This window comes from Liolophura sinensis, chromosome 1, assembly GCF_032854445.1.
Source record: "Liolophura sinensis isolate JHLJ2023 chromosome 1, CUHK_Ljap_v2, whole genome shotgun sequence".
NCBI classification, from domain to species: Eukaryota; Metazoa; Mollusca; class Polyplacophora; order Chitonida; family Chitonidae; genus Liolophura; species Liolophura sinensis.
Window position 1 is genome coordinate 74,300,875 of NC_088295.1, and position 72,089 is coordinate 74,372,963.

The 72,089-nt window shown below is 38.4% G+C and overlaps 1 protein-coding gene across 1 annotated transcript; it reads left to right on the forward strand.

Moving 5' to 3' along the window:
* The first annotated feature begins 6,994 nt into the window (after positions 1-6,994).
* LOC135477982 (homeobox protein Hox-A6) lies at positions 6,995-39,266 on the forward strand. Its single transcript, XM_064758221.1, has 2 exons — positions 6,995-7,950; positions 36,569-39,266. Exons 1-2 carry the CDS (start codon positions 7,008-7,010, stop codon positions 36,859-36,861), a joined length of 1,236 nt encoding a protein of 411 aa, XP_064614291.1. The 5' UTR covers positions 6,995-7,007; the 3' UTR covers positions 36,862-39,266.
* The last annotated feature ends 32,823 nt before the right edge of the window (positions 39,267-72,089 follow it).

The window sequence follows — 72,089 nt, forward strand, 5'->3', positions numbered from 1 at the left end:
TTTCTTTATCTGACTGGTTTTTCACCGTACTCAAGAGTATTTCATTGATACGACGGCGGCCAGCATCATGGTGGAAGGACGGAAGCATTGATGTACATCTATCTAATCGTAATACTTACAACTCTTCATCATTTCACTAAATATTGTTGAACAGATCATCGATTCTAATTTAAATGCATTCCTCTTAATTGTGCCTAACACATAAATTATGAACAACTGTACAACAATTCTATGTAGGAAGTAAATAGATATAGATATCTTTGGGGGGTCTGATATCTAGTACACAGACAGAATTACGGATCTATGGCTAAGTGCTGCTCAATCAAAGCTTTTCATAAGGAAATTGTACGTATTTATATTTTGGAACAGCGCTAAATTCTAAATGATTCCCATCGGATTTCGTTCAGCAACTTCCTGGTTAGAAATTATACAGCAAATCTCAGTAATTAGCCTGGTTATTCGATTTACTAAAAGTGACATACATGTGAACACGTGAAATGTTGATAAAAAAGTACCATTTTATTTTATTCCTGGGTTTCGTCAATTCAGTCTCTTTAATCTGGTGTGCGTTATTAATATTAATTAGGAGAGTAAGAATAAAACAGACAAAATCTCTTTTGCCGTTGATATAATGAAGTCCGCGGCTCATTTACATTGTCTGGGGGCTGTAGAATATACTGGAGGGGAAGGTGTCAAATCGTGTGGCCACTGTAACAGATACTATTGTAACCCAACACCTGCCTGATAAATAACGCCTCTGAAATGTATCAATGTACGATTTGAGATAAGGCTTTCATTATTCGTATTTTTCCTGAATGATCTGAATTGGCGGACGCGGTCAAGTGTGAGACGGCTTTGATGGGCTGGCTGGTCAGTAACAAAGGCTGATATCTATACCTGTGTTATTCTGCCTGCTTGAGTGCTTTCTGAAGATACTGACTGGTCACAAACAGCTAGCGTGGACAGAAAACAGGCGCAATTCGCCATCGGCGTCACTCAGCTAGAACCAGTCTACACCTTAGCTTTGATGACAAAGTCCATTTAACCCTTCTCCAGGGGGTTCCCGGGGACAAACCATGAGTCTACCCTTCACCGGGTATTCATATACAATGATAACATTTTAACCCGCACGCCTGCATCCTTTCATTGGAGTCAACACGGTTCCCATTTGAAATTATACATATTTAACCTGTTTCTTTGAACATGCCGACCTATCTTTACGCTAGCTCTTCGTGACAGATACAAGTTTTGACAACCATACCCCAGCAATGGAGGAAACCCCACGTAGGAGATACATGTACCAAGTACTCCTGTACTACAACATATACCTGTTGACTGACTTAAACTACTGATAAACAATCAAAACTTCCTGAAGCCGGAAATTTCCAAAGTAGTATTTCAGGCATGTCGTCCAATGAGCTGTCAACAAACAGTAAAAAGACAAAGGAATATACTTAATTAGATCACAATTTATTTAAACTGAATCAGTTTATATCCCATACATACATGTACATCCTTTTTTCATCACCACTGAAGGGGCCTCCGTGGCTCAGTCGGTTAAAGCGCTAGCGCAGCGTAATGACCCAGGAGTCTCTCACCAATGCGGTCGCTGTGAGTTCAAGTCCAGCTCATGCTGGCTTCCTCTCCGGCCGTACGTGAGAAGGTCTGTCAGCAACCTGCGGATGGTCGTGGGTTTCCCCCGGGCTCTGTCCGGTTTCCACCCACCATAATGCTGGCCGCCGTCGTATAAGTGAAATATTCTTGAGTACGGCGTAAAACACCAATCAAAAAAAAAAAAAAAAAAAAAAAAAATCAAATCACCACTGAAACTACTCTGCATGAAATTATGAAATGGAATTTTTGTTTTAATAGTTTATGCTAACATTTAATAGCAAAAAGCACGGCTGAAAATGAAATGTTAAACTTGTTTACAACGTAATAGGTATAAATAACACCATAAGTGCATTTTTATTTGCGTAAATAAAATCATGAAATAAATTTGTTTTACTTATGTTGGAATTTAATGTAGCATAATTCACATGGAACTTAAAACTCAATTAAAGCGTAATCGTACAAAATAAGAGCATGGGTACATTCCTATTTCGTTTATTTTCTAAAATAAAAAATATGACAGAAAAAGACATAACTGTACGACAGACCAATATAGTGTACGAGAATAGCATTCCCTAATTCATCCTGAAAAAAGGTATTAAGTTCTATTTTGGCAATTTAAACACGTTTGTTCACAGATTCTTCAGTCAGAGTAAAGAAGAGGTAGCGAACGCTGCTATATAACATTTATTAAATAAAAGCTGTATTCTATATTGCTTGGTTACTTACAATATCGTCAATTTGCCTAGTAAGCAGTGAAGCGTGCTGGATTCATGGTCATGGAACGGACAGAGCTTCCGCAAGAGTCTCCCCCTGAAGATTTACCTCCCCTGAAAGTCACATTAATCACTGGTTTACAAGGGAATATCAGGCTGGGCTATAAATCAGGTTCCGTCAACTGCCGTGATCTATAGCACCACAACGCTATCAGTCTACAACTATATAAGTGGTTAAGGTACTGAACACGGCAATAAGTTACCGATTCCGTTTAATATGACAGTTAAGTAAACTGAGATTGAATAATAGAGGGACAAATATGGCCGCAGGTGTTTACGTTGTAAACGCTAGACGGCAAAAGATTTATGTCCAAGACGAGGAGTTCAGTGTCCCTAACACACTTCGCTTTGCTCCAATTGAAATGGAAGAAATCGCTTAATATTGTAAAATTCTGCACTGCTTGTGGTTCTTCTAAAATTACAAATCATTACTCCCACACTACACAAATCATTTTCATGGAGGAAATGAACAATTTATTACTCCCGGTGAACAAACTGAAGGACACACATTGTAAAACTAGGATAGGCGAGAGACCAACTCTTCCTTGATTAAATCTGTAATAATAATAATAACAATAATAATAATAATAATAATAATAAATGAAATAAAATATATAAACAGGTAACAACTCAGTTAATAATGACTTTATAAATGAAAATTTCTATTTTGAAAAAAATATACATTTTAGCCATCTTCTTAAATCATACTGTGGATCGTTCTTTGTAATTCTTCTTGTTAAACTAACTAGTTTCTTAAATATAGTAAAGATCAATTAATTTCAGCCTGTCGGAAGTGTGGGGGTACATAGCCATTGTAATAAATATTGTCACTGATATATTTATTTATATCTGTGTAAGTCCGGAAACAGACAATCCTGTGTGTTGCTGAAAAAACAAGTCTGACATATCTGTATATATTATGACAAACAATTACTTATTTTAACCATTCATATACCGATGCATTTATGAAAGCAATAACTAAGCATAATACATTTGTTTACTGATTTATTATATCTTTCGAAAGAACATTTCGAAAGGGTGTTTCATGTCAAGCTGTAATTCATATAATTGTACTTGGGTTTTGTTCCACGAAGAAAAAAATGCTAGCTATAATTCAGTCCATAGGTCAGACAGCACGCGCTAATTTTATGGAAGTATATAAAATTCTTAAAGACTGCCTTGAACATATTTTATAATACGTCCTAGAAAAAGACAATAAATGAGTAATAATGACTAATTACCAAAACACAATAAATAAATAAGTAAATAAATAAATAAAACTTACTGGCATTTTTAGAGTGTGCACGTTTGTGTGAAAGCTAAAAATAAATTTCTCAGGGCTGGGTTATAATGAAGAAAATTCGAATTAACATGCTCTATGCCTGCAGCTGATGTAAACACTGTCTCAGCTAGTCTACTGGGAATTTTCTATCCCATTTCGAGGCGATCCCGTGGGCAATCAAAGGCAGCCAGGCCCTAATTGTAACTACTGGATAGCTTTTCGATTTGTCTTGACCAGTGTGTGAGAATGAACGAGTAAATTAAACGTCCGAATGGTCATTTTTCTTCTTCGTCTTGACACAGCCACTGACCGCCGGAACACAAAAGCTGTTTCTATGCGCCTCGAGCGTCGCTCAGACCGTTATGGCAACTTTTCCGCCCGACCTGTTAAGACTTCACTTGGTCTCCATGGTTAAGTACTGTTTGGATTTAGTCTGGAGGGTTTCGCTAAAATAACTCGGGATTAGCTCAATAGGCCTGTTTGCTAACTTGAATCAGTACAGGGTAACAAACAAGAGATTAGAAATGAATGATATGTTTCGTCTACATTTATTTCCCTTGAGTATATTTACGTTAAGGATAATTTTATTATTGTCGAAGATACAAACAAGAGAAAGGGAAGGCAGATGTTGTCCGAAAATTAGAGAGAAAATCGCTATTTTACAAAATGGACGGCATTAAGTGTTTATTTCATTCTGTCTTTCTTAATCGTAGATGACAAATGCTCGATAAAATTTACTAAAAGTAAGAGTATGCATAAATACGATCAGAAAAACCTACACCTGTCTGTTCCAGTCCACAAAGAAATAAATATTGAATATAAAAATCAAATCTTTCAGCGATGAAATTATTAGTAGATACAGTGTGTCTCAAAACAAAATAAATTTGTACACTTTAAAAATTTTACTTAGCTGCATATATTTCCGAATTGTAAAAGCATGGAAGACTGCATGAGGTAAAGCAAAATACAGTAAGTAAATTCACAAATTAAGCATCAGTATTTTTAATGAGCTAATTAATAAAGATTTTATACATAGAAGAAAAAAATCTATGAGGAAAGAAAGACTGGCTGATTTTTTAAATTTTAAAAAGCGTGGATATATTAAATAAAAAGCATATGAAACTAACCCAAGAATTTAAATGATTTGGAAAAATTAAAGCCAGATGTAATTTAAGCCATGTTTATATTTGTTTTTCTAGACGGAAAACCTTCTGTGATCGGAACAATAAAGTGAAAATTTAAAGATAAACGGGATTTAATGTAAAAAAAAAACAAGTATATGCTTATTGCTTAGAAAACCTTCATCATTTTGTGAACAGTTTTATGTATGAGATAAATGACAAGTTATAGAGGAATATCAACATTGTTCAGCAATAGAAAGGCCGCGGGTCTTACATGGTTGCTGTTGAAACTCTGATCAACGCTAAATCGAACATCTTGGGCCGTAGCAACAAAACTAATAAAACATTACACATGGTCCGCTATGGTATTTTACTGTGTTTCATTGAAACTGTAGTTCTAAAATCATGACCTATACACACGTAAATATTACGAAATTTGATACCGAATTTACATTATCAGTTATAGAAAAAGTACAAGCTCTCGCATGCCACATAATTGTGTTGGAAAACATCAGGTGTCTCACCCAAACGTTTATGGGTTTCTGCCCACTGCTCTGTTAGCTCGCCCCACCTTACCACCGTTTCCTCAATAACTGACCTCTGCTGGATGAACTTGTAATCCGCCTCGAGAAGGGTTTAGTGTATGACGACCAGACACTCGTCTGTCATTATGAACTATGGAGATAATCCAGGGTATGACAACGTCGATAAAACACCTGTACAAATTTTCCTTTGACGACGATACTTGCCTCTTGCCTGCTAGCCATTCTCAAACATAGGATTCTAAACAGAGACAGCTTTATATTATACCGACATGTTGTCTTCATCTACGGCCATTTAACATATCTGCTTGTCACTCCAACTAACATAGTTTAGACTATCAGTTAACCTTGATTTGTTTATGTTCTGACATAATAATTAAAACAGGTCGTTAGGTTAAATCTGTACACACAGCTAACTGATATAGTGAAATTTGAACGATAAAACCCCCTTAACCAAGGATATATACGAGAGTAACAGAAAGCCACAAAATCTTTCACTGAATCTCCCAAATAAAGCGAAACGGTTAGTATCTCCAAAATTCATGGCCGAATACTTCCCTTGTTAAAAATTATTTGTCTAAATTGTGTGGAAAACATATGTTTGTGAAATAATGTTTAACATAAGAAAGCACATTTTGTGGCAATTTCATTTTGGGAGAAAATACCTCCAGTGTTTGAAGAATCTACTTATTTTATTTTTTCAAGGGCACAAATATTTTCTTTCTATGACTGCTAAAAGGAAAAAGGCGCGCTTCGATTAATTCCACTTTATTCGATGATAGCGTGGTACTTGTGTCTTTAACATCACATCGACATTTGTTATTTTTTCTATTTCCTTTTTAGGCCAGGCAATAGGGGGAAAAGAAGAAATATGGGAGGTGACATTGTCTAAGTGCTATATGAAATGGGACTGGGATAAATATCGGATCGGCGGAGCGAGAAGCTTCAGGCCCGTCGAATGAGCCTAGGCGGTGACGACAAAAGCAATTTTCGAGGCTGTACGAATGAGAGAGAGAGTGGCCCACTACTTAAATCTCATTACGACAGTAAGCTCATAAGCTTGGACCAAACCTTCCCGACGGAGTGCTGAAGGACGATTTAAGGCGTTAGCAAAATATTTACCAGTAACAGTAAATCAGCTTTGATCACCCGTGCAAGGGAGAGGTCGGGCACACACAGGGAGCAGAGGAGCGGCCGGCGAAAAAAAAAAAGCGAGAGGAAAAACTGAAATACCTGGTCGATTGAGGCTTCTCCAGCCCCGTAATTGAAACTCGAACTCAATCGTTGTCATGGAAACTGCTCCCGATCTAGCCGCCTGGATTCCTCTATAGCAGGTCTGGTCAGAAAGCGGACAAGTTATTACTGAGATAGGGACAGAGTCCAAATACCAGCGGTGGCACCATTGAAAAAAACACTCCCCAGATAGAGTAAAATTTGAGAAAAAACTAAATCGAAAGAGCGAGCCGGGGTGTCTATCGTGCGTATAGGACCTTAACGTTAGCCGAGGTTATGGCGACAGCGATTGGCTAGCGAGGAGCACGTGACGTTCGTTGGCACTCATAATCCTGTCAACTTCCAGCCGTAATTTACCTTCATTTATTTCAGATTTATCTCGAGATCGACAGCTAATTTGTGCGCCCTCATTGAGTCGCAGTGTGGTAAAAGACGGTGAATTATGAATACAGACGCGGACTATACACTGTGTAACCTGGACAGCCAAACATATACCAACTCGTTCTCCAACTCGGACATTCCAGTTACGATCTATGGATATACTGGTATAAACAACAGACATAACATAGAGTCGGCACACGTTCACCCGGGACTTACGTACGGGTCAGAAAATGCCGCATTTCACGGATTATCCAGCCCCGTGGGGGAACTGGGACTGGGAGGGGTGGAAAGTTTACGGTACCCTCACCACGGTCACCTACACGGCCAGCACCCCTCGCATCACACCCATCTTCAGCAACATCATCACCACAACTCGGGGGTCATCACACGCATCAGTCGAGGGGAGGCCGGCTACTCCCTGGCAGCAGGTAACGGTCCTCCCCCGGCTCACATGCCATCCCCACCCCTGGACTTCACTTCATGTGGGGTAACAAACGGCAACGGTATATGCTCTGAACTGACTGTGTCGTGTGGTGACGGGCCGGATCCGAGGGGCTACGGTCACAGACCGCACATAGCTACGTGCGAGGCGGCCGGCCCGCCGCCAGGTACTGTACCAGTGCTACCAGTACCACCTCACGGACAAGATATCATCACCCCCATATCCAGCTATCACAATCAGGGAGGCATCCCTCAGTCCATCTCTTCGTGCCCAAGTCACTGCAACAACGGCACGCCGACCGTAGTTCGTTGTACATCTAGTCCGTACTCTTCCATCCCTTCTCATCAACAACCACCGCCTACTTCCATGGGTAATCCGTCTATCGGCTCACCCCACCAAGTCAACAACAACAACAATAACATCAATAACAACAACAACAACAACGGGGCTTTAGGGAGTCCTAACAAAGTAAGGCACGGAAGTGGAACGAGTCCGGACGAGACGTATCCCTCAAGCAAACCATACAAGTGGATGCAAATTAAAAGGGCACCGACAAAACCAGGTAGGTCTTTACCACGAAAATTCTTGGCGCAAGGAGGTGAATGTAAATGATAGCACGTGGTCAGGCTCTTGAAGAGTTGACGGTTCTCTACCAAAGTTCACAGGTGTTAGATCCCCCCGGACCAGGTATATCACTTCAGGTCAAACCTGCCCTATACAATTACACATACGTATAATCCGGTTAGCGTGTTCTACGCGCCAAGCAAGGGAATAACAGAATTCTTTCTTACAATCATCAGTTAGAGACCCTCACAAATAAATGAAATAAATGCGGTAGCCGTGACTTCTGTGTCGTGTTCCGCATACCTGATTATTGGTGAACGGGACGGTTTAACTAAGCCGGTATAGAGGTGCCACCCGGGCTTGCTGAGACCCATTTACACCCTGCCATTGTTAAAAAGGTTCAATTGAAAACTGTAGCGATTGCCTTTTTACTTTGCATTCAAAAGCGTTTGTTGTTGTAAGGGGAACTGGAGCAATTACACTGAAGATAGTTTGTAGAATTTTGTAGAGCTCTCCAGCCTTGGCTTTGCTCGAGGCAATGGAAGCCCCGTCGAGTTGAGCCGGCTAGACCCTAACAAAGTCAAATCGGCCCAAACAAAACCCAACACTGCTTACAATAACGTGTTTTTGACTGTCTCCAGCATAGCGTTTTTATTAGCTTGAATGCCCATGAATACATTGAGGCGTGAAAATTATTTCAGCAAAACATTTCCAACTGTGCCACGGTGCTTTGACGAGATGCACAAGGTCTGAAAGGAGCAATCTTTTGACCCGCTCTACATGGTGTAAGGAGGCGCTCTGTATTTGAAATGGAGATTCGATATCCTTATTCTATAAGATCCTGTCACTAAACTATATATTCTTTGGTGTGACTCCAAATTATACACGTCTTAACGGGTTATCGCGGCAAATGATTTTGAGAGATCAAATAAAGGTGTCTGTTAGACAGAAACTCATGGGCTACAGTCTGAGTGCAGGTCCGCTAACTTATACAGCCTCTGGCTATACCCTAATAGTTTTATATGTATCCACAATATTTTTATTACATTAATAATTGTCACAGTACATTTGTCGGATTGCTGTTGATGCATATCGGAATACAATTGAAACCAAGTAAAGTTTTACGAAACTTATAATTGTTTTAGTATGCAAGCAATGACAATTTAAAAAAATATTCCGATGGTATCATTTGAGTGTTTACTAACCTAGTGTCGCTTTGTAGAAATAACTGTAGATAACATCTGAATAATGTAAGGTATGTAATGACAAGAAAACGCACAAAGGCGACCGACATATCCGATGGTGACAGCAACCCGCGGAATTTGCAGGAGACTTTTGATGGTCTAACCAGTACATTATTTGAAAATGGCCACGACTTGTCTCTTAGGAGACTCAAAAATAGCATTTCGCAAAGTTATGTATTTTAAGAAGAGTCAGTTAAACATACAGGCACGAGTTAAACACATACAGTTATTCCCAGACTCGTTGCGGCTTTGTCATCGCATGGGCTTGATGACTATACAGAGACTATAGCCAATGTAAACAGGTCCTAGTATGTTTACAGTCTCTCTATGGACGGCTCTCTTCAACTTCAGTGGTCATCCTTGCATGACACGAAGATCTCCACGACTATGAAAACGCCATAAAAGCCACTTATTGCAGATTTAGTGGCCACAGACCTTAAAATCTCCACTCTTACAAATGCTGGCGGTTCAATTATCTGCTTATGGGGAGATATTTGCACTTGTTATAAAGAAGATTTGATCTGCCACCAAGCCTTTTTATTCATTATTGTTCGACGCATTGTCTTATAATTGTAATAAATCAGTGAACTAATGGACATTTTGCAAGCAAATTGTGGCTGAAATTTAAGTTATATTTTGCGCGGGTATAAGAAACTCCTGACTGAGATAAACGTAATTAATTTTCAATACCTTCATCACAAAAATCAAAGTAGCGTATTTTTAACATTGGCTATATTTTGTGTTGATTTCTTTTTCTTTTTAGAGCATATGAAATCTCTGCAACATGTAAGAAGAACATGAGTAATTAAGGTTGTCTAAATATAGCAATAGTCATGATTGATTGGAGGGAATGTGCTATCAATTAGAGTTAGGCATTATAACATGGCCGCCAAACACAGTTTCTAAATTAGTGCTAAGACTAACGCCAGAGACCTATAAAATATTAATAGCCCAAATTGCAGACACTGGCAATTATTATCTCTTTTACAGGAACAATTATTACGAAGGGCCACTGGCTTTTGTAATAAATATGCTTTGTTTTCCGATGAATTCAAGAATGACAGTTATACGGGCACAAGGGCAAAACTACATGTGTTAACATTTGTACTCATGCAAGACAGTAATGATGTTATGAGCTTTCATGGCCTCTTTTAGATCGTGAATTGTCTGTGTAATGGCCAGTAATTACCCTAAAACTTCTGTTGATCATTCATAAAGGGCTGTTTGAATATAAAAATATAATGTAAAGAGATGATATATTTTTTGTTATCTTTTTTCTTGAACATATTATGGGCATAAAAAATTCTGTGAAAAAATTCTTTTCGTTTTTTCCTTGATGTTGTCTTATTTTTCTAAATTATTTTAAATATGTAGAATACACGAACTGATTCAAACAAAAGGTGCTTGTTGTTGTGAAACTACTTTTTCATCATAGTAAAGGTTTGCATTTTTTATTTTCCACGGTGTTCATTCTCGACGTAAAACTGCTATTATTGAAACCATAATTAGCAACGTATTTGATTGGAAGAAATTAGCGAAAATATTTTGTAAATCTGTTTCTGACCTGCTTTGATCAAAAACGTTCAGATATTATGGGCCAAAGAACTAATTATTAGAACTAATCATGGAAGATTTGGTGGAGAAAAATTCGCTTTCTGAACACGAATGTCTTTTCATTGACCGAAGTGAGGTTGACAGAAGACCGTTAGTCCGTTGTTAAAGACAGCCGCATGTCTGGATTGCTCGATAAGACTTCTGTTTCTGGGGTGACGATAGTAAGTGGTCTGACCCAGGGTATTTACCTGTCGCCCACAGTCCTTTGATCTTCACCGATAACAAGCTTTTTAATGCCTAAATCTTGAGGTGCGATTAAAGCTTGCCGAGAAGTGAGGAAACCGATCGCTGTCTTCTAAGATGCTCTTGTCTATTCCCTGTAAGCGTGGCTGACAGTGTTGGGTGAACATCGGCTGGCACAGGCCCGGCGCTAAGTGCAGGCAAACAACAGCTTTTATACTCTACAGATATACCCACAAACCGAGACATCGTGCAGATAAGCCATTGACAGGTGACAAGTCTCCAATAAGCTCACATAGTCCAATAGCTTGTAGTTTGGGACAAAGAGCTAATCTTTACAGGCAGTTACCGTTATGTTTGTACACGACGTGTTTGTCCACAAAGAGTCTTAGCACGAGAATTATAAACAGATGCCAGTATATCCCCATAAAATCAGGAAGGATCTTTTTCAAAAACTGATTTATTTGTCTATGCTGAACCATGTTTCTACGAACCATGTAGACACTCGATTTGGAGAGTCTGAAGACTGTATGGGTAAATGCTCAATTTGAACCATGCTTAAGGGTGTTGCCTACAAAAATCTAGCAATACATTTTTGTTCTTCAAATAGATCCCTTTTTCTTCCACTAGACAGGATTTTTATTTAACACTAAATGCCCTTTATAATTTAATTAACATAATCCACTTCCAACCAAACTTAACATCACTTTTACAACCCAGTACAGATGTGTCATTTGACAATCCATTGATATTCGTGAAGGAAAAGGGTTTGTTTATCAGAATTAATCCATTCGTGCGTACACTGTGTTATGGTTAGTCTGTTACAAGTTCCCAGGCCATCAGTGATTTCGATGACAGTTTTTACATAGGCCTTCTGAAGTGTCGAATGAAGCTGCCAAAAAAAAATCGACCTTTACGAAGGCCCGGTGAATTTCCCGCCCTCCATGAAATATACACCAGATACCTGTCAGGAATATCTTTATATCTGGGGTATAGCTAGAAACTAATTTTCCACGCCAGAAGTATCTTAATGAGAAATCTTGCTGACTGAGATAGCATCCGAACTACACTAGCTGAAAATATTGATATCGTGTTACTCCAACAGAGGGCGACATATTGAGGACGTAACAAAGTTCATAAAGACATGCCGTGCACATTATAAGTTTTCATCTAGATGGGAGACATTTGTTTGTTCCCTTCACGAACAGCTGACCAGTGATAACAGAAACAAGTTGAAGTTTACTACAGGTCATTCTTAAGGCAGACATAAAACATGTTTTACACCTATTTCCCTTTATGTTTGCGCACTTAGTCTATATTTTGAATAAAGATGGATTTTATTAGAAAGCATGTACACGTGTATCCTAACACTTAATAAGAAATTCTGTGCAGATAATTATGCGTTATCAACCGATGCACGCTAATGCACATAATTCTGTATCTGTAAAGAATTTCTTGTGCAGACTGGTGGTACCAATACTGACTGCTAGAGGTGAATATGCACTCAGAAACAGGCACCGAATCCGGAGACCTATGTGTGTCGTTTGTCCGTGACGCCAAATCATTTACTCCCATGTACACTAAGCGCATGCGCACAAAGTACCATATGCATTAAGTAAAGTCTGTAAATATTGTGCAGCAATCACCAGGAAATGCATCGACTTAATTTGGTTTCAGATTTTTTCTGTAAATGGATGCATCTCTTTGTTTAAGATTTGGTCCTGAAATCAGAGTTAATCGCCCTGTCGCAAGTGGTTGAATTTAAATGTATGTAGTGTTGACATTGAACCTCTTAATGAGTCGGCATGTTATTGTGATAGTACTATAGTTTTGTAACAAAACATATTCTTTATTCATCATGCCGTTTGTCCTACACGTTTGCATGTGAATAACAAAATGTCTGGCAATATAAATATCACAGATATCCTGCATCACTGGGCTATTTGGCCAGTTCTTGGCTGTTTCCTGAAGCGCGTATTAATTTGTGCATAACCCGCCCCTTAACCCGCCAGATTGAACACGCTTAATTTCACTGGAATCGATGACGTCATTGCTTCACGAGACAATTCATCGGGCCGAAGTTTATGAAGGAGCCAGGAATTATCATTAAGCATGCCGAAGTGGGGCGGCCTAATCAGGCATGCGCACAGAAGGGGGCAGTTGTGTACGTAGTAGCTGGACCGCGAGGAGATTAGAAGAAATCTTCGTCTATCCAGTCACTTGAACACTGATATTTCGAGTATCAGTCAAATTATCCGTGGAGTCAATCAGCCAGAAGTCTGTTGTGATTCCCTTTTTTGCATGAATTTGTGGACATTTTTATCACGTGCCATCAGCATAAATTAGCGTTACCAGGGCTGATTCATGGCAAATAAACAACCATGCCTGAAGTTTTTTTTTTATACAAGAACACTACACGTCCATGGAACCTCACGTTTCCGCGTGAATTTGCGTGAATCTGCAGAATACAATTTTAATCATATCTGAATACTAAAAGCCTAATGCCTCAATCTCACATTTTTGTTACCAATGACTATACGTTTATTTTGGTTTAGTTTAGTTTCGTTTATTTACTCATTCTCATACAGACAGCAAGGTATATAATTTGTAACAGTTACGAAACAGTTCTATTTTCGAAACTGTCTGCATTTAGTTCAGTCTTAAGTGCAAAACATATTTTTCCTTTTTACATGCCCCAGAAAGTGAACAGACGTTGATATCAAATTTTGTACCGGTATACAGCTATTGTCTTTTGGACAAGACAGCATTACCTCTACACATTGCTGTAATGTTCATGTATAGGGAAATTAGAATTGTTCTTAATTTTAATAATATCTAAATATTTTTTGGATTATGCTTGAGTAATGTTATCGTACACATCATAGAACGATACAGGACATATATGTGTATTTTTATTTTATGTTTTTAATTGTTGGAAAATATCAGTTTTTCCACAAAAATATCCAATCTTATAATTGTGACTCGAGCTTGCCGTGGTAGAAATATTGCTGAGTGAATTCTAGACTCGAATCACACACAGATCTCAACATGTGTTAATGTTTAATCCAAATCACCAGAATCGTTTGTCTTAAAAAACACTATGCTATTAATAATAAATGTGATATTTTATAAATCTCTGTAAGTTGTAATAGCGTAATTCGCTCAGAAGACTTTTGGGAGTTATGGATGGCGAGCCGAGTAATTCAATGTGGCTTTCCAAACGTATGACAATGAACTACTGGGATAGTTCTGTTGATAATGTTAAATAGAGCAACGCGATGCCGTTACCTTTTTCCAGGTTTGCATAGGTTTGTACGCATGTAACTGTACAAAAGACTACCTTTAGAATATGTAAATAAAAAAACTACAAATACCGTATACAAGATGTTTATAATCTTCGTATTTGTCTTTTATACATTTCAACTCACGCATATATACTGAAACAAATTTCACAAAACGTTACAGATACTTCATTTGGCTATCCGCGATTTTCTGTAGTACACTATATACGTAAGTATTACGTGTATGGCGTTGTATTCATCAGGGTGCAAAAAATCGTTGGTTTAGTAAAACATTAGGAAAAGCCTGAACAGAGCGGTAAGTCATTTTAATCAGTTATGATTTTTAGTTCTCGCGATGTACTTTCCAGTGTATCAAAGTTAAACCCAGCACGGAATGAAACTCTCAAGTGATAGTCAATGATTTCTTCTATTTTGTTTGACAATATTCCAGAAACATCGCATTGTCCTAGCTGCCAATATTTTCGGTACATGAAAAATATCACACTGCAGTTTTATTGATAGGAATTAAAAATTATTTTCTCAATTTATTTGATGTCTAAAACATAAAATTATAAACATTTTTCATTATATATATTTCATCATGGGTTAATCGTTTTGAGTGGACAGTTGGATGAAAACCGAATTGATTCTATACAAAATCTAGTTCTGTAGGGTAACGGAGTCAAGGTAGTTTACTGATACTGACATCTACTTCTCGGCATGTTCACGTTAGGGGAACACTTCACGAGAATAAACTCTCTTAATAAAGTATTATGTATGGCCCCACAAGGACACAATCAAGATATAACGAGGCATAATTCAACCGCTATATTTAAAAATCATTCCTGTAGTAACATAAATAGCTATACATGACAAAATTGTCTTGATTGAAATTCAAGGATTGACCTGAGGATATTTGGAGAGCAGTACATGTCAGTTAATCTACCAACTTAGGGTATTGTATTAATCACTAAACAAGAAAAAATCTCTGACAATCCGACCACACACTAGGGTTGAACATCAACATTCTAAAACGGCCAATCCATCAATTTTTTGACTGGTACATTCAAATAAATCTCGGTTTTTTCACCAAGTGTCTACAGTAATGAACAATTAGTGGTCAGGGATTGTTTTCGTCGGATAAGCCGCTGGCTTAGGCGAACGAGGTTTAACTAAACATATTTTTTCTAAATATTTTCTTTTTCTGCCAGGTTATAAAATATATTTCCTGTTTATGCTCTATCTTTGACACAAAACAACGTGGGCGAGACGCTTGGGTCACTTTTTTTATAAAGTGTCTCCCTAAAGCATTTGAAAAAATTGCAAACCGGGTATAATTTATGAAAGACATGATGATGCGGTCAACAATCATCGCCCCTGGAAAACTTTATATAGCCTAAAAAATTTGAAATGTTCAGTTAGTTCTTAATTATTATGTGTCCCTATCGTTTGGCCAACGTCAATTTTGATTAGATTGATATATTAACCGTATCCTTTGACGTGAACACCAGTGAATATACACATACAGAGAGAGAGAGTGAAAATTTGGCGTCTGCGAAAAGTCGGATTAGGGAAAGTCTACCAATGGCGCAAGTGCTTATTAAATTAAAGACATCCCGCCCCATGCCGGTTGTATTTTATTGGCTATCCTTATGAAGCTGCATAAATTAGAATCAAACTTCTAACCACTAGCGAGTAAACGTGACTTTCTGTACTTTACTGTAAATTCTATTAAGCGGTCGAACGACTGCGCGAAGAAGTTCGTCTTGATTTGATAAATAGCTTTGACCTATGACATAGAGTATTGCTTCACAACCCTTTGCCATTTATAGTCATTTTCGCACAGCCCAAAGTGTGTTTCACTGTAAATATTTACTGATAACGTGGATTAAATTTTTGGCTTGATCAGTCAATGAATGAAGACATCTTGGTTGATTACAAACAGGTTGGAGAGAGAAAAGTCATTAAAAAACGGAACGAATGGAAAATTGGTTTGGTTAAATGATTTGACTTTTGATCCAGGGATCTGGAGTTTAAGGCGGACGTGTTTGGATGTACTAGACTTCGCGTACAACCGACACACTCTCTTGTCACATTTACTGGGCTACGTCCACTAATCAATCAATGTCCTGGAGCTCTACACAAATGATTTGCGGGCACCTTAAGCAGTAGGAATTTCAAATAACGTGGTTTAATACCAAAACCAATTGGGTCTAATCTAGCAGCCATTATTTACAATTATTTTCGTCCTGGCTAAGAGTTGTCCCTGCATTACGTCAAGCTAGCTCTGGGCCAAATAACTGTAGAGGAACATGATTGGATACAGCACCCGACAATTGGCAGCATGAGGAAGATCTGTCCTGTAACAAGGAAATTTGATATCTTTCCCTTAAATAAAACTCCCAGTGTATTTCATGGCTTAACTGGGAAGGCATCAGGTGCGTGCTTGGATGTCAAACGTGTTGAATTTCTGCAGTTAAAAAATTGCTATCGCGACCATCGGGTATATTCCATGGGTATCACCATACAACGGATCCGTCGTCCAGTCGTGGTCATATTAGGCACATTTACCGGAAGCTGACAGAAATCTTGGGTTCAAACTAACCTGTAACGGAACACCCATGGTTTTCATTACTATCTGTAAAACTCAAGCTATGAATCATTGGCGAGTTGAAGGATTTTAGCACGTGGAAATTAGCCCGAAACTTAAAATACTCAGTTAAATAAAACCAGCAGATGCTTTTTAATTGATAAGAATGTGGCTTTCAGCATAGACTTTTTGTGAAGGTTTTATTTTCATATTCCTAAAACTCTAAACCGGATTTAGAAATGAATTATGCAAGGCTATCCCCTGGTAAGTTTGTCCCGGGGTCTCACAGACTCTGACCTCCTCCCCGCTGAGTGGACGCAGAGAGGGGTAAAGTCCCACTAGAGAGTGGATGCATATTTTATATAGAATGAACCATTATGGATTTACCAGACGTGGAATATTATACTGCCCTTGTGAATAGCAAAACCCTTTCACAATAATGCGCTGTTGAATTGTTCGAACAAAACAGAAACATGAGCCGACAAAACCTTGCCCATGTACTATATGGGGGATTAGCATGTGTAGCCCAGTTCCATGCACATTTCATATTGTTAAAACCCTATGTTTGATATTTCAGGGGAACGGTAGAATTCCCTCTGATTAACAGTTTTTGAAGAGTGGTAAGAAGTTTTAAGCATTTTGTAGAAACATCATAACGACAATGAGAGACTTTTGAGTGAGCACATGAATGAATCATTATGGCGTAAGACCAGGTTGGCAATATTTCAACAATACCGTGGCAAGAACATGTTAAATCCAGGTAGCAACATCTCTTTCGATATGAAAATGGCTAAACAGAGACAGAGTTTTTTAAAACCCTCAAAAGAACAAATGTCAGTTAAAATACGAAACAATATTTTATAATATAGCGCTATTGATTTTAAATAAGAAATTGCAAAGTCGCCATTGACGTTAACAAGTGAAATGGAAAGTCAAGATTTTATCACCGCGGTCGAAGCCGACACTTTTAACTGACTGACCTTTAATTTTGTGGATACAATCTTAATATGCACTGTATAAGTTTTGGCCATTAAAGTGCCTATCACTTTAGCCTTGTGATAAATCTTTGTTTGTTCTTGGCGAAATTTGATGATCCTCAGTCGGAATATCCAGGGTAAGTCGCTGCAGTGTAAAAGTTCCGTTGCCGTTGATGAAATCCTATTATCATTGAAGAAGGATGCCGTTTACATATTTGGCTAGAGTTACAGTCACATTGATTAGTTTTGCCAGACAGTTTCAACAAATATCTTCCCGAAGAAACCCAGAGAAATCTGCGGAGAAACAATGGCCGAAGCTGTGGCTATCTCACGTGGCTTGACAGCCACCTAGGGCTGGGGTGTCTGCAAGATTAGAATACGCGGAGAAAAAGGCACCAATTAAATAAGGGGACGGAGATTTAGAGACTGTGAGTTCATATCACATGCAGGTGAAGTAATTCGCAAACAGAGATAAGGGCCTAGAAGCCTGTGCGGCCATCCATCACTGGCCTGTCAGCCCGCTCATCTGTAGGCAGCCCGCCATGCAGATGTCCTCTAATCAATGAAATGGAAAGCAATATTTCGGGGATTTGTCCGTTTTTTTGCAGAAATACTGAATTTCATTGTGCGTAAAAATCATTATCCTTGGTAGGAACTATCGTTGCTAAAGTCCAAAAAATCTTAATTAGGTTCAAACATTGGCGTACAGTTATATAGATGAGGTGCCGAGGAACATCTTAGCCTTATTGGTAGGATGTCGGGCCTTGATCACGAGCATCCTCAGCCATTGGAGGTGGCTATAAAAGCAGAGTTTGTTTGCGTTGAATTTTTAATAACGTTCTGCTGTCTGGATGTTAAGATTTTCTTGCTTTGGTACTTTAACTCAACGTCATGCTCTTTAGAAAATATGATTGATCACTAGCTTATTATAATTAGCCTTTAGCGAGTGGTGTATTAAGACAGTCGAGCTTGCGGGGGAGATACCAGATTATTGGTTCATAAATCCGCCGCACTAACCATGACTCAAGGCAACAAGGTGTTATCCTTACCACTGGAAACAACCTTTTCTTTCTTGACTGCATTCATTCGCCATTTAACATATCTTTCATGTACTACTATATCATTAAACTATTGTTTTTTTCAGACACTAGATGCCCTTTAGAAAATGTCACCAAGCCACCTTGCATGAAGTATATATAGCATGCAATTGATTGCTGAGTCTTTAAAAAGTAACTGTTTTATTTCAGTATTACAATATTCAAAGTTGTCAATGTATGAAAACCATATTTTTCCATTTAGCACAAGTCATTGATGTGATAATAGGAGGTACCGTGTAAGAAAACATTGCTCATCGTACATATGTATTCATAATTTTATATTTGTATTTCTGTCTTATATTCATATTTTTTAATCACTCTCTGATATCATGTTTGCCAGCGAATTTTGAAAGAAGACGTTTTAACTAACAAACTTAGCAAGGTATCCCTGCAATATTACAGATGTGAGGTAAAGCGGGTATCAGTCATTCATTTATACTAACAATACGCAGAAAAGATTTGAAACTGTCATCAATGAGTCTCTTAAAAGTGGAATGATGTATCGAGTTGTCCAGGCCCCACATGCTGTATATGCTGTGGTAATGTGGCGATACCTGCGGGAATTGCAGTGACCCTCTTCCCGCCCAAATGATACCATCATACGCTGGACATAAAATATCGGTGGCAGGAATCAATTATCCATCATATTTGTCACAGAGAATTAATCACTGATGTCAATCATGTGGGCATATATACAGTACACGTGCTCAGTCGTGTTGAACAATAAAACGGATTGATAAAAATTACACGTCTTGTACATGCCTGTTTATTTAACGTGGGTAAATGTCACTGTTAATGAGGGCCATGATAGATTTATCGAGGGAAAAAGTGCTCACCACAATACAATACCAGCTATTATAGTACCTTAATCCTCTTCATCGCCAGCATTGTTCTATGCGGACAGAATGTTAAAAACTCACAACCTGAGAATAAAGTCTAAGAATAGTAAAAAAGTGATACATTAGTTGATTGTCGAGATATCTTCAGGGATGGAAAAAAAAGAGACCAAGCAGAGATATGCAAATCAGGTGTCAGAGTCTAATGTAAATGAAATGTAGCTTGTAACAAGTAGTGGGTGTTTGGTGAGATATGATCGTCTCTAGGAGCGGCAAGACACGAAGTCAAAGCCATGGTGCACTGGTATATACCGGGAAGAGATATATCTGATAGCATGAACAAATTCTCACGAGAAGGCAAATATAATGGCGCTGGTATTTTGTCTGTTTCTTATTGTTGTTAATCCTCACATTTTCACTTTCCCTCGTTTGTTCATATATAATATTTTAATATACTTCATAGTTTGAGAGAACGCGAAGACATATATATGTATTTATTTGACTGGTGTATTACGCCGTGCTCAAGAACATTTCACTTATACGACAGCGGTCAGCGGTCAGCATTATGGTGTGTGTGTTGGGGGGGGAGGGGGGGAGTGGAAACTAGGCAGATGTGTGTACGTATATAGTGCACAATAAATAATGTTTACTCGAGTAAATCAACAATCACATAAATAAATTAAGTTAATATTTTCAATGCGTCTTACAGTAGGATTTTATTTTCATTTGCATATAAGTCAGTCTTTGTGCACGGTTTATGTGTTCAGCTTTCACAGCAGACGCGTTGTCATTAATCCAATATATCACGGGTTAAAAGATCATTTTATATACTTGTTCTATGTAAGAGAACGGTGGGCACAGTGCAGTACCTGGCAAACTGATTTCGTGTTGACATTTGTGCCCAGGGATTAAGAACCCCTCTTACGAGAGCACAGTGCTCCTGACAGAACCGCCTGCAGTGAACTAGTTAATTATAGCGAGCCAGGAACACAGTCATATCACAGAGCCCATGATACCCCTGCCCTCCGGCTCGTATCTACATCCATGTTACAAACCTAACTGAAAAAGATTAGATTGTCATAATACTGATAGTAGCACTGCCACACTGAGGTTTCCCAAAAAACGATGCATAAAGAGAGGCTCCCTTGTATTTACATATATAAAAAAGGACATTAAAAAGATTCTGACAGATTGATGCCCCGATAAAGTCTCTCTTAAGCACAGTTATAAGTTTCACATTTTCACCTTTACAAAGAGGAATTCGCCAGGGTGTTTTTTTAACCGCTTTTCTTTATCGACAGTTATATTAATGTATGAAGACAAGACGCGCCTACATATACATCAGGAAAACGACAAGCCGAGAAAACATTTACATCTATTTTGTGTGAATATCTCGGTGTAAATAGGGCCCAGTTTTGGCACTAGTAAATGAACACTCTAGCTTATATGCGGTTTCAGTGGTTGCAAAAATGGATGAACATTCTATCTTATATGCGGTCCCGGTGGTTGCAGTGATAGATGAACATTCTAGTTTATATGCGGTTCTAGTGTTGCAATGATAGATGGACATTCTATGTTATATGCGGGTCTTAGTGGCTGCAATGATAGGTGAACACTCTAACTTATATGCGGTCCCGGTGGTTACGATGATAGATGAACATTCTAGGTTATATGCGGGTCCTGATGGCTGCAATGATAGGTGAACACTCTAACTTATATGCTGTCCTGGTGGTTGCAATGATAGATGAACATTCTAGGTTATATGCGGGTCCTAGTGGCTGCAATGATAGATGAACACCCTAACTTATATGCGGTCCCAGTGGTTGCAAAAAATGGATGAACATTCTATTTTATATGCGATCCCGGTGGTTGCAATAATAGATGAACATTCTAGTTTATATGCGGTCCCAGTGGTTGCAATGATAGATTAACATTCTAACGCAAGCGTTAGATAAATTCTGAAGCAAAGGCATACAGTATTATGTACGATATAAAGGCCAGTAAATATCTTCACCTTTTTTTCTGAAAATATGATGTGGAGCTCACGCAATATGTTTCTAGGCCATGTCGATGGAGTATGTATTAGGTGTAAGTCTGTGTGACATTTTGGCAGTGAGCACGAAAGTGACTTTTCACACGAGAAGAGGTGATATGCTTAGATAAGTTAGAAACCGATATATTTCCTCCAATGGCTGCAACAGTTCGTGCCACAATAAAGCTGGGTTTTTTTTTTCGCATTTCACATTTACTCGAATAATGATGTATCGTGGCACTGTGGTTGAGTTAGAAAAGTGTTACAATGGTCTGGCATGCTTCGAACAGTTCTTTGTCTCTGACGCTTCGTCGTCATATGACTGAAACATTGTTGAGTACGACGTTAAACCCCAAGCACGCACTCACTCTCTGACGCTCTTTTCGGTTCTCGCAGACGGCGTTCGCCCTGGAACCAAACATTAGCATTATTCCTGTATTTTCATATTGCCTTGTAAACTCTTGCATCCTGAATTAGTCCAGCTACACTGGGCTTCTTGGCGACCCTTTTTGTCCTTTTTTTTTTTTTTTTTTTTTTTGGCTGTGGGACGTTATTAGTGTCAAGACATGGACCATCCATCATTGAGTCCCGGTCAGACGTCCATCTGTCGGCGGAAGACACCAGCCCTGTTCCAATCGTTATCACGGGACATCTCCTCTCACGGCAGAGCTGCAAAAATAGGATCATTTCAAATCTGTTGGAGTCATTTGTTAATTTACAAGAGCAAAACAAGGTTTGGAAATAAGCGGAGTAGAGAAAAGTTGCGTCAAGTGTGGAACCTGCACACTCATAGGCTGCAAAACGTCCACCGCTGCAGAACGATCCCGCTGAGCTGTTGCGGCTTCAAGCGAAGGCAGGAACTGTCGCGAAACAGTGAAGACCAGCGGGATCAGAGAAAATGGATAATTTGTTTGGAGACCTTTAACAAATAACAACATGGTATCTGATGGCTAAACCGTCTTCAAAGTCAGTCCTGTGTCAGGGAACGCTGCATGTGCGAATGTGGTAGCAAACGTTCATCTACAAACATGTGTAATTATACCACAGAGCATTTTCATGTCAACCGGAACAGTTATTTATCCGGTCAAGATCCGAGTGGAAAATAAACCCGTACAGATAAGATCTGTGATCGTGGTTTAGTTCCTTGGCCGTGTCATTCTCCCCATGCCCACCTATCATGCAGTCAGACACCTCGCTGTGACACTGGGCTTTTCGCATGATTTCCAAGCAAATCGGAACTTAAAGAAAACTCCTCAAGCCATTAGCACGCGCACTTGACATGGAGTGTTGGCAATTATAAACCCATCAGATATCATACACACACTTCCCATCGGTTGTTTTGTGTAGATGGTCGCCGTGTGTCAATCTAGTGCTCTAATTAAAGAGGCTTCCTAAGCAAGATTTAATGGCAGACATTGTTTAACAAAAGTGGACATACATGTTGGCGGTCAGTTCCCGTTTGGCGTCCTGCAGTGGCGTATATCTACACTGGTTTGTATCCAATAACGGAAGTTTCTTTATCCTTCTGAAGCAGGCAATAATTATCGACCAGTGTTTCCATCCAGATAGTTCCAGGTCGCAGTGGGGCCATCTACACTTAGTGAACATATTGATTTAACAGTTAGATCATTGTTACCGCTTGAAGGATGCACCGGTATAGACTCCATGCAGGTGCTTCGTTGTTGCCTCCGTAGAACACAGAATTTTACTTTCAACATTTATAGAGGAGTATGTTACAGATGTCAGGTATCAATCAGCATGTCCTTTCCACCTGCTCGACTAATCAGGGAAATCGTCGAAGTTTGAAACATATTGTGTGCACTCAATATTTTTATTTAACTTCTCATGTACGTATTTCTGATGAAATATCGTCCTAAAGCTATAATATATATATATATATATATATATATATATATATATATATATATATATATATATATATATATATATATATATATATATATATATATATATATGTATCCTTTCCGTGTTTTTTTCCTGGAATAAGCCTTATGTCCAGTGAAGGAAACGAAATATATGGTTGAAAGTATCCATGCTCTTTGTTTGATTGCACACATTTTGTAATCATCGCCACAAGAAAGGTGGTTAAGTACTGTTATATAGCTTATCACTTAATATCAATAAAATTCGATGGCTGTAATATTGGTTTGCATAGAATGCTTTAATACCGTTATTTCAAAGAGTGTCCAAGGCTTATGTATTTTAACACGCACCGGGCAGTCTAGTAGCGTTGATTTTTTTAGCTTATACAAATTGGCCATCTGGATGTAGTTTTGTTACTCTGTAGATTTGCGCACGCGTCCTACCTGCGGCGTTGTTGGCTCGTTGTGGACACCATACTCTTGTTCGAGAGCCTTTTCAATGTTTAATTCCAGCCTTTCCCGCATCTCATGCACAATTCAATAGTAGTAGACTTTGTGACGGCCTTGTTGTTTAACCCCAGGGAGTTAGCAATGACAAGCCGCATGATGTGAACTGCAAGCGCCCCCGGGGCCGGGGAAAGGGGGTAACCCACACAACCCACCCTTTGTTACGTATAAAATGAACTACGTCACTCAGAGGTTAAATAAAAACATCTCCACTCTAGGAGTATTGCTCTGACAGGTATGGCCAATAAAAACAACATTTGTTTCAATTGAAGCACAAATTCAATTTGTCTGGCAATAAAATGAATTGTTATTGGCTACGAATTATCCCCCTCAACCCGCAGGCCTAACAAGTAAAAGGTCGTTGAACAGAAGCTTCTCTCGGTGAAGCTTTCTCTTTAAGAAGGAAAGCCTCGGATTCAAGTCCTTCCCAGTAGAACTCTTTTAACGTCACTAGAAATTGGCTCTTTAATTATTTACAAAGTGATCCAGATCTGTTGCAGTTAAATTGTCGAATGTCTCAGGCTATGTGTGTGCTGTTGTGGCGGTTGGAGGTACAGTGAATAATCTTTACGGGACAAACCGTTTGTAATGCTAACATAATTATCTACACTTTGTGTTTACACTATAATTATAATATACACGTACACGTCTATTACACAACAGTGGTTTATTTTTGTGTGGGTTGAAAGTCACTATTTTCCAGTGTGAAATGCAAACATTGCCTACTATAATTCGAACGTGTGAAGAACACTCGTCATTGATTAGAACCGTTATTTATTATCTACACTTGCCTTATTTATATTTTTTCTGTAAAAATCACTTTTGTAAGCAGTGAAATCTTAGTGTTTGTCACTTTGAAAAAAGTAGAGGCTGTGGTAATTCATTAGATACATCACTATATTCTTCCTGCTGACATGCAAACAGGAGCATAATACTTTAGCTTATATTCGGTTTTAAAATTCAAATGTTCATATTTCCTTGCCCGTTTAATTTCTTAAGTGTGTTAAGAACGAAACTGACAGTACCGTCTGTTATGTATGGCAGATAAGCGATTACATCGTCGTCATTAAAGATATGTTTCTGAATCGATTGATCTGAATAACTATTGTTCACCAGCCTTTCCCACGACACCTTGATTCATTGATAGCTGCTGTAGTAATCCATGTGGACCTGGAAGATATGACTGGCATTCTGATCAGGTACCGTGTGTGTAGTTTGCATTCTAAATCTCCCCTTCAACCACTTATAACATCCTCGTCGGCGTTTTCTGCATGGTGGCGTGTAACTTGGATCAACTACCAAAGAATTACGCATTAGATTTTTTTTTGCTATATCGTGGGCATATTTTTTGCCCCCGGGAACAGCAGCTCTTGGCATGAAGTCGGCACGACCTTGTTTTATGTATGTGTGTAACTAGGACTTTTAAGATTCATATCCTTTTGTTACTACTTTTCCATGTGCAACACACTGACTGCGGAATACAACAATTGTCCCATGTACTCGGTAACAATGTCATTGTACACAAGGCTAAAGTTCAATGAAAGATGACACGCACACAAAGATAATGTAGGCCTATGCATCGGCATAATATTTATATGACGGTAGTGTGGATTAAAATCTTGATTTGATGACTACATCAACATATTAGAATATATAGACACACCTTGCAGCCGTTAAGTTAAACAAATCACTATATAGTGAGAGCTGATTTGTTGAATCAATGGAGCTTATAGTTCATATATATGCAGACTAACCACTGTAATGGCGAGTCCAAGCCTTATCCGAAACATTGCCTGCAGATGATTTTCCGTCAGCTAAATAATAAATGAGAGCAGAGTCGAATAATAAAAGGGCTGATCTCCACCTGAAATATTGATAGTTAAGATCTCCGGTGCGATCAAGATAGACACTTTCTGACAGTCTATCTAGAGGATGTGCATTAGTAATTGATATGCCCCGCGGTTCTAATGCAACCAATTTACCTTGCATTATACGTCATTAGAGCATAATCAGTTTAATTAGCTCTTGATGTACGACTGTAATCATTATTATAAGTGAAATCAAAGCTAAGGACCTGGAGAGGTGTCTGTCTGTGTTTACATCAAACCTCCAATAAACCCATAAAGCTGTATATAAATGGAAAAGCAAAATGGTGGTATAAGCACTATGGGCCGTCTTCACGCACAGGACCATCTCTAATATTAGTCGGATTTGATATACGGTTTAGACGTTAATTCGGGCCTTTGGATATGAAATAAACGTCTTCATAAATGTCTTAAAGCAAATATGTCAAAATTTTATTGCCAACCATTTTGACCAGGGTTTAAATTTTTGCTTTGTGGAATCGGTATTCGGAGTATTTCTGTTTCTCCTGCGTTTATTATTTCCTGAGAATATCAATATTTTGCATGCAAAGCTTGTTTGTTGCTTTAGTAATCCAAGAGTTTAACTTTGTTGGTGACCAGATCTAAATTGTAAAGGAACCACACTAAACAAATGTGTTTTGTTATCATTAATTTAGAAAGTGTAATAGAAGCTCAGATACAATATCTTTGTGAACATAGACTTATAGTGCTATATGTCAGAATGTAAGCTGGAACCACCTGCCTAACCGAGGAACTTTTACTTAACCAGGTAAAATGTCTGCCAGATCGATGAACACGCATCGACAAACGAAAGTACCGAAACTTGTGTGGAATCGTCTGCGGACAGACATACTTGCCAGCATCTCTATGAGTCTATACGTGTCACAGACGCAAAACTTTGCTCTCATTACCGTATTAATTATTCAGAAAGGCATTGTTTGACTAGCACGATATCAGTAGTACCTCTACATGGATGGTTATATAATGTGCCCAGATTCGATGTTTTCAACTTTTCTACAAACAGAACCAAACATTATTTATCACAACGATATACCGTGTGCAGGACACGCAATGAATCAGTCCCCCTCAAAATGACGTGAAAATTTCACTTTTAGCTTCATTTGGCTAAAAACCACAGTGTTGAATAGAACGATGTATTGACGTCTGACTAAAACTCATGAAACAGTCTTGAAGAACGTGTGGTGTGTTCAAGAGTCGAGGAAATGTCTTTTAAATTCCACCATCAAAAGACTCCAATCATTAAATTTATATTCTGCTTTGGTAAGTCATCTTCACACAGAGGCGTTGTATGGGAGACTTGCCATACCATGCCCGGTTATAGCCTACACGTCCTGTGATGTAAAGATAATAATGAACCACTGAACAAAAACTGTGTGCGAATGGCGGCCATGTTGGATCTCTGAAACGGTCATTTCTCTCGGAGTGTACCTTTCACCATTTGCAATGAACTGGGTAGAGATCCAACATGGCCTCGATAGCAAGTCATCTACGTTAAGCAGCACTCATTGTTTTTAGAAGTGCTCCACGAGCTTTCCTTAAGCAACAGTTCAGGACCTTGTCATGTAACCTGGCAAAGTCCGGCTCAAAGAGAAAGCATCTCCACAATTAATGTCATTTTTCTCCTCACCTTTACTTAACCACTGGCACGCGGCTTTTATCCAGTGATTAGTGTAAGTAACTACAAGGTGTCTCTAAGTGTAATAGCAGCCATCTTCAAAGCAGAGAAGCCCTAATGTCTACATAAGCTATGTGATACATCACCAGGAAACCCGACAGATACAAACGATCCATTGGTTTTCACACGATGTACTCTCCAACAGAAACGCGAAGTCAATTGCCAGCGCAATGGGTGCTCCCAGAGTAAGATGAATCGGTAGCTTGATATCACCTATATATGACAATACATTATGACTGGCGTGCTCCGGACTACGTGTGGCGTTTACATTTCCGGCCGTCTGGGGCTGCATGCCGGCCAAAAGAGTGTTTTTCCTGTTGGATATACCCTGTTAAATACGCGTTATCTGTAACTCCCATCGCTGACATAACACATAAAAGTACATGATACTTTCCAGCCTGAAATCTTCCCCATCATACATTGTTTGCTGGCCTCTACATGACATGACTGTACTTTGCGTCCTTCTTGTTGGATGCTGACTGTCCCTGCATCAATTCAGTTTTCTCCCTGTATGGAATTATAAGAGCATGTAATACGCACACGCAAACCAGATAACAGCATTACAATGTACTAACTACTTTACAAAGGTTACAGTATATCAAGTTATTCTATAATATGGACAATCAAACGTCTTCTGAAATGTAGGCGCAAAAGGTCGCTTTTTTACATTTGCAACTGCATGTATAGTTAAACATATATAGTCAAATTATCACGTGTAAAAATGATATTTACTTCTTAATTTTTCTACTTAATAAATTGTTCATAAAAGCATTTCTGTATCATTTTCAAAGAGATTGATCTCTTGAATATGAGAGAAATATAATTTTGAATCTAAACCATGTATTTGTAGGTGAATTCATGGTCTGGACAATTCCGCGTTTTGATAAAAGAGGAGAAACCCAGCAAACTGACATTTCAGAGCCTCAGAGCCCTCAAAGCCCAAACATACACTTTGTCAAGAAAATACGTCTGGTTTTACTTATATTTGTCTTTTGTGTTGTTCCTGTCCAATTGCACGCCCGCAGATACAGGAGATTCAATTCTGAACGGTTACATAGCTCCATTATACGCCATCTGCGAACGAAAGACTTTCTTGACAAACAGTTATTGTTCAGTGTGGATATTTTGCAGTATAGGCAATAATATCTGTGTGTAATCAAGAGCGTTAACATAATCGTATGGACGCTCTCACGTCTGTAGCCAAGGTAACCACGTTGCTAACCATACTACATAGAGACTATTGTTCCTCGACCAATATGTTCATACGTTTGCTCCAGCTTTATTAGCCAACAGCTTTCTCTAGAAATTCGGAGAGGAATCCATCACTAGCACCCAGAGCAGAAGCAATCTGTCTTGCCGTAATTATAACGTTTTTCTTTGACTCTTCTTGACACCCGGGCTGTCGCAGGCTGTAGACTCACCACCAATCAATAACACACTGGCGACATTGTTTTCAAATTACATTGTCACCTTTTCACCGTCTTCTGGTCGGTCCAGTTCAGGGAGTGGAGTTGCCCTGCTGCTTTGGGTCTGGTCGGCACGAGCCCAACCAGATGAGTTTACACACCTGCGCAGCTAAGGGCGGGCTCACTTGTGAAAGGCCGCTTGGAGGGGCACTGCTCAATATCAACGACCAGATCCGCTTTCTCACGTCCCTAACAGTAACACCGCATGTAATGGCAAAAGCAATAGAATCCAGAAACCCACCAATTAAAGAATTAGATTTGCTCCTGATAATATGACAATACAGCCGTTGAATTGAACCGCATTGTGATTACAAACACTTATTATTCTGTTCCTAATAAGCTTTGGTTTTCTTTCATTATTGCGTTTCGTTAAAGTTTCCCTTGAAGCCGCAAAAGAAAATCTTAACGAAAAGGTATAATCGTGCGCCTCATAATTACACTCGACGTTGGAACCTTCTTTCTTCTGTGGCTGTATTGTCCCTGTTTTATCAGGGGAGTTATTCTTTAAATCTCTCTTAGAAATGCAGAATCAATCATTGTATGGTAATATCAACATGGCGAAATTCAACATGGTGTTAACACGACGATTGTGCAACATGGACACTGCATGGCATGCGTTCCAATTCGATGGGAACCGTACATGGATTCAGCAGACAAAAAGTAAACCTCCACATATTACTGTATGTCAACGGAGTGGAAAGTCATTTAGTGTCTTGACTGATTGAAAAATAAACTGCCAAAGATTTCTTACCAAAGTCTATAAATTCTCAAAGAAAAACAACTCATGAATCATCGTCTACTGACGATGTACTCCGAGCCAGAAACTGTTTTCAAACCTATTTTGCAATCACACCATCAATAAATTAAACAGACAAAGAAAGTTTTAATACAGGACAAATTCGTGTTCAATTTAAGGTCCCAGATGCCCATCCCGTGCCAGTCTCTAAGTATTCGCTTAAAGAAGCCGCTCGTTCAATATAGCGTGTTACAAACCACTGTAGCTTGTCCAAGAGACTTTTTATTTCTTCTCTGTAATGGTTTCTAATCTCACCAAATGAGTTCCTAAGAGCAGTTTTCCTGTACGTCCCATCACATTCATCTCTATTTCTTTGGGACCCCTCGATCCGTCTTTCTCCACTTTCATTGTTTTATCAACTTTAGGTATGTGCTTGAAAGGCGCTCATTAGAAAGCTTTTTACATTGAATTGTAGAAAGATAAAACCCGTCATGTACAAAGATAAATTCTATGCAGTGTACAGATATGTTACGCTGACAGCAAGCAACTTTAGAACTGTCTGAGGTTTTAATTAAACTAAGGGAAAGGGGTGGCGATCCACTTTTGGTTTCAGCGATGACATCCAATTCCAAGCTGTTCGGATATTTGTTGACAGCTAGTTCTTTAAGCTTTAAGTAATATTAATCGACCTGGAATAACTAAGAAGATTTGTACTTGTTCTGGAGCTTGCCGATTTTAGCCTTAACCATTAATAGCCTTTGCTTTGTCTGAGACCATTTTTCACGGCATTTTTCTTGGATTGGATTTTGTCATCATGACAAATTATTTGAGTAATGGTTCACGCATCTCTCTCCATCAAGAAATGACAACATTGGGGTGTATTTCCATAAGATAAAACCAAAGAAATGAAATTTTCTGTACATTAAGCAAGTTTCATCCTGTGAATACTAGTGAGATTGATATCCATTCGATCTATGCCATTTGTCTAAGTGCCGAGCTCAGTTAACGCATATATGAGTCTGAAAAGCGAGAAATGGCTTTCAGTCGAGCTTTTGAAGACATCTGTTGTCCAATTTGCAATCACGAGCAAATTATAAGAAGTTCTTATTTCGAAGGATTTGAGTGATCTCTGCATTTTGTTTAAACTGAGCTTACGAAAGCGCGGAAGCTGCAAGTAATAACTTTGTTCTGTGAAGTAATTGGTCAGATTCAGTGAACATTACTTTGCAATCAAACAAGATGTACCCATTTCGTGTCCCGTTTTCTAATGCATGTGGAAGTTAGACGGTCGTATCCTGGCTTGTTTTGACAATTACTCCGGATGCCGCTCGTATCATTTTTTATATAGAACCAGATTTTTCATGCGTGAATTACATTTCGTCACCATATGCTTAAAGGCAAAGATGTTTTAGTGTTATGTAATCGGAGATGAAAAGGTCTACGACTCGTGTCATAAAACACACCGAACGAAGCGCGGCTTTGACATATTAATGTCGCCAGGGGAAAACAAATCTCCGAAAAGTGACATAAAATGTTATTTGCTGAACCATAGCTTTCTTCTCGCCAATATGCCCATTTGTTCAATTGTTTGGAAATGACTCGAATATCCCCGGGGAAACCGACCCTGAAAGTTTCCATGGCAGCTCTCAGAAATCCTTTCAGTTTGGTTTTACACATTTTTATAAGGATCAGATGTCTGTTAAAACAGCGTATGCACATGTCACATGACCTTTTTTCTGATGGTTTGCCACGGAGCAGACCTCAATGCGTCCTAAAATAGTATGAAGTCATTGTCCGTTAACCTCATTTTTATTTAAAAGGCGTCTTAATTAGAGTGGTGTCCACCACCAAAGTCGGGTCCTCCACAGCCTTTATTGTCAGTAGGGCTTATTATGGTGGTGACCGGGCAGTGGTTCTTCGTTCTACTCATTAAAAGTTAAACGCTGCAGCATTACAAGAAAAAAGGTTGCCTTCGTGCAATTTATACACCAGACCAGTTTATCGGAAGAAGAAATATTTGATGTATTAGAGGCACAGAAGTAAACTTCGTGACATGTCTTCCAAATATTGGCGGGAACGGACGTGAAAATGCGCTGCATGGCAATAAAAGTCACATAAATTTTGATTAGTTGAAATAGGTCGAATTAAGCCTAGAATTAAACATCATCTTGGTGAGGTTATTTTTCTGAGTTCTCCTAAGCAAAGAGGATCCAAGAGAGGATCAATCTCCACACATGATTAGACGCATTAAGACTTTCTCATTCAGGGGCCAATCAGCTGCGTAATATCATACCGTCACACTACCCTCCCGAATGGGACAGTCTCATCCCAGTCTTCCCCTTCAGCCTGACTAACCGTTCATAATCGCCTAAAATAATGCGAAACCAACTCCAGTAATTTTTTAAAAAGCATACATAAATCAACCAGACGGAGTATCTGTCACCGTGGCCATTACAACGAGGTTATAAAGCCCCCTTTATCGCCCTGGCAACAACGATGGCAACGCTTCTCAACGCAACATTTACCCTCCCATGCAGATTCATGCCGCTAAATAAAGCGGGGGTGACATGGTCGTTCAAGGCCCACAAAACCTCTGAAGGATCTATCTTGGTCTGTTTTTGTTCTAAACTTGTGCTTTGTACAGAGTTCTTTCTAAATCAAACCCAGTACGTTTAATTACGGACTTTTTTAGACTATGTTTCTTCGTGAATGTTCAGTGTTTGATTACGCCTTCATCTTAAAAAGAACAAATAATAGAGAAGGCCTAAATATGTTTTAGTTTATGAGTCAGAACGAACAAAGTAGTAGTGTTAGAGAACACTGCCACTCCTCTTCTCTTAGGAAATCCCAAAGCGGCATTGTCTGTTCCCTTGGGTAGCGTCCTGCATATACCCGGTGACCAGAGTTAAGCAAGACCCTAGAGAATGGTACAGCGTGTAAAACAAGCGCCTTGTTAATTACCCGAACTCTACATCGTCTCGACACTGATTACTGTGTTAAACACAACCCAATCGATTTTAAACCCCAGCTGCATGATAGTCAGAAGTTTCTTCTCAAAACTGTCTTCCTTCAAAAGTGACCTGAAGACACTTGATGGAAATATCTTCCATGGGTGTTAGGTTGGATGCAACGGCATACTCGTTATGGAAATTCACGCCAGCGGGTATTCTCTATTTTGGCGAGTTGTAATGTCAAAGTTCAATCGCTTTGGCAAAATTAGCTTCCCTCTTCTTGGATATAGTAAGACAATACGTTATAACTTCAACCGCGATGAAAAAAAACAACAGCAAAAATGGTCGCATAAGTCAAAACGATGATTCGTTTTGGACTTTCTTATTGTGTCCATATCCAATACATAAAGCCACATGAAATTTTGCATTCACTCTTGAAGTCATGTCGTTGTTGAGGTTTGCCTCAACTCATCAGTGACATCAAGAAATCACGTGACCAGTTGAAAAGCAAGGTCATGTTCTTCTCCTGACGCATTGAACTCTGACAGGGAAAACACTTAAATTCTCGAAGAAATTTCTACGGCTATTTTTTACTTGTTATTTTGGTTCACGTGTAATATTGGCAATTATCACCGACATGCAAGGCGGCAATCCATTATTGTTTCTAGAGTTTTACATTTTCCTGCCAGAGCGTAAACGCCACTCGGCGGAAATCAAGATTGTCGGGAAGTATACGAAGCCGTGTATTAGCGCTAGATGAATGCTGATGGCTTTAAAGACGGCCTCCGCGCCACTCGCTGACGGCTCCTAGGATCAGCCGTCTCCAGAAGGTGCACGGCGCAGGCTATTCCCAGGCTAGAATTCCGACTCCCTCTGAAATTATTGGCAATGATGAATTGCCGCAAAGTTAAGTTGAATATTAATTGCACGAAACTACAGAGAGGTTTTCGTTAAACCCCGAAAAGGCTCTCTAGAGATTCCCCAACCTAATGCCGAACAGAAGCGTGTATCTCTCTTTATACGTCAGAATGAAGCCATGCTTTACTTATACATGTCTAAAATCTGCAATCTTCTCTCTGCAATCAAATCTGCAATCAAAACATTGATTGTAGCACAGCTTTATTTATGTATATATTTCAAGAGTTACGTTTTACAAATCTACAGCCCATGCAAGTCTTTTCGTAATAGTAAAAAGTAAGGATGAATTGGTGAATCATATCCTAGACATTTTGCACTTATTTTTCGTGTCCTATTTTCTCCTACAAATTCCACGTACGACGTAGCAAGGCTACATACAACAGGCAGCAGAAAATTTAAAATCCGATTTCCGACCGCGTTACGTAATAACCAATAATATTCATGTTGCGGAACTTTTCATCATTTTCAAGGGGAAAGAGGTCATCGGGTGCGCGCGCATCTAATCCATCAGCACGGCGATGTACTCTATCACATTAGACGAAACATTTGTCTATGTGTGTGTGGAACATATCGTGAAAAGCCAATCGTTTTAGCGGGAAAATATGTCAGCCGAAAATGGATGAGGCAGACGACGACTGTCTCGTACAATGTTGAGAAAATCGTACCGCGCTTGTCTGGGGGCCTGGCCTCCCACAGTGGGTGCGCATGCCTCAAGGCGCGCGATCGCGTGTGTGGCATTGTTTACGCTAACGCAGATCGCATGGCTTCAAGTGATTGATTACAAATTAATGTTAATTAATTCAATGCCCAGTTTGAAAGAGTGTACAAAATTTAAATCAGTTTTGCGTCTGGCTACAATATTGATCCTCTTTGAAGGAAAGTGATGCCGTATCGTCTAGCCAGATATGCTCTGACAATAAAAGAGGTGACCCAGTTTCATAGGTTTCCTTCGTAGATGAGACATGGCGAAATTAACTTCGTTGAATAATTTTAAATTTATTTTCGATTAACCTTAATTTTAAATATCAATCATTTTGGTGTTGTTATGTATGATCTGCATGCACATGAACGTCTGAGGTGCCTGTGTGGCGACAAGCGCTGTATTTTGCAGGAAAAATATAGGAATGTAAGTAAAATCCATGGGAGTGCTCGTAAAGAAAATTTCTGTCTACATCCGATCTTTTTAACGCAGAAAGGTTCATATACTGTTAGTCGTAAAACATGGGAGACAATCGTTACTCGAGTTTCTTGGTATGGAGCAAGGTTTGCTTATAGATATAGTGATATTTATGTGTACGTCAGCTAAAACAGCCACGGCGACCGAGCCCATCACTCAGGTTGATTAATAACTCTCCTGAAGCAGTTCGTCAGGGAAAGCAATGGCGCATGGACAAGCCAACAACTGTTGAACGTAGGTGTCAGTCATGCCGACAATATTAAACATGCTCTTGCCTCGAACAATACGGCTTAGAGATAGCAATAGTCGGCAAATCAGTCAACGAAAAAACAGCTATCCACCGAACATTATCGTTTGGTAACATCTTTGACACCGCTGATTTACAATGCCAGGTCAAAATGTCAGTTTTCCTCAAGCGATAGAGGGAAGAATACATTACCTATGTACGTGTACCTGACAAGCATTCTTAACTCGTCGAGGACAGCAGCCGGCGCCGTGTGGACCCCTTGAGCATCTTCCAGACGTGAAATCAGCGAAAATACACACTAGAAGAAAACCGCGTACAGGATGTCAATCAGCCTTCACAACGTATGCATTACACCTGAAGTCAGTAGCTGTTTAGAAAAATAAAGAATGTGTGAGCTTGATCTTAAGTGTGCCATACTGGTATTTTAAGAGATATGTTTCAGCAGTATGCTGTCCATTCAGTCATAAAGCATGTTAACTATTTCACAAAAGCCTCATTAACATGACAAAGAACGATCTAACATTCCTAAAAGTATGTTGATAGAAGAAATAGGGTACCCGTCTAATGGCGACTCGAGTCCAAGCTAGATAAACCGTACTTTCCTGGTCTCAGTATTACGTAGTCGATTTGCCGTCGAATCGCTGTCGATAGAACAGAAATGGTCACGCAGCTTTTGCCCGACTGATTTTAGACAAGAAAGGTTTTCACTATAAAGATATGCAAAACATGTATTTGCTTATCATAACTGCAACTTTAATCAAATGCAGCGAAAGTGTTTAATTAATATACTGCTTAATTGAAGGACAAAATCTATGGTGCTCCTTTGTGAAATTCTATCGTTTCAGTTACTGTATGTGTGTGTCCTATTAGTCTTTTATAGTCACTTTGCATTGTTTAAATGTTATTTTTGTGGGTTTTTTTCTTCTTTATTTATTTGATTGGTGTTTTACGCCGCACTCAAGAATATTTCACTTATATGACAGCGGCCAGCATTTTGGTGGGAGGAATGTTTTTGTATATTGTAGACTAATGGCGTCTAATAAACTGCAAGTAACATCACTGTATATTTTTTACCTATTTGTGCTAAAGTCATGAGGTCATTGATGTGTAGTTGGCTACTGTTGAATCATTTACGTGAATAGTGAGAATAAAACCCTAAGACAGGTTGACAAGAGGCAGTATTTTACCGGTTACGTGTGACCATGTGCCAGTTATCACACTATCGTGGCCGCTCTGGTTTTGCTGTCTGTGCTGTAAGTCTTTTATTATATTTTATATATTCGCTATAACATTATTCGTTTCATTTCTGCTTTTTCCAGCGAAGGGAGAATACACATACACAGCCCCTCAACCGAATATGGGACGGACAAATTTTACTAACAAACAACTAACGGAACTGGAGAAGGAATTCCACTACAATAAATATTTGACTCGTGCTCGACGAATTGAAATCGCGGCTTCCTTGGGACTCAACGAGACACAGGTGAAGATCTGGTTCCAGAACCGGCGTATGAAACAGAAGAAAAGAATGAAGGAGGCACAAGGGGCCACGGGACTTGGAGACAATGGCTGTACTTTCCCTAGTGATCTGGACAGACTAGCGGTCCAGTAATGATCATGTCTTGTGTAAGTCAGGGAATGTGTGGCGGCTATGTGTGGCTGATTGTGTGAATATTTTCATCCTCGGATTTTAGTCCTTTTAGGCAGACTCATGTCGTGAATGGAGTAAAACGTCATCTGTAAATATCTTCGGTTTTGCCCGATCTGTGTAAGCCCATGTAGGTGTGATCTGTAATATACCATCTGCCAGGCCAGTACAGGCATCGCAGTCGCCATTTTGCCTGTCTGATCAGGCTGCCCTATAGATGGCGGTAAGATATTCTAGTCAGTATGTGAGAGTATTTACTGTTGTGACATTCAGTTTGCTCTTGGTGGTTGGAACAATATATGATGTCCGGTCGCTATATTATCACCTGCCTAAGAGACAAATAGTGACGAACAGTATTCGTCATAGTGACGTATCTTACGTCAGACAATGACGCGTCCTTCGTCGAATGAATTAGCAATGATTGTAGACGAAAAGATAACGTGCTGTCATTTGTGCTAACATGAAGTATTACGAGCACTTTTGTTTAAGTTTTTCTTTCCAGAAAGTACATTTCATAAGCCACGGAGATTTTAGTCAGCAAATGCTGGAAACATAATAGGTTTGTATTTGTTTATTATGGTTAGGCGTGTAAATTGTTTGCATTTCCTTTGGACGTATTTTGTAATTCCATGTGATTTTAGATCTTGGTCGGGCCAATGCTGGTCCCGTATAAAATGGACACAAACGCAAGGAAAGGGTCTGTTCTTATGTTTACGTGTACTTGGCGTTGTCAGATCATTAAAGGCCTTCCATTACTGGCGGTAACTTAAAACGTTAAGTCAAATTGATATCAAGCATCCAGTATACCAAGCGACAGACATCAGTATTGCAACAAAGTTGGAAAACCCTCTTTTCTCTCTTGAATAGTGTCAAAACATTCCACTTATGTTATTAAATTCTCACTAACATACTATTTGTGCACTCAAGCTGAAATAGGTTGGAAATTATAACAGTGTTTATATTAATACGTCATACAGGTGTATACTGTGTGTACGGTAAATTTCATGACAGTCTTCCTTCCACTTGCCAGCTGGGGCATGTGCATGATTTTGTTTCCTGTAAATACATTTGTCAAAGTTTATTTTGTTTAACCGGAGAAACACATTCCAAGAGAGATTCCTGTTGCACTTTAGATTCGTCCGTCTTAGTATTTATGTGTCCATTCCACCGATTTTGGGTTTGTTGTATACTATATTGACATATCCACAATTTTCCCACCCTGTTATATCAGCGCATTCCATGTAGAGTAACTACGTCTTATGTTGTTGGCCCAGTGCAATTCACGGTGCACACTTGAACTGTGGGATACGGCAGCGGGTCGCCCAGAATGGTGGCATGACCTAATAGGTGTGCCTAATGTTTCAGCGAGCATGAAATGCCTGTCATTCTCTTCAGTGATCAAAGAGTTAATAAGATTCATTCCCAGTGCTCCGTAATGACGTAAGCAGGGAAACATGTAAATGAACAGCTTTTAAAAAAATTTCTTCCCACAAGGTACACAAAATTGAAGGCTATTTGAACTTATTACTTCATCTAGAAATGATTTATGCATTGTTTAAAAGGCAGAATACTCATAAGAAAGCCTTTCCTTTCGTATTGCATTGAATCAAATTCACACTTGTATGTTTTCTGATCTTTATTCTTTAAATGCACATTGCATTTCAATTACCATATACTGTATTTAGCCGTTCTAACGTTTTGTGTTCTCGTCAGAAACATAACATAACTAATCCCCAGAATCAAGTTTTGTGTGCCAAAATACTTGAACACTATATAGCTTTATCTAGATCGATCGATTGTTTGTAAAGTCAAAAGAAATAAATTGATCAGATATTGATCAGCTTAAATACTTTTATACAGGTAACGTGTTATGTTCTAAAAATAAATCCAACAAAGTAAAATAATCTTCAATACAGACGATCCAGACGGTTATCTGGACCACATAGATCGACAAACAATGAGTGTTAGTTACTGAATTAATGGGATTTGCAGACTTGTATAGCAGAAAAAGTTTGTTTAAAGATTGTGAGCAAATTGTGAGCACTTTAGCATGTATGTATAGTACAGAGGTAAGTTGTGTTTGGTCAGTGTATTCTAATGGTTATCAGAGGCTGTATTCACTCGTGTCTTGTGCATAGTTTTACACTTTATCCGAAGTAAATGCTACAAATTAAAGCTATGAAAAACATTTTATGTAAGTTTTTATTATTGTACATTTTTACTTTATTTATTGTCTGGTAATGTGCTAAATATATTCTTTCGTGGTGTCCTTTTATTGACATGCACCTTGGTTTCCAGAGTTTGTCAACCCGCTGTGAAAACAACATCCATTCCACTTCAAATCAAAAAAGAAAAGAAATAAAACAATATCACGTAAAATCCCGCTGTGTTGTTATGTGTGAAACATTGTGGACGCGATTTATGTCAAGTGTCTAATAGTTGGCGTGTGCAGTGAATTCGTAAAGTGCCTCAAATGTCAGATAAAGTTGTAACAACCTTAAATTTGAGTGTTTAAGATTTGTATCTTATACGTTTACTTCTGTTGCATCACTCGTCTCTTACTGTTTCTTACAAGCGAGCAATAATTTCGCAGTGGAGAAACTTCACAAATCCCACGAGCACACAAAGGAACATTCGCTTACTGATGGATTCACTCATCATCATGAACGGTCTAAAATCGTACTTAAGCTAAATTTATCCATGTTCATGAATGCATTCGGAAATGCAATACATGATTCTTCCCCGGGGGCTCTGCCCGATTTCTTCCCACAATAACGCTGACCGCTGTCGTATAAGTGAACTATTCTTGAGTACGGCGTAAAACATCAATCAAATAATTAAATCTAATAAATACATGACATGACTCCATCTGGAAATGTAACCTTGAGACTAAGACAATCCATTTAGGATCTCTTCCTATAACTGATTGGCAAAGGCCAGTGCCAAAAAAAACCGAAAAAAATCAGCTGCTCTAAGACAAAGTTCTGACTTGAAGAACTGAATCATGCTTATGATATCACCCTTCACCCCCGGACATGTTATGATTTCATTTTCGTAACACAATTCAATGCTGTTTCACTGACTTTGTTAAACATAGTTATTTTAGTATATACATATAGTTGGGTATTTACAATAGGTGAGTGGTTACTTTGGATTAATGATACAACGAAAGATATTTTATGAAATTTTAATCTACTGTTTGCAGAAATTAAATGTAGACTTTTTTTCGACCACTGTCCGGGTCAGTTTTAATCATCCCAATATAGCACTCCGGAGTATAACTCACACAAAAGGTTTGCTTGTATTACATTTGCCTGTATTTCCCGGTATTACATCTTGTAATATTTAAAGCGTCAAAAAATATGCTGTCTGAACGCTTTTGTTCATATGTATAAATCAGTGTAAGCTTTACAGCTGGCTTGGGAAGAATGCCTCCGTGTTAGATTACATATGGATAACTGATGTCGAATAGCTCAGGATTCCTGCCCAATCGAGTGATAACGTAACAACTCTGTAGAATGGTCTCCCCAGGTAGACTAATACTGCCACACTGGAGCCGAGACTCCAGAGTATGCCCAGGGAATGGACACAGCTCTAAGAGATTCGATGGACTGTCTTCTCCCAGTATCTTAAGCGAATAATCAAACCATTTCGGCCAACTGTGCACACAAGCTTTCCTACCGTTTAAAATGCGCCCATGAGCACGCGGTTTCCCAGGCAACGTTTACGCCACTAATTACCGGTTTCTAAGGGTTAATCATACACACGTTTTGGCTGAAATCGATCGGTGTCTGACCCATTTAATGAAATTAGTAAATTTAATAACCTCATAAAATGATAATCAATTTTCATTACTATGATAGGCCAATTTGGCGCCCAAATGACGTCCCGAGGGTAGAAGGAATCGGGTAGGGAGGGAGGCGTCAAAGCGTTTGTGTGTCTGCTCCAAACTGCCACCATATTCCTGTAATTACCCTAACGTCTGAAGACAGCTGATGCACGTAACCGCGTTAGGATGCAAAGTGCGGGTTCTATTGGTGGCTAGGTCGGCTTAATCTTATGGTTTTAGCCGTTGAGTGGCGGTTCCTTTTAACTGTCCATGTTTCACCTGACTAAAGCCAAATTTCCATGTGCATAGACTATTACTTTTAGCTTAGAATCTTATCCGTTGATTTCTTTAACTCGAAGTTCTGGTATCGGATATGGGCATCTGATCCGTTGATTTCTTTAACTCGAAGTTCTGGTATCGGATATGGGCATCTGATATCGGATATGTCATATAAAGATACCACCTATATCAAGCCGTTGAAAAACGTCGCTGAAACCACTTTATCTTTAGACCAGTTTACATGATAATATTTGCGTGCATCAATTTATATGTGGATTAAGATTAATGCAAAGTGAATGTTCAGTAGTTCACTTACAAGTGTACAGTTTATAATAGATCACTCAAACAACCTGTCATAAAAAGGGCTTATTGTAATTCACTTATCGAGTGTATTTATTTATTTATTTATTTGATTGGTGTTTTACGCCGTACTCAAGAATATTTCACTATCGAGTGTATCGTCAAAGTCACACTATACATCATGCATCGAACTGGTTGTGTTACTTTGAGCGGATGTTTAACTGCATACCAGCAGACGGACTCACGAAAATAAAAGACGATATTATGAAGAAAATCGGCAAGCGACAAGTTTAATCAAATTAATGACAACAATTCAACTTTTGATATATGAACACAAGTATCTGATCACGGACTAGTAAAAGAACCAATATAATAGCAACATTACAATAATATTTGGATACTATCCGAATGTTCAAAGAAACGACAAACACTAGACAGAGAAGAGTCACATATACATGAAAGTACAGATGTTTTGCAGTTATTGTTGTCAATAAATCTACAAAACTAAGAGCTGTATTGAAAGTTTAAGATATATTACTTAAGCCTAGACTAATTAAATCAAAGCGTGAAATGCATGAAAAGAATTAAGAAACCAAAGAAATTGCAGAAAGATGCGATGTGTTTATGATACCTGTATTACTTACACTTACCGGTAAAATCCCAGGCTATAATTTTCATGTTGCCCTCAAGATATATTATAATCATAGTGGGACTGTCGCCGTCGTACACGTGGAATATTCTTGAGTACTACAAAAAAAAACACCAATAAAATATTGGGACTGTAAATCCAAGGCCTGGTCGTGTGCAAGATATGTTATTCATATTCAGCTTCTGATTTCCAGCCCATCCAGGACTATCCAGGGTGTGCGTACACTGTCCATACTTAGTCTCTAAATACGTACGGTAATATCCAAGTTGTGTCAAAGGCGTGTTGTTCATATTTTCGTGTCTAAAATCCAAAACCATGAATTCAAGACTCAAATATTCAGGTGCTGTCCAACACTGTGCTTACACTGTCCATATTTAGTCTCTAAATACGTACGGTAATATCCAGGTTGTGTCAAAGGCGTGTTGTTCATATTTTCGTGTCTAAAATCCAAAACCATGAATTCAAGACTCAAATATTCAGGTGCTGTCCAACACTGTGCTTACACTATCCATACATAGTCTCTAAATACGTACGGTAATATCCAGGTTGTGTCAAAGGCGTGTTGTTCATATTTTCGTGTCTAAAATCCAGAACCATGAATTCAAGACTCAAATATTCAGGTGCTGTCCAACACTGTGCTTACACTATCCATACATAGTCTCTAAATACGTACGGTAATATCCAGGTTGTGTCAAAGGCGTGTTGTTCATATTTTCGTGTCTAAAATCCAGAACCATGAATTCAAGACTCAAATATTCAGGTGCTGTCCAACACTGTGCTTACACTATCCATAGCCTTCCAAGGTATGTTTACAATCTGTCTCAAAATCCAGACGTTGAAATATAGCGGATGCACACGGGAGGCCTACATTATTCATATGCAGTATATGTATCCACGACAATTACATCCCGGTCGCACCCAGTGTGTGTCGCTCGTACACAGTCTCTTAAACGAAGATAATCCTGTCTATGTCGTATCTATGTGATATAATTCATATTTTCAATAACCAGTCGGTTAAAGGCAGATCAGTTAATCAATCAATCAATCAGACTGAGGGAATGATTTGTAACATAGAACATTGATCTTGTATATATAGACATCCCAGAACTCACAATTCCGCTGACAAACAGGGGCACAATATATTTTGGAATAACAGATCAACCATGCTGTAGGCCTACATTATCACATTATTAACACATATTGCCTTATTATGTTGATTGATTGATGTGTTTAACCGACTCCTTCACTTATATCTGTTCAACTCATAGAAAATGTTAAGCCTTCAGCTGTTTTTGATTAGAGAAACTAGTTTCAGATCAATACGTGCAAACTCCCATAACATCACCAGTTGTTTACTACACACACCTTTCTAAAAGTTATATCGCAAGACTGTAGATACAATGGAGACAGTTCAGGATTGTGGAAATAATTAATACGTTTTCTATTAATAAATGCCTGTTTCCCTACACATAAACAAAGCAGATCTTATTAAGTATTCATGTATTCGATGTGATTTCCGTACTTCTGAATATTTCTTCAAGTGTATTTGAAACACATTAATTATGACTTTTCATCTAATAATCGAGGGTTTAACCCAATGTAAAATTCCCGTAGACCTACACGGTTATATGCGTATATGTGTTAAAGGTGTGACCACTCCGAATTATCATACCATTACTTTTATTTATAAAAATTTCTGAAATATTATAAAACAAAAGTGTTTGCTCTGCAAAATGCAATCAACGTTTCGATTATCTGACTGACAGCATGGTATTAACGAAAGCTGCGAATAGAGTAAAAACAATACACATGAAAGTTAACAGTATTTTTACCATTTCAAAGTTCGTGTCCGTTTTTGGTGTTGTAGTTTGTATATGATGCCAAATGTTGTCTTACCATAAATTGACGCCTCTTTGTCTGAGTAAACAGAAACAACTATATTCCATCGGACTATTTACACAACGTATCACAATACGCTTCATATTTGGATTTCACATTTTATATTCCGTCTGGCAAAGCATTCTGCGAGCCTGTATGGCGCTGAGCGTTCGAGGTAGACGGAACATAAAGAAGGTTCACCATAACACAAGTTGTTTTAAATTCTACTTCTTCTTAAAAGTTGTTTCACACAGCCTGTCTTATATATCTGTTCTACCATAAGTATCTTGGCAACTGGATGTTTTAGATCCTGTGTGTGAGACACCGTGACCACTTGTACATTTGCATCTAGTTTTATGTATGGCCCATTGTAAGGCCCGCTTTCAGTCGACTTTAATTGCAGGTTGAGTGTGATTTGAATAGTTTTTTAAGTTTGTCATTCATTGTTTTGATACACTCCTGTCACACTGCACGTGATACACGTTTCCGTGATTTGGTGGCATAGGTTGACATCACTGATACAGAACTCACTTTCACACAAAATAGAGAGGTTTTGATACACTTTAAACGTAAACATGCTCGCGAAACGTCATGGGAATTTGTGGTGACGTCATCGGCTTAAGTGTGATGTCATCACAACACAGCACTTAAGGTATTTCTATTTCAGTAACGTCTAAATATTGTAATTAACACTGCATTTTATTTTACCTACTTCTCCTTAAGCCATTGTGCTAAAGGCGTCTAAAAACCTACGATTTAAACCTTTACATGAACAGTTGTAATAAAACTCTAATTGAGGTAAATTGACAGGAGGCGGTAATTCACCGACCATGTGTGACCCTTCACATTCTCAGCTCAAATACCTCTTTGAAATTCTTTAGCATCGCAGTAGATGGAAGCCTTTGAAGGCAATGGAAACTTTGAGGGTAGGTGCAAACATTGGCGATTGATGGCAGCCCTGGGAGAAGATGGAAACATTGAGGGTGGTTGAAAGATATAAGAAGAGGCATAGATGCTTTCTGGGCAGATGGAGGCATTTGATAGAGGGATGGAAGCGTTGAGAGTAGAGGGGAGCATTAAGGGCATTGGGGGTTGATGAAACCTTTGAGGGCAGATGGATGCGTTTATGCGTGGAGTAATAGTGGGAGGAATGGAAGCCATTAGAAAGAGAGGTCGATGTTACAGACGCAGGTGCGATGTTTAGAGCATCTACAGAGGAGTGTTGTCATGAAGCCATGATACGATGGTAACATACGTGTAGTGTATTCGCTTTGCAACATCACCACACGCACGCCGCAAATATCAGGACGCTTAGCTGGGATGTTGCCATGATGGCATTATCCGGCTTTCGTAGCCCTCGTAAATATGTTGCGCTATAGCTTTCTAATTCAGGGTCTGTTTTCATACCAAATTTTACGTCAATAGTTTCTCGTGTAGATTTATTTATTTGTGTAGTTGGTTGGTGTTTTACGTCGTTCTCAAGGATATTTCACTTATACGGCGTAGGTTTTCTTGTCTAGAAATTCTGTTCACCAAAACAACGAGATAACCGATGTACGAATTTTGGTCCGGGCAATATTATTTGAAACTGAGTGAATTTTGTAATTTGGATGCAAAAAGGACGGGGTATTATATTTTTCGATTTACGTTGTAGATCCTAAATATTATTGTCTTATTCGTGTCTTATACAAAAAATAAGGGGAAAATAAAATACATGGCCTTGCTGCTTTTGGATAACGTGTACACAGGTATAAATGAGTGTCAGGTATTTCCATTTCATAAATTAAATACCTTACAAACAGGATGTACTGGCAGAGATATTGGTATGCTCTCCATTCAACCAGTCGTATCCAAAATATCATCCATTAAGTTATATTTCAGGTATACCTGTAAGTAAAATCAATGAATCAGTAATGTAATGGTCTGTGTCGCGTCTAGTTAAATATGTTGTTAATCGTTTCACATTCGTTTTGAATAACTAATAGGGATATTCAGTCAATTTGTGTAAATCCCTAAACATTGACAACACACTAAATAATACATAAACACTGATAATACAAAAAACTTTCCGATTTTATAACACTGATGTATTAGTGTTGTTCAAATACATATTTAAATTTAATCATTTATATCCATCAAGTTAGCTGACACAGTGCTAGCTGATCAAATAAGCAAACAACTAATTCAATAGGCAATTGCTTGAATTGATATTTGTAATCCGCATTGTACAGTATGATATAGTCATAGTATCCATATGACACCAAGAGCCTTATCTGACCGATATCAATACTCGTAGTTATTCTATCCCACACTACATGATCTGATAAAGACTCTGGTACCGATGATTTAACATGCAGATGGTGTTTGTAAATCGTGGTGCTCATATCAATATGTATAGCACTAACAATATGTTCAGTGCCTAGCGTGTGAAACTGTTCATACGGCTTAACACAACTTAAACATCCAATACACCTACAAAACACGGAAGTTTCATTACGGTACCGTTGACTTGTAGCATGAACTTACATGAACTTAGGGACCGTCCCCATAAATCATTTGCTTCAGGTGTATTAATACGAATGAAACGAACGAACACTCAAATGATGGGTGTCGAGTTCGTTCTGGGTTGTTTGGAGTATATCTACGACCAATTGTGGTTAAACGTTAGCTATGGGTGACGTAGTGTGTACGCTCTGACATGTTTTATTGTCAAAGAGATACAAGCGACAGTAAAATCCCTATTTTGTACGAACCCCAACTGAAATATTGATATTGATATTGAAAGACTTTTATTGTTCATAGATTTGGCAATAGAGTTTGTATAAATCGTTACTATTTACACAAGCCCACAGTATCCAAAACCGTGGCCTAAAATGAGCAAATTTAGATGATTTAGTGTGCCTTTGTGAATAAGTTAAGAATCGGTTTCTCTAGTATTAGGACATACTGTGGCATAAGATGGGGGTATTTGTAACTGTAATACATTTGTAATGATACTAATGTGTAATAATAATGATCGCTTATTAGACGAGATTTACGCCCTGTCTACAATCTGTAAATCATGCTGAAACCTGCTTTGATTTCACAGCTTTCGCTTCCGGAAATGCGCTCTAGATGTATAGGAAAAGTTCTGATATACAATTTCAAATTGAAAACACTGCAGGACATTTCACTGCCTCAATCCCGATTTACCATGCAAAAGTCACGATGATTATCTCGGAGCATTGATGAATGAACAAATGCATGAAATTCGTTCAGATAGTGTTTGGCTGTATCTATTTTTTCTGTTGTAACTCCGAAGAATGACGCCATTTAACAAGTAAAGTTTCTATAAGCAAGCGTCATTTGTGACTTTTGGTTTCCGTATCTGTTAAGACCTTTCTTAATTTCCTAATAAGATTGCAGTCCATATAAAGTACATAAAATATTTCCTTTGAAATACATAAGATATTTCACGTTGCTGCAGAGAAATGACTTGAGAGGCCACGCATCCTATAACTGTACATCTACACTACACCATTATCTTACATATTAGGTCTTGGATAAATTACGCTGATTACCCTTTTCCGTAATTTACATTGTTTTAAATCACCTATAGAATGTGAACCGTGAATGAATTATGGCGATTTCTAAAATATCTTGTCTTTTTAAAAGTGCAAAGTGAACAGACCAGGAATGAATGAATGATTATGGCCTAACCCCATTTCGGCAATATTTCAGTTTTATGGTAGAGAAGCATACCAGGATGTCACTTTGGCTATGGAATCACGTCTGTATATGAAGTACTAAATGAAACCGGTGTCAGTTTGTGCACAGATTTGCCACGATCATTCGCTGTGCCCTAGCAGGACATTTGGTTTTCTTCAGAGCCAGTTTGTACAATTAGCAAGAGAACCCTGGTAATGAAATATTTAGGAAATACAATTAACTTTGTCCTGCGCATCGTGAAATCTGACACTCGCTTGCAAAGAATCGGAAAACTATTTCAATATTTGATAAAATTATCCTTTATTGTTATCAAACGCCATCTCATGGGGAAATCAAAAACTGTTTAGTCACTGAGTCGCTATCTCCACTTTCCATCTCTGTGCTTTGTGTGTTCTCTGACGTGTCAACTTTGGTCAGCGAGGCAAACCATATGTAAACCATTTTCTATACGTTATGTCACTGGCGTATGAGGAAAGGCCCGTCGATGTGGGCTATTCATAAAAAAGTCGCCTTCCGAGTAATTCTTGAAACACTTCCGATTTGAAGAAACTTGACACATGTGATACAATTCAGTCAAAAAATTATTAGTGGAATATTTCACACAATAAAGTTATCGCGGAAGTGGAGATTAAGAAATGACACTATTTGTCGTTAACTGTTTCCGATAAGCATTGATATCAACCGGAGTTCCACATACGAAAATATGGCCAGTCAACTTAATTTCCCCGGTTTGGCTTGGAAACGGCACACTGTGTCGTTTTTGTGCTTGTCACTCCGATGTTAGCCGATAAGAAAAACCGAGTAATTCTATCCTGTTCGATGATGACATGCACAAACCCTACCGGAATTGCAGCTTCGCCGGAAATATTAGCACCAAAACTAATTTGAAAGTAATTATATGTTACATTATGGGGCCACGCGCGATCGTGCCGAGCGGGGAAATTAAATTGTTCTGCTAAATATTTATCGGTTTTGTATCTATTGTCTGTTGAAAGGAGTCACTTCGCTTCGGTACGTGAGAAAACAATGATATTGCGTAGAAGATTGTAGGCGGGCTATCGTATGTCAGCGCAGGTCATGTCTGCTTGATCTGGGCTATGGTTACTTAATCCCGAAATTCTTGTCATGAACACCAAATCATGATCATAAACAGCTACATAACGTAGATAAAATGGAAGAGAGATGGAACAGATGAATGTCTGCTGCATAACATTGCTCAAAATTATGTTGCTAAATAAATATAGATAAAACTAGGACTGCTGCTGCATTATGCAAATGTAAAAATAATGTTGCTGCATTATGTAAATGTAAAAATAATGCCACTGCATAAGATAGATAACATAATGTGGCTGCAGAAGATAGATAACATAATGTTGGTGCATAAGATAGATAACATATTGTGGCTGCCTAAAGACAGATAACATACATTATATTTCAGTATAAAACAGATAACATAATGCCACCGAGTTACATAGATACACATAATGCTGCTGCGTAAAACGAATGAAGATACTACTGCTGCATAAAACAGATAAAAATAATGCTGCAGTATAAAACAGATAAACGTAAAGTATAGATAAACATAATGCTGCAGCATAAAACAGATTACACAACGCTGCCACGTAACATAGATAAACATAATGCTGCTGCATAAAACACATAAAGATAATACAGGTGCATAAAACAGATAAACGCAATGTTGTAGCATGAAGCACATAACATATATTTACTTATTACAGCTGATCTCCACACAATAACATAAAACTGCTGCAGAACATATAAGAACATAATAGTGGTACATAACATACATTTACTTAACAATATACTGCAATATACACCACTATAATACTGCAACATAACACATATCTTATCCACAACTGCTGCATATCACCTATTATAACATGCTGTAAAATATAAATAAACATAATAAAAAAACACACAAACAAACATAATACTGCTACTGCTGGAAAACATACAATAACTTAAATCTGCTGGATAATATACAATAACCTAAATCTGCTGGAAAAATACATGAACATAATATTACTACAATAAGCCACAATAATCTAATATTAAGACACTAACATAATTATGCAACATGGCATAAATTTCAATAAGGTGCAAAACATATTCCAAGCAAAGATGAGCAAAACGTTCTCAAAGGTTCCAATTACCAGATTGAAAAAATAAAAACAAACGGTTATTGCGGTTATTGTAATGTGAATGAAACTATCTAATTTATTTTGTTACTTGGTTAATTATAGAGTTAACTGTAGAGCCCAAAAGCTTTCCACGTGTATAACTACTGGTCCGTTAAGATATACGTGTGGAATGCTGAGGTCCATGGGGATGATAAACAAACAAAACAAGCGACTTAGAATTAAATACCTGATCTGAATACCTGAATCTGTGATACCACTATGCCAGTGGATGGCCCATTGATTTATTTTGATCTTTGTTTAATGCCTTACTCAAGAATTTTTGACCCACATTACAGGGGGTCAATATTACGGATGGAGGAAACCGGGGTGCCCCAGGAAAACCACACACCAATTTCTGACATACTTTCCCTCGTGTGAAGAACAGATTGGTCATCATATTGGAGTGGTAATACGAGCGTCATTAACCATTTTATTATCAACACGGTCCGACAAGCACTGAAACCGGGGAACCTTTACAAGTTCAAAACCCGGTTTTGAACCGTTACCTTTCAAGCTTTAACCACTAGATCACTGTCAGAGTACTGGATGTAAATGGTGTATACAAATTTATTTTGGATTATCAGCGGTATTTCATTAGCCAAAACACCAATCTTGACCACTATAAATACAGATGGTAGCCAAAAATGGCAATCGTAAGCGGTATACAACAACCATTAATCAGCACCCTCAAGTACTCTTCGGTTCTTTGAATAACGTGATTTTACATCGGTACACGATCACAGATCATGACTTATCCTTATCCTTATGCAAACATAAACTTGCCCAGGTACCAAACACTATAATTTACCGTTCCCGTGGCCTTATTATAGACATATTGCATTAACATTGAATGATACATGTAAATGTGCCACGTAGAGAATAATTTGGGTATTCCGTCAAGATTTCATCCGATAATTTTTTTTAAAATATTTACTCAGTACTTCTTGTAAATTTCGCAAATACAGTGCGTACAGCCTTTTTTATATTCATACATCTCGAACAATGTTGATCTGAATATGAAGACAACGTCAAGCTCTGGTGGTGGCTTTCTTAGGTAACTAGTTGCAATGCACAAAAAATTAATATTTCACACCAAAGAAAATTTTAACTAAATAAAAAAGTTTAATCTGTGTCATCCGAATATCATTTATTATTAAGCACCTAAGACAGATGAAGTAAAATGTCAGTTTGATCATGTCTGACTGTACTTCCAGAATATACAGCGACAAACTTGAGAGAATCAGTGTCATCGATGATCTTGAACAGTATGTGCACTTTACAGCGACAAAGGCAATAACGCTAATGTGGTAAGGTCGTAATTTTTTAATTTGAAATGCATACGGTTATAGTTTGAACGGGGACGTTTTTTATATAAACACTGTCATTGTGCGCGTTATATAGATGCTTATGCACAAATTTATTAAACAATGGGTCGGTATTTTAAACTTTATGACTAGCATCCGTAGATAAATCACTTTGGTTTATAGCAGTAATATTTTGTAATATCAGGAGAAAAGAAAACGATATAACGGTAGTTTTAAGGATGGGAACTCATAGATTGATATGAAAGTAGCAGAGGTTCTTTTACCGGAGAAGTTGGGAAAATATATAAACTGAATATTTGGGCTATTTTGTCTACTGTGGTGTAGGGAAATGGACATAAAAGTATAGATCCAATTACTATAATTATACAATTACATGTAAACCACTAATTTGTTTTTTGTTTTGTATGTTTTGAGAGAAGCTCATTTTGCCTATATTGTTATCATGCAGTGGCATTTTCTCGGGAAACAAGATCCCTACGAAATGTGAACGCGTGCAGTTCCTCAGACTCAGGACGAACCACGGACGTATACTAAAAGAAGAATATTTTCCCATCTGCGGGCTCGTGATGATTAACTAAACCTTTGGTTTAGTCAAGGTTAACAAGCTCTATAGCGTCTGGTTAGGAAATTGGTCAGGAAAGTTAACCATGTATAATCTGTCATTTTTCGAGTGGAGATCACACGATCAGGGTGTGTAAGCATTTGAAGTCACCTGTGTAACTCTCTACAATCTTTAACAAGGTTTTATGATGAGAATCTTTAGGGAGAGAAGGAAAACATTTAAACATTCAACATTTAAGTCATTTTCTTTACAAAATCCTGACGAGTTGAAACAGAAATAAAAATTTTGCAGTAATTCCACAGATATACATCGGAAAAATGAATGTGCTCATTACATATTTGAGGACGTGGGCGTGAAAACACGAACATACCCATTGCCGGGAAAACACGAATGTCCGTACTAAATGAGGAAGAAGTCTCGAAAAACACGAATGACCCACTGTTTGAGGACGTGGCCACAAAAACGCGAAGGTCCCCACTGCTTGAGGAAGGGGCCTCAGCAAGTTAGCATATAAATCAGATATTTTCTATCAAAAAATCAAACCGTTATTCTAAAAGACCTATTTCAGGGAACGCCGATACAATTATTGGCAAACTTCTTTCAATTAAAGTTTTGTCAGGAGTTGTAGTATAGAGAGCAGATGAATTCCAATTAAATATGTCTTTACATGATAGGTGTGCGTGAGTCTCCAGTTTCTCCGTGAGTCGTTTTGAGCTGCTAAGTATCAACGTGCCTGAAGTTTTTGTTATGACACAACCGTTGCGGTATATCAGTGTGACGGAAAAGTATGTTTACGTGCAGTCTTCCTTTAAGAAAGGCTTTAAGTTTGCTAAATAGTTCTTACAGAGTGCACGTGGTAGCAGAGTATATGTAGCCGCAAAGCACCTGTTGTAGCAGAGTGCATGTGGTAGCAGAGTATATGTAGCCGCAAAGCACCTGTTGTAGCAGAGTGCACGTGGTAGCAGAGTATATGTAGCCGCAGAGCACCTGTTGTAGCAGAGTGCATGTGGTAGCAGAATATATATAGCAGCAGAGCACCTGTTGTAGCAGAGTGCATGTGGTAGCAGAGTATATGTAGCCGCAGAGCACCTGTTGTAGCAGAGTGCATGTGGTAGCAGAATATATATAGCAGCAGAGCACCTGTTGTAGCAGAGTGCATGTGGTAGCAGAGTATATGTAGCCGCAGAGCACCTGTTGTAGCAGAGTACATGTGGTAGCAGAGTATATATAGCAGCAGAGTACCTGTTGTAGCGGAATGCACAGTAGCAGAGTATATGTGGCAGCAGAGTACATGTTGTAGCATTGTGCGTAGATGTTAAAGTAGATGTAATAACGCAAGTAGAAGTATTTGATAGAAACAATTTGATTCAGATAATTAATGAAAATTACATTAACACTTTTGAAAGTTGGCTGGACCATTTAAAATTTTTGTTCGCTGCTGTTTCCATTTGGTCCTTTTCTGCCATTTTTGGTAGTTTCAAATTTCATTATCGTAATGATCAAAGCAATAGTCAAAAGCTGAATCAATAGGGGGTACGGTCCCTATCAAACACAAGTCAGTGCATATAATTTTTGTTCTTTTTCAAAATATGTACGTAATGCGCTGTCAGTATATGGTTGTGCCCGTACAATAAAGAGATAGTTTACAAGCACTGTTGCTTTAAAGGGCACTAATTTCCGTACATAAGCACGATATCAGATGAAGACCGGTCAGCATGGCCTTCAGTTGGTGCAGAATTATCTGAGAACTATTTTCGACATCCCCTGTGATAAGCAAGCCAAAGCATTCTTCTTAAAAACTCAGCATTAAGAACTCGATCACTATTTCTAGAACGTATTTGATAGTTTCAATAGCTTCACTGCATGATTGAAAACTTTGGATACTGAGCTGATTGGGTGATACTAGCACTTCAATTCTGTTGCTCGAGTAAACGTTGGGGCAACAAAAATATATCAGTTTCCTCAAAATCCTCAGCAATTAGAACCCTTTTTCATAAACCCTGCTAAAAGCCTGAATTTTATGTACGTTTTTTGTTTTTGTTTTGTTTGTTTTTTGCCGTTCAGTGAAAGACCGACCCCACGCCACAGGCTGTGCCAGTCGACATTAAACAGATCAAGGCTCATTGGTCTGATGTGTACGTTGTGATCAGAGATAAGCTAGGATCAAACATGCCATTTCTGAAGCATCTTCAAAGGGCACGCTATATTAAGCTGTTGGTGTGATTTGTTCACGGAGAAGGGATCAGTGTGAGAGATCAACCTTGTGATTACGCCAACTTCCAACTTATCAATCACAAAACAGCACGCCACATTTCCATTTAGCAACTCGTTTTTGCTAAAGATGAGAGAGTTTTTGGTCGTTTTGGCAATTCGAATTAAATGAATTTCGTTTTCACATTTATGTTACACCCCACGCACAAGTTCATACCAGCAGAACCGTAGAAACATTGCACAAATTTAATTAAATAATGGCTCTTCAGAATTCCTTGTCATAGTGGAAACTATTTCCATTTCAGCCCTGTAAACCCTTTCGCATTAACCAAACCTTTGGCACTAAAAATGGCAAATTTGACCCCGAAAATCACAACCTTACAATTATGTTTCAAACTTAATGCGATTTTTCCCCAACCAATCGTATTTTACAAGAAAACTTGTCATGCAAATAGACCATTGACAATGGTCAACAAATACGCCTAAGTCTAAGTCTAAGAAGTGATGTGGAACGCAATATGCATGGAAGAACGAATCGTTAATTCCAAAAAGTCAAAAAAAAAAATCCTGCAAATTTCGACAAACGAAAACAATTCTGACACTTATATATGCATTTGTATTATTCAGGTTATCGTTTCGTAAGATGTAGATATTGTTTAATTTGCATTATCATGCAATTTTTTGCATCTATGTACTTTTCTGCTATCACGTAAATGATGAAAACATACTGGCAATTTATAAATAATTTGCATAAAGTTTACATGAGGAACTGATACATTTAAAAAATGCATTTTTATTTGTTTTTCTGTTCGTTGTCCTGTCCAAACTACATTTAGGCCTAAATGATTATCATTTTATGACTTACTCCGACATGTTATCAGTCGATCAGAAACAATAAACTTTTCCAGAAACTTACGCAATTTTACTCTATACAAGTGGTTTGCCTTCCAGTCAGCTTTGGTGATGCAAATTAGATTATCAAAACTTTAGGTATGAAAGGAGGGCTAACGTGAAATGGGTACATGCATGTGCCATTCGTAGCAACAGTTGCCCGTTAATGTTGTCAATGCCACAAGTATGGGGTTGAATGACGTCAAAAACTAAACCTTTAATGTAAGTAATGTACAGCACATGTATACCTCATATCTTGTATACCAAGTGCGGGGCCTCCATGACTGAGGTATGACCAAGGAACCTCACACCAATGCGGCCATTGTAAGTTCAAGTCCAACTCATGTTGGTTTCTTCTCCGGGCCTACGTGGGAAGGTATGCCGGCAACCTGTGAATGGTCGTGGGTTCCCCCCGAACACCATAATGCTGGCCGCCGTCATATAAATGAAATATTCTTGAGAACGGCGTAAAACATCAATCAAATAAATAAATAAATATACTAAGAGAATTGTCACTCTTGTGCAGCAGATAGCCATTCCATGGCTTTCAAGTGTTTCCCAGATTCAAAATATTTGTGTGGCCATGTCAAAAGGAAGCTGTATCAGTAAGAGGTTGTGCCATAAATTCTTGACGTTTTCTCTGTTTTGAGCTCCTCGGCATAGTCATCATGCTACAGTGTTACTTTTGTAAAATACTCCGTTATATGAATGGAACTCAGTGGTTTTTAGTACATCTGTTCAGACGTGTTGATTTCTTTGTCAATCAGTCTTTAATAAAACAATACTGCTATAAGGATGCACTATATACATTGTATATTTTATGGCTTTGGGAGTGGACAGTTTCAGATCATGGCGGAAAAGGTAAGAAGTGTTCCGTAGGTGTGTAAGTTAAATCAGTTTCCAAATGCCGTCCCATGCTAGTTCGTAATTTGTCAGCACTCAAACACATGTATTTCCGTAGCGTGCTTTGGATGCAAAGGTGACGTTTTTATTCAACACGATGCATACACACACTCAATCCTGGGTTAAGTGAAATTATGCATAACTAAGAAGCAGAGCCCTACAGATTCTAGGAACTTCGTTCAAAATCACTCACTAGAGAATTATATATGCTCATTACAAAATTCCAGACACTTATAGTGAAGACACACTATTTTTGAGGCAATAACGTGTGGCGTTGATCTGTGTTGTCAAACACAGAATTTAGGAAGTGCTGGAAAGCACGATATATACATGTAAGTACAGGTTACCTCATAATCACAATTTAAGCCTGCATCATTCCAAAACCTGGATTTCAATCATATACGATATCAGGGATTTTGCTGAAATTGTAAATATCATCGTGTTTTATTTTTTGAAGTATTATTTTATTGAACCTTTTAAAAAATAGTTACAAAGTTTATTTGTGTCGCTTTAACGAAAACAGGATACATGCATATACCAGGCGAGTGCCGTGAATTATTATATTTATTTTTCATCTGAGTGGTTTCCTGTCTCGAAGGTTTTAAGAGGAATAGTTACAGTTGTGACATTGTAAATTATCCTTATTTGAACAGCAATTTTCTGAAGAGTCCTGCATATGGCGTGTAAATATCTCGCCTTATAGGATCTGTTAGATCTTTTGTGTTATGTGACGATGTCAATCAACGTCACAAGTTATTAATGTAAAACTGGTGTGACAAGACTATTCCATAACACACCTTTACTATTCTAAAGTTTTACAGCAATAATAATTATGATACCGAGAGAACGTCAAGAATCTATAGCACTGTGCTTCATAATCGAGTCTAATTTCGTTTTTACCCGTGGACAGGGGTTGTTTACTAACTGAATTGAAATAAATCGGCACGTTGGATACAACTTTTGCAATTATAGGAAAACAGATATATATTTTGATTATTGACAACTTGTATATTTATTTTATTAATTGACACTGATTTCACTTATTTGTCTAGAACATTCCTTGCGTCCTTCCAACTTCGATGAAAACCGCTTACTGCTTCTCTTTACATGATTCCATTCCAATTTTGTACTGTACACACTTCTTAGTTCTTTGGGGTCCGTGTTACAAACTCAATGCTGACTGGCTGATAATGGAAATAGAGTTTGCTGGGTTAAAGATTGCAGCCATGGTCCCCCTTGAATAAATGTACCATGCTAAAAATTCTGCCTGAACCTTCCTATCTCTCACACCAACCAATCAGAATCGATTCTGTATCCCTTTAAACGTCGTTTTGGGAATTGCGATTATTGACCCGGAAAGTCCATTTGAATGACGGCTGGTATACAAATATCTGTTCCTACGCAAACAACATGTCTATTTTGTCAATTACATCAGCTGATCAACAAATAAAACTTTAATGATCTTTAGTTTGCCATTTTATTTATTGGGTAAAACATCTGATTTTCATAATATCACATGCAAATCAGCAAGAGGCGATACATTTGACCAATCACCTCACTATCCAACATAGCATTTATTCCCAAAGCGTGTGAGTGGGATGGTGGTACAGGGATTGGTCATAGTTAACCAGATATTTAACTTAGTCCATAGTAAATTTAAATGCACTGACGATAAGTTTTTGATGCAGGTTGAGACGATCTTGCGTTCAACCCTCTACCACAGCAGTTTATCCGCGCAGCGCATTGACTTCGAGAATCACGTATTATAGGGTTCTGTTGTCATTAAAGAACCAGCGCAAAATTTTACCAGTTTATCACACAAAAAATGAGACAAATGTTAAGTTGTAATCAAGGATGTACATCAGAAAAGCATATATATGAATTTGTGTACACATAATTAATGTTCAAGCCTTCGACTGGAAGCCAAATTCCATCGATCCGGATTATTTTTGGTAACGTTTATAACAAAAACAGTAAATCATAATTTCATGAAATTTAGTTCTAAGTATTCGGGGAGGGCATGGAGTTGTCCACTTTAACTATTGTATAGAATTGGTCACCTAATTTGGCTGCACAAAAAAGGAATTTGCTTAAACAAATGTTCTGAAATTTACATGTAGCTGCACATGGCCTAGACACATTCAACTGCTTGAAAATCTCACGAAATTTTTTGGTCATCTATATGTACACCTTTAAAAAGATGCAAAGTGTCTTACCTGACGAAATTCTGACACTGAATCTAAAATGCCAACATTTTAACCGGAAATCTGATTTTTTTTTTTTTTTTTTTTGATTGGTATTTTACGCCGTACTCAAGAATATTTCACTTATACGACGGCGGCCAGCATTATGGTGGGCGGAAACCGGGCACAGCCCGGGGGAAACCCACGACCATCCGCAGGTTGCTGGAAGACCTTCCCACATATGGCCAGAGAGGAATCCAGCATGAGCTGGACTTGAACTCACATCGACCGCATTGGTGAGAGACTCCTGGGTCATTACGCTGTGCTAGCGCGCTAACCAACTGAGCCACGGAGGCCCCCCGGAAATCTGAAGTTTTTACCAGAAACGAAATTTACCAATAAAATGGTCCAAAATCTTACAAACAAGGGACCACTGTATATATATGTGTGTTCAGTGACACATTTCCCATTGGTATAAAATGTGTGGTTTATATTTCATTCGCAGATACCTACCTATATGAATAAATAACACTTTTCCTTTCGGAATGAAACCATAAAAGCTAGAGTGACGGGGCCTGTACAAATTTTAGCTCTTGATTTGCACGTTTATAGATTTCTCTACAGATATGATCTACAATCTATAGTTTTTTGCAAAGTTATTTAAACACAGCAAGCTATGTTTCTAGAGTGACATTTCTTGACTTAGAATCCCTGAGGTCTGCTCCTTTTGCATTGGTCTTTATTTTTTACTTAATTCTGCTTGCGTCATGGTGTTTAGGGGATGTATTATATGCCTTTATATGAACATTTATGTAATGAGTTAGAATAAAACCTTAACTGAGGTAAACTGACAGAAGGCCGGATTTCATAGGTTGTGTAATCATTTGTCAGCTATCATACTGTCGTTTTAATCTTCATGCCATCGTCTTTGTCGTTTTATGTGCTTTCAAAAAGTTTAATTTAGTTTAACATAATCCTACATTTTGTGCTTTGCTTTACTGTACGGATTTGATCAGACATTGAAAATACCTGAAGTTAGATATATGCGAGAGACTGAAGTCAGCTGTATATTAAAGCTTGGCGTTCAGCATAAAGGGGATAGTGCAACAACTGCTTGACCCGTATCAATATAATGGTTCGGGCGGGGCAACTTACTTACCTTCGGCCAGTCGTCTCAGTGAATCAGCACTAGATAAAAGAGCGGTGGAAATCCGTCCTGCTACATCGAGGCACATTATAAACACTCTAGATATGACTGAAAAATTGTTAAGTACGACGTTAAAGCCCAAGCACTCACCCACTCACTGTATATTAAAGGGGATGCCTATAATTAACAATAATCAATGCCTGCTAAAAACATTGTATTGTGTGAAGAATTTTTTGCTGTATTTTACCGCAGAGAAATATGGCATACTGTGTTGGTGTTTATTTTATTGGTATTTGTCCCTACCAGACTATTTATAGATTTTTACATCCAGAACAATCCAATAGACTAACGTTATTCCTTAACGACTGTAGACGAGGACAGTTGGTGATCGGCCAGACGTGTGGATTTTGTAAAAAAAAAACCAAAAAAAAAAAAAACAAGCCGGAAACGATAAGGGATATACATTTGCCCTCCAGAGGAGTTTTATGGGCAATAAATTGATTTATTCCATGACATTTTATTAGCAGTTTTGACAGGTGGTTTCGGGGATAGGGTGATAAATATGAAGCAGATATTTTTTTATCTTTTATGTTTTACTTTTTTTTTCATGTAATTTTTTTTGCAGCATAATGTTCATAAGTTCTGCACTGGCAGGATGAGCCCGGTATGATGTATTAATCTACATAACGTTATCTTCCACCGTGTTTGCCTGGAAGCTAGGGTGGGGGCTACTGGACATTCCGCCGAGTTCACACCGCGCCGAAAGTTTAATTTTTTGTTTGTCACTATTCATGACCCCTGGAAATGAATAATAAAAAATGAAATTAATGCAGTTTAAAACGTTGCAGACTGGCATATGGAGACGAAATAAAACAAAGAAGTCACATATAGCGTTTAACTGGATCTGTGTACGTATATACACCTTTCATAAATTCAACGCAAAACAAGAACAACGTATAAAATTTACTGCATTGCTTGTTTTCTTTTCTTCCTGACATATTGTGACGTCGTGCTCTGCTTCTTGGTGTGTATATCACGACGTTGTCTCCATGTAGCAGCACGATGTGCACGAGATAAGTACACAAACCCAATTTAAAATACGATTTGCTGTTTGACTTTCTGACGATGGGGGATTCTTGACTAGATGTTCATAACAATTAATTAAACTGGAGCATTAAATAGTTTCTTTTACACCAAGATTTGTGATCATTCTGCGGAGGAATAGTTAAAGTTTAGAGCACTGTATTTAGCTGAAATACAATCTTCTGTTTCCAGAACATATCATCACTGAAAATATAAACCGACTGATGCTATTCTTTTATCACTGCTTATTATTTACCGCTTGTACACAACAAATACCTACAGGTATGTAAGGGTTTCATGTAAGCCATAATAAAGTAAAATAATATGTTGTAACTTTTGCCTTCTACATCTGTCCTGATATTCGACGCTGGCTAAGCTGTTCGGTTTGTACTATTGTGACATAAACTCTCAAGGGGTAGATAATTATGTTCGTCATTCCCACAGGTATTGGGACTCTACATGTTGAATAATATTGTTAATGGGACGCCAAGGCAACCGTAGACACATACATCAAAAATGTATCATCTGACACTCATGTTTGCAAAACTTTTAATCGCCATCCATAGCAAAGCATATTTAATCACACATGGGGCAATAAAATTATTTTTGTATTTGGTAGATAGGATGGAGGTTTTCCGTTCTATGTCATGCAGAAGTAGATCAGTGTAATTTATGTAGAATTATGCGCCTGCATGTCTATTTTTGTGAAGTATATCGGATTTTGTTAAATGGTGTTGTTTTTATCTTTATTTTAAATGGATACAGAGTCTACATTGCTTGGCTGACAGTGAAGAAAGGATTTCCTGGGTTAAACTGTGCATCCTTGGTCACTCTTAAATAAATCTGCCATACCCAAAAGTCAGCTTAGGCTAGGCATAGCCTGGACGTGACTATCCCTCACACCAGCCAATCAGAATTGGTTACAGATCTGATAAGGTGCGATTTGGATATTTTTCGACTAAAACACCTTTCAAATCACGTCAATGTTCAATCATCTGTCTGTGTGCCGTGAAATTGGCTGATAACCTAGCGATTTTAACATCGAAAGCCAGACATTCGTATTTAAACACTGGTGTAACTTTCTATGCTCCGCCCTGCTGTTCTCAATTACATTTAGCCTTTAGAACATTCGTATTGATAAACTCTGCTTAAATCAACCAGAAACACTATGTAATAAAACTAATCCACAAGATTAGAAGGCGTATATAGCACAGTGCTAATCTAGGCGTTGCGAACAGATATAATCATTATCAATTTCACGTTGATGTGATTTAGATAAACTCATGCCCGAAATCTGTTTTCGACGTCTTTTCAAAATATTCCAACAATTGGTCAAGCATCACTGAAAACAACTGAGTCGTGCTTGATTATTCATAATGTCATCAAATCGAGCATCCTCCAGATCAAATCGATTAGAAATATGCAAATTTATACCCGACTACATTGTCAGTTTTCGCTCAATGTTAATGCATGCAAAAATCCATCTGAAAACGCAACATTTATTTCTAACCAGTTGAGTTTCTTATATTACATAATATAACCAACCGTTTCCTTTCACCGAAAGGCACAAAGAAATATTCTTCTTATATCAGCGAGTCAGCAATTTCCCCTTGTTCTCAATACCCACAGATTTATATTACTGCCAAAACGTAAAGTCATGACGGGAAAACCGGATATGACACCAATCACAGTAAGGTATACTAGCTGACACCAATACTCATCTCGCCATATTGTGGCCCACGACACATATATCTGTCTGCCAAAAATGAGAAAATTTGTCAGTAATTTGCCAAGGGTAATCCGATTTCCTCCATCCAAAAAACTATCCTCACTCGTTTTAAGCTAAAAATTTCTGAGTATGGTGTTAAGAAACAGATAAATAAACAAATATTATCTTAGCTGATTATCATGCACTTCAAAAACAATTTAAAGTCTTGCGTTTTCCTTTTAGCCAGAAATGAACCCACAAACATTTAACCTCTTAAAAAAACAGTCAACATGTTAGTCTGCACCCCGTGATGAACAAAGAAGTGGTTTACTGCTGTGAACAGAACTGATATGTATTCGGTATATACTTTACAAGCTGTATGCAAGTGAGTTAAACAAATTGGAAATTATATCTTCAACGTGACCAGCAGCTATCAGTTTATCGTCAAACAAAGCTTTGTGCGCTATAGTTAAAATGGATTTCAAAACATAGTTTGACAGTTTTTATTGCAATGCTTATCCCTAATAAAGTTGTTATTTTACCAAAGTGCATGCATGTCAAAAAATGAGACAGCTAGCACAAAGGGATCCTAAGCCTAAGTTGACTGTAATTCCCCAAGATAACGATCTTAGCCCTAACTTACGGTCGATATCCTCTTGTAAAAGGGGTGTAAACTATGACAGTCGTGATTTACCATCAAAAATTACCATCGGATCGACCCGGTTGGAAATATTTACAATCGCCCAAAAAATCCGTCTTGCAGCAAGGAGGTACATTTATGCACTCTAAGGACTCCTTCGTCGTCATATGACTGACAAATTGTTAAGTACGACATTAAATCCCAAGCACTCTTTTTTATTGACTGATATATTTTCCATTTACCCACACCAAATCTGACCTACGATCGCGATCGTAACTACGAAAAGTTACATTCAAATGACAGTTCCTTTGTACAAGCGGCGTTAGTTATTTTTACCATCAGTCCCAAACTAAATTGTAGTGCTTACAAGCGGGTGTAGCAAAATGTATGATCCTTTTATGCAAGCGAGCCCAGAACTGTAATTCTGTAAGAATTAACTCGGCATTGTGCATTCCATGTTTCCAGGTGATGGCTTGTGTGCCTCTGTGAGCAGAATTTGTAATACGGACTTTGGCAGTTTTGGTCTTTACTCCTTGGACATGCCTCTGGTGTAATAACTTCAAACATCTTCAATCGTTTCCTTTCAGTATCTCCTTTATAGCGTTCCTTTTATGCTGAATTCATATGCCGAGGCAATACAGACGAGCCTAACAGAGATCCAACACCTAGAATTCCATCGACTTACATGGACCACGGTATCTTTGGTGACAACGAACCACCTGTACCGTTTAAATTTTCCCTGGAATGACTGCTTTCTGAACTGAGTTACACGTACTAATCTACCCTAGCTTTAAAAAATGTGATGTTTACCATTGTCATGCATATTTTAAAGACTTGGAGGAATTTAATTTGATTAAAACAAAGTACCATAAACCGTTTTACTGTCCAAGAGAATATTGAATCTCTACGACGTTTCGACCAGCGCTGAAGTCTCTGGAACTACAGGTTAATCGTGAAATCAAAGACTTCAATTGTACACATAATTTCCGGTTACTAGTAGTCCCCACATATTCGGCCAACCCTAATTCTAAGAGCTGTTCAAAAATTCAAAGACGTCTACTGTCAAGAACGACACTTTGGTTTTTGTTGTCCATGCAAATGTCCAAACAGATATATACGAATTCGCAACTCCTAAAATGTCACATGAGTCTTTGCTTTTATCTTGCACCGCTGAAGGAGAGAACTACATCTAATATTTTATGTTTCAATATCACTCTCATCATGTAGGCCTCCAGTGCTTTCTACGTGTGGTGGTCACTACTTTTGAGCTAAATAAAAATAAAGCAGGCCAATACAGCCTAACTGACGGGAACACTACAGTGGAGCTGATGTCATACACTGATGTACAACACTACAGGCGAGGTGATGTCTTACACTGATGGAGTGCACTACAGGTGAAGTGATGTCTGACACTGACGGAGGGCACTACAGGTGAAGTGATGTCTTAAACTGACGGAGGACACTCCAGATGAGGCGATGTCTTATACCGACGGAGGACACTATACTGACGTTGCACTTAAATGTACACATTTCTTTCACAGAGAGACGCTACTTATATATTTACACCTTTTGTGTATACTCCTGTCAAAATGTCTTAAACGTGTGATATTTCGTTTTGCCGGTAACAGCTGAAGTTAAACATAATTACCTTATTAGAAAGATTTTATTTATGTGTTTAACGCCGTACTCAAGAATATTTTGCTTATACGATGGCGACCAGCATTCTGGTGAGAGGAAACCGGGAAAAGTCCCAGGGGAAACCCACGACTATCAGTTGGCAGACCTCCCCACGTACGGTCGGAGAGCAAGGTGGCATAAACTGGACTTGAATTCACTGTGACCGCTTTTGTGTGATGCGCCCTGGTCATTGCTCCGCGCTAGCGCACTAACCACCTCGGCCTCGGAAGCGCCGATATTATAATGATTAATAACTCTTGTAAAGAAATTTACCCGGTATAAGAGACAAAATTTACCAGATAGAGGCCATTGGTGTGAAAGAAAGTTGAAAACAGGGTTTAAGTGTATACACTGGTGAGAGCAAATGCAATTTAATATGAAGCTTTCTTCTGGCTTGATCGGAAAGGTTTAAACCTTTTGTTTCTGACGAATCTTTATGTTCAAATCACAGTGAAAATATACAAGTAGTTGATGGCGTCATTAATAATCATTTATTTCTGAGTAAATCAGCCTTTTACGGCATCTAAATGCCGTACAGATTTATAGTTTAACCCACACGCGGTACGTTGTCCGTGACACTCCAACCCAGCACTGGAAGTAACACAGAGTCAGTCGACGAAATCAGTGCAATGATGAATGCAATACATCGCTGAAAACGACTCATCGACGAAAGCAAATCATCGACGAAAGAAATACCTCGATGGAATACTCTTTATCCTTGCAGCCTCCTACATACTGACGACACAAGTCATTAGAAACTAGACACCGACCATCGGAGGAATAAAGCTAACTGGCTATCTGGGTTTAGCCGGTTTTTTTCTTCACACAATAATTTTCACGATGCATCATATTAGTTATTTATCTTCTGTCAAACGGTGAAATGTTTGGACAATCTACTGAATAAATGGCTATACAGCACAAGGTTGGTTTGTTGAATAACATAAGAACAAGAATGGTTGGATGCATTGTTTTATATTTGAATTTTTTGGACTTTTTAATTACGGAACGTTGCAAAAAGCCCCCCCCCCCCCCAAACAAAAAAGACGAAAGAAAAACAAAGGAAAGAAAAAGCTCACAATACAGATGATCAAAACATTCGACGACACAGTGGCATCATGAATTCCAACACAAGACGACAATGAAGAGGTCAAAGTCCAGTATGATGACACTCTTTATTTCCAGGTGTTTTTTTTTTTTTTGTTTGTTTTTTTTGTTTGTTTGTTGTTGGGATTTTTTGTTTTGTTTTTTGAATCCAAAATGCGGTCTACAGTGACGTCATTGATGGACACACATGTGTTATTATTACTTCTTAATGGATCGATTATAACCCGGGTTACTGTAACAAAGTTTAAAAGACAAGACAATCAGAGTGATACTGCATGGAGCTTAACGGTCAGAAGTTGCTGAGTATCAGATTACTCCTAAAAGCTGGCTTGTGTGCAAACATCATGCTTCCCAATCCATATGCCGGCTAATCCTACAATTGTGCCATTTCAGGAGGGTTAAAGCGGAAAGCTGTGGCTTGCCATCGAGGGCTTTGTTCCAGAGAATGGCTACATCTGAGGACAGTAAGGCCTTCTGTGGGCTGTCTCCCACTCGTCCAAAATTCCAGCGCGTCACGCTATTTGGATATCTATCATGCCGTTGTGACACCGGTAGAAACACAAGTCTTGGAGAGTGTGAGGGGTCGTCTAAGATGGGAGGCGTAAAATTGATGACCACTGAGTCGGTGGCTGACACCAGCCGGCCAGACTATGCATGCGCATACGACTGCTTGGCTTTTTTTCTCCCCTCACGTACAACTACTGTCTCATTAGGCCCAATTCCTGCCGACAGCTTCAGCCAAGAAGCCAAAGTCGTTTTTTTTCTTTTTTGAGAGGAAGCCGAAAGTCAATACATCACTGATTTAATAAATTACTACAAGACAATGCCACTTAAACACACTCTCTTGCAGCGGAAACGTTTTATGTAGTTCCATACTTAATCACGCCGCATTATGTCTGTCCAAACGGCACATTTAAATGGCATTTAGGTTGACATTGTAATACGTCAGATGCTCAGACTACATTTATAAAATTATATTGCTTAATGTTGAGAGCATTTATGCACCAAAACGTTCTTTACTTTAAGTATACAACGCGCATTTCTATAACAACAAGAGAAAAGGCACCGCCTTGTCATCCTCCATCTTAAACCTTTCATGGGGACTTGATTTTAGAAAAGATATCGCACAAAATCGAGTTGGTAAGGATCATGAATGTTAACGTCTGCTTTCCATGTTTGTTGATTACTTTCTTTTTTTCTTTTATTATTTTTTTCATTTTGAAGAAACAGCGCAGTGAATTGTTAAGTTTGAAAAGTCAAGGCGTCATGCTAACAATAAATGTCAAGTATTAAATAAGATCGCCATATATTGTAATCACAGAAATCGTCGTAGAATTAAAGTTCCGTGTGTTCTTCTAGAAGGGCTATAAGGGGAATTCGACTTACAAAATTCATGTTGTTCACCTTCATTAATACATTCTTGATTGATGTGGAGTAGTAGCTATCATAGGTAAGGTGGTAAGAAATTGACAATGGTATACGACGTTCGTATAGGCCAAGCCTATTATGTAAGACGTTGCTACATGATGACCAATCGACTTCCGCAGTGGCGATGATTATGAAGAAGGGAAATATTCCAGAATTTCCATAACGGAGGAGAAGAGTTAGACCGTCATCGATCGAACTGGAATTAAAATATTCACTCGGGGAGAGGGGAGTCAAAGAGCACCTGCTAGTGAGCGGGCAAGTCTCGGGGCGAGGGAAGCGGCTCCTCAAGATCTGCAACATGCATATGGCATCAGGCAATTTATTCTATTTCTGAACTTATGGCATTGAGGAGTCGTTTGCACCCAGTTCTGTGAGGCGTCACGTCTCTGCTAACTCACCACCATACACATCTCTAACGCTTGATTTACGACTTGCTTTTTTCTCACGTCTTTACGAGCGGTTTTTCTGTCATTTCGCTCGGCTCTGCTCCTGCGAGACACCATTTGGGGCTAACTCAATTGCAAACGTACCCCCGTGTCCCATAAAGCTCAATAAAAGTGAAGTGATGTCTAACAAGGGTGATATAAAAGTGAAAGGGATCTGTTTTCTGGCAATAAATCCTTGTCCAGGCTGAGGATGCTTCAGAAACCCCGCATGGCTTCTGATTTGTCCTTTTAATTCGGTCATGTTCATAAGGAATATCTTCTGACCGTGTGTTAGTTTTCAGCTCAGTACATCTAGCTATTAACCATGAAGGAATGGTTGAGGAGCTAACAATTCTCAAAATATATAGCAACATGGCGGAGAGCTACCAGCTCCACATTTTATGTGCATAACACAGTGTACATCCAAATACACGACTGATGGCAAAATTCAATGTTTTGCGATGAAAGCGCATAATTAAAGTGCGTTGACACTTAAAAGTAAATATATAGACGAAGACGCTAACGATTAACAGATCGGCTCAAGCCAATCATGCTGCGAACTCATAGGCATATAAGTGGCAATTATTGATCTTAAAATACAGATGCGCTAACAACTGGTTAATCGATGAATCTGTCATATTATAAATGAAATAAAACCATTTTAAATATTTATCGATATTTCATGGAATGTTCTCTGGGTCTACAAAAATAGACTACAGAAAGTTTGATTGGTTAAAAACGGTCCTGTATTACTACAGGAGCATTGTACAGAAGATATCCCCATGTACAGAGTTTAGCCTCTTATTATTCCCTTGGGGATAGCGTGAGGATGTAACCATATACTAACAACTTGTTCAGATATGGCGCCAGTACTAGTTATTCCTCACGGTCCCGTGATAGTCATTTCTGGAAACTGGACAGACTCACAGCAACACCAAACCAGGCGACACCAAGTCTTAGTATAAAGAAACAGACACGGCATATTCTAGTCAAAAGAAACTTTGTTTTCTGAAATAAAATTAAGATTAGTGTGTTGTCCTTGAAATTATTGACCCAAAGCACACATTTAACAACACCGGTCCACAAGATTATGCAAATGTTAATTGTTTACTAAGCGTGTATTTGAGATTGTCGTATATAGTCGAATACTGACCAACAGTTTAGTAATAAACATTGTCTAAGACAGGTTACTTTACTGTTCACGTAGTCTTACATTCGTTCACTTTACTGTTCACGTAGTCTTACACTCGCCCAAGATCATTTGTCTTCCACCAACCTGAACAGTCAGCACGTGGTAAAGTAACTTGCCGAAGGTCTGTGGTTTAACCTTGACACTCCGGCTTCCTCCAGGCACGAAATGCCTTGGTACATGTAGCTGAACTTGCGCGGAACACTTGGTAAGTTCTGAGCTCTGCTGACTTTTTGGCAGGATAATTGATGACTTTCAGTGACGCGGTAAGATTCTATCGTTGTCTTTCGTAGTGCAAGAAGTACATTTCTTAAATTATTCGACTGTTATTGTATTTCTCACTCGTTCAAAAAGATAACACTGACATGGCGACAATCAGACTTGTAGGCGTAGAGCCCTCGCTTCTCGATCGATACCTAATTAAAACAGGTAAAACCGCAACTAATCAAGCGATACCTCATTTGACAAACCATAGTCAACAGAGAACGATGCCATAGACCACTGTGCGCCGGCGAGGGTTGGTATGACTATCACGCGTTCAAAGTTAGGAATGAACTGAAACTGTGAGAGGTACGGCAGAACCACCTATAGCTAATTAATCAATCCATTCCTTGATTGTTTTAATTAGTAGCAGAATGACTGGTTAAATCTATAAGTGACTGACTTTTGGATTTGTCGAAAGCCCAATGATTAGTTAGCTATGAACAGTTATTGTGGTTGATTGATCCATTGGTTAATGACTGTTAGCTATGATTAATGGACTTACACCAACTATTTGATCTACTGATTGATGATTAGTTAGCCAAAGATGACTGATAGAAAACCAGAGGTAACATTAACTAACCACCAATCTCTTTTTCTTCCATTTTGACCTGCGTGCGTTATATGCTGTGACTTTAAATTTCCTTGTCAACTCAATGACAGAGTCAGCAAAGGTTTATTTCACCTTTAAATGTCAATGGGTATTTTTTGTAATTCTGCACAGTTTAACTACTATTATAAAGACTTTCTTTAAAACACGTCACAACCTTCCCGGCACATTGCTCGTGTCAAAGCGTAAAGTAACCTGCAATTTCCATGATGTATTTTTCACTTGTAACAGCATTAAGAGGCACTCTAGCAGGATGCGCTGGATAATGAATGAACCCCCAATGTGGTTAACTATTATCTTCTAACACACTCTAATCCAGTCATTCCCAGGTCAAAGAGAGCTTAAAAAACGGCTCTAATGTTAATTTATAGCGTGCACGTGTGGTTCAAGAGAAAGCGAAAACAACGACTTCAGAATTCTTCTGACACTGTTCCGGCTCTCTCACTATAAGTAGGCAGCAATTCGAATAAGCTGTTTTGCGAGGGTTTGTCATTAATTACGAGCAGCTGCCCCGTTGAAGACGCCCCTGAAAACATTTATATGATACTTTCTTGTGTAATATTACTGTAATGCGGTATTATGTATACTGTGTATTATGCTTTATCCATCAATGCTAAATGAAACAAAAACAAGAAAACATTATTTCCTTCCTGATTTTCCCCTTTTCATTATTAAGTAGAATAGCAACATAGTTCAACAAGTAGCAATTCTTTACCAATATCAGGGGGTAAAGTTTAAATTCGTGTACCGTTCAACATTTTTTCCAATAAGGAAGGGGAGCGGGGTTCAGTACGATGTTGATAAGGATGGACTGGGAATATACTGATTGCTGATTGAAAAGACACCCATATATATGACAGACAAAGAGTTTGTCGGGGTGGGGGTGGGGGGTGGGGGGGGGGGGTGGGGGGGCGGCGTTAATGTGACAAGAGAAAGACTTGCTTCAAAGTGTTGTAAATTTAAGACATGTAACGATGATTAGAAGATATTCCATTGTAACATTATCATATGTCAAATTAAATTAATTATAAAAATGTTATAACTCCAGTCCACAGGATTATGCAGATGTTAATTGTTTACTAAGCGTATATTTGGGATTGTCGTATATAGTCGAATACTGGCCAAAAGTTTAGTAATAAACATTGTCTAAGACAGATTACTTTACTGTTCACGTAGTCTTACATTCCTCCACTTTACTGTTCACGTAGTCTTACATTCGTCCAGTTTAGTGTTCACGTAGTCTTACATTCCTCCACTTTACTGTTTACGTACAACGTTCACGTTACACTCGTCCAAGATCATTTGTCTTCCACCAACCTGGACATGGTTAAAATGAATGTTGGCTAAGAATTATGAAAATGTTACAAATGTTGTAATCAAATTTTATTTTATAAACTGCAAATAACCATTACTTTGTATAGCATTCTAAGAAGCTTGCACGCAATATTTAACATGTATCATTTTAACACTTAGAATGAATGATTGTGGTTTAAAGTTACTTAGGTGATAATGTAGCCATGTTGTCACCACTTTACATAAAATTTTACACCTTTTAACATTTGTGTTTTATTTATTTGATTGGTGTTTTACATCGTACTCAAGAGTATTTCACTTATGCATTGGCGCCCAGCATTATGGTGGGAGGAATGTACGGCAGGCTACTGGGTCAATCCTCTGGCGTGCTAACCACTCGGCCACAGTGGTTTGTGTTCAGATATAAACGAACTGCCTTTCCACTCCCCAAGCAATTTGGTATTGCCCTGCAGAGATAGGAAAGCTTGTTCATGAGGTGTGAAAACTGGTGAACGTTTGGCTTACAGATATTATCTCGCGGTCACACTGAGCTTCCAGTACACAAAACCACACCAGGCCTTTGAACCACAAAAGAGATCTGATCAGACTCTTGAGGTGTTACCGATACCTGAAAGCAACTTCCATGTAATTACAGGTGAGCAAAGTACCTGTCAGGTACACGAAGCATGTTTTTTTTTCTTTTTCAAAACATCACAGCGTACCTTGGTGCGATCCCGCGTAAGGACGGCCGAGATTAAAGGGGTTCTTACAGGTGTAAACTTAATCTGCGTTTGAAGGGCTGCACCTTCACCGGCATTGTGCACATCTTGTGTAGCATTATAAGCTTCTCTGCCAGGATTGATCTTGCACGAGTTCTTTGTTCGGTTACCTGCATTATCAGTCGGATCAATTAATACGCCTTCAATAATGTAACTCCGCAACGTTCTGCCTAAAGTTCCGGCGATAACTCTGGTTAAGTAGCCCAAGACAGAACATTGCATGCGCATATAGCCTATGCATGTAGTTATAACGCCAGTCCAAGGGCGATCATCGAGTAAGCCTCCATATGCATTATTGTTTTAGCCAAAACATTTACATACACCTCAAGATAGTAATAGCTGCATTGACCATACAAGCGCCCTGTCACCCAAGTTCTCTATGCTAAGTGTAGGCCTTCTCATATATTTGTATATTGTTAATACAAACAATATTACACTGACAATACAGACACATTGCTGAACGAATTAACCCAGTCGAGCTAGTATTAAAATTGTTTTTTCTTTCTATGGTACGTGTATGCACTGAAAATATAACTTTCCTATCAATAACTTCCAATCATAAAAACTTCATCACATAGCTTTTCACAGTGAATTCTGAATTTGCTTTAAAAGCTGTATAGCGAAGACAGTATAAATTAAAATACGTATACTGCAAACTTCATTTCGAACATTTTTAAATGTGGTTTTCTGTATGGGCTGACAATCCGAATAAGGGAATAGAGGCCTACATTTATTTTACCAAAATTAAAAGTTATTAAGAGTATCTCCAATTTGCCGTGATTAAAAAGGTGTATAAGACCATCCACGCAGCAAGACAAACTGTCCTATCCCCAACCCCACCAGATTATACTTGTATCATTGTGAGAAACTTGGTGCTATATAACTTGCCTGGTAGGGGTGGAGAGCGATGTGCAGGGTCCACGGTTCGA

Bases quoted from the DNA above. Each gene is read 5' to 3' on its own strand.
- LOC135477982 (XM_064758221.1), top strand. From the start codon at position 7,008: ATGAATACAGACGCGGACTATACACTGTGTAACCTGGACAGCCAAACA. The intron at 7,951-36,568 runs GTAGGTCTTTAC...TGCTTTTTCCAG, and splicing joins AAGGGCACCGACAAAACCAG to CGAAGGGAGAATACACATAC.